General features: G+C 43.8%; 2 protein-coding genes and 1 long non-coding RNA gene across 3 annotated transcripts; all 3 read left to right on the top strand.

The window, feature by feature from the left end:
• Positions 1-12,905: 12,905 nt before the first annotated feature.
• LOC108444074 (mucin-5AC-like) lies at positions 12,906-22,841 on the top strand. Its single transcript, XM_017725050.1, has 8 exons — positions 12,906-13,095; positions 14,358-14,548; positions 16,683-16,838; positions 17,367-17,500; positions 17,689-17,876; positions 20,213-20,307; positions 20,419-22,526; positions 22,820-22,841. Exons 1-8 carry the CDS (start codon positions 12,906-12,908, stop codon positions 22,839-22,841), a joined length of 3,084 nt encoding a protein of 1,027 aa, XP_017580539.1.
• A 337-nt stretch (positions 22,842-23,178) lies between these two features.
• On the top strand, positions 23,179-24,205 carry LOC108444083. The gene is made up of 4 exons (XR_001859211.2): positions 23,179-23,265; positions 23,374-23,462; positions 23,690-23,808; positions 24,156-24,205. It is a non-coding gene; the product is annotated as an uncharacterized LOC108444083 (long non-coding RNA).
• Positions 24,206-35,418: 11,213 nt separating this feature from the next.
• On the top strand, positions 35,419-41,358 carry LOC119264716 (mesothelin-like protein). The gene is made up of 4 exons (XM_037543364.1): positions 35,419-35,575; positions 36,101-36,182; positions 40,027-40,153; positions 41,164-41,358. Exons 1-4 carry the CDS (start codon positions 35,419-35,421, stop codon positions 41,356-41,358), a joined length of 561 nt encoding a protein of 186 aa, XP_037399261.1.
• The last annotated feature ends 30,731 nt before the right edge of the window (positions 41,359-72,089 follow it).

Here is a 72,089-nt window from a genome sequence, read left to right on the forward strand (position 1 = left end):
GTCTCTGAACATTAAGACATGCAAAATAACAGGGAAAAAAGTTTGATTTCATGTTCAAACTAATGATATGCAGCATTAACTTAAGACAGGATCAGAGTAAACAAATATACTTCTCACTTTATTTGGACACCCCTCAGTAGATTACCTACAGAGGGTAAAGTTGTTAACGAAATATCTAGTAAAAGTCTGTTGATTATCAACAGGGATAGGGTTAAGGATTAGAACTAGTAACAGGGTTAAGCTTAGGATTAGGGTGAGGGCTAGATTTAGGTTTTGGGTTGAGGATAAGGTAAAGGTTAGGGTCATTTAAAAGATAACTAGTTGAATGCAATCTAAGCATTTAGAGTGGCCTATTCAAATAAATGTTACCCAAAATTAAGATCAAAACAAGGTTCTTTGATGTTAATGCAGTGTGTATATCAAGTATCCCCTCCCATCACTGTAATTTTTTAACTGGTCATGAACATTGCTGACATCCTTCAGTATAATTAAATTCCCCCTCCTCCCTGTGTGGAGCTGTATTAAACCCAGTGCTTTGTTTGTTTGATGTGCCTGTGATTTCCTCCTAGGAGTGTTCTAGAGAATCTCAGAGTGACAGAATGTGGATAAACATGCCACCCAGGTAGGTAAATGCCAAAATGCACACGGCTAAAAAAATCTCATTCTGGATGCCAAAAATCAGGCTGAGCTGCAGTGATGAGTTAGCGATGATCAGTGTAGCTCTGTATTTTACAGGGTATAAACATTTCAGCCTCTGCTGTCGTCATACGACTACAGACGAAGTTTAGCATGAAAAGAAATGCAGAAGAATGTTTGTTACATGTTTATAACAACACACCCTAATAAACAGCAACTTACTCACCTAACAATAGTACTTTAATAACTACAGAATAGCTACATATACATTAATAAATGGTACCATTTCAGTTATTGACTGTTCACTTGTATGATGTAAAAATTCTAAATTGTAGAATCTTAATCATCAATTATTTTTCATTTATTATTCTTTAGTTATTTGAATCTCATATTGAGCATTTATTTAAACATTCATAGTCATTCTGAATAACTGCCTGATGGTCAATGCCATGTTTTAAATGATGAAGTAGTAATTTACCCTCTTGTGATGCTTTGTGATGTATAAACTTTGATCAAGATAGTATCTTAGTAATCATATGGTAGCACTTATTACTATACAGCTAACAATTATTTTATTATTACAAGCTATTAAATAATGATTAAGAAGCTATTTATAGGGGCCATTAATGATATTACAGGTCACTCATGGGGATTCAAGGATTATAGTTTATTAAATCAGTATCGCGTGTAAGGATGAAGGTGTCACCTCCCAGCAGTTTTATAATCTTACATTTCACACCTTTGTAACTTTATTAATTCTTAGATGTATTTAAAATAGAAGAAACAAAGACACTACTACTTACGCAAAAAGCCCACCGTCACCAACCCACTCTCCTGCTCATTTGTGCCAACTGCAATGCCCTCAGTTACATCACTGTGCCATCCAGATGTACCAGCATTGAGATAAGATGGGACTGTTTCAGCTCACTCCAACTTTTCATAAAGACTCAGTCAGAGACCGCCTCAGAGACTGCCTCAGTCAGAGACTGCCGCTATCAGAGACCGCCCTCAGTCAGAGATTGTCTCAGTCAGAGATTGCCTCAGTCAGGGACCGCCTCAGTGAGAGACTGCTTCAGTCAGAGACCATTTCAGTCAGAGACCGCCTCAGTCAGAGACCATTTCAGTCAGAGACCGCCTCAGTCAGAGACCGCCTCAGTCAGAGACTGCCTCAGTCAGAGACCATCCTCAGTCAGAGACTGCCTCAGTCAGAGACCGTCTCAGTCAGAGACCATCCTCAGTCAGAGATCGTCTCGGTCAGAGACCACCTCAGTCAGAGACAGCCTCAGTCAGAGACCGCCACTACCAGTGCAGTTTGCTCACTTGCTCACTGGGGGATTATATGTTATAACTGTATGTTTTCAAACTTCTGTAAAGCTGCTTTGTCACATCATTGTAAAAAGCACTACACAAATAACCTTGAATTGAGCTGAATATTCCCATTACCAAGTTGGTATACACAGAATTTGTTACCTCACCGTAAAGTTTATGTAACGTGGTTGCTGGTTTTTCTGGTTTATAGAAACCAACCAGGTGTAGAGATAGACTCAAGGTGTAGAGATAGACTTTAGCATTACCGCTAAACTACTGCAGCACTGCTGAGAATTGCCTCATGGAACAGTTGATAAACAAAAGCAAGAAGGCTAAGGCCAAACTGCACAGCCTCTTTTGAAGGCTCTGATGAACTCTGATTGGAACAAATCAGAAATGTGATGTGGAAGTCCTAATTATAGTGCAGTGCAGTGATTATGGATTTTGAAAGTGAGTCTGCAAGGTGTTTAGATGTGCAGATTAGTTTTGATTACAACAATTGTGCAAATACACAGCAAGCCTTCAAAACAAACAAGAGTGCTGCCATTCTCATAAAGCAAACGAACAGCTTAAAGTAACTAAAGCAAAATATGATCATTTAAACATATGCCTATAGATAAAATGTCTTTTGGATTATGAGAAAACATTGAGCTGTTGTTTTGTAATATACTGTAACATTCTCACACTATTGCTATGTGTCATGCGCTCGGATTCAGCCTCGCAAGACAGGGACTCCAATTCCCAGAATCCTTTGGAGTCTCACGTGACTTCATACTCCCCACCCCGCTCCTGGCAGAGATCCAAGTCTCCTGATTATTAAGGACATCCACCTGAACTTTATCATGAGACCCTAAGGTCGGGTTATTTAAGCCCTGACTGAGCACCACGACAATGCGAAGTATTGTTCTGCCGAACCCTACTGAGCGTTTTGGATTGTGCCGTTTGTTTCTCGTGTTTGGACTTTTGTATTGTTATGCTGACTTTCGTTTTTGCCCAGCCCTTTTCGGATACCTCTGTTTTGGTTGTTTTGGACGATTTTGGTGTCGCTCTTTGTCTTTCGATCATCGTGTCATTTGTTTACTACACTGATCTCCGATCTGCGTTCGTCTGCTAACCTCTATCTTACACTATGAAGCACTCATGTTATTACTAAGCACTGTAAAAAATGAAAAAATGGGTTTTAACTTAAACAGTCAGCGTCCATGCTGCTTCAAAATTTAGTTTTGAATTATATGACATATGTGTGGATTGAATTCATCATGGATTCCCCCAGAAAAGAATGTCATCCAAAAGGCAGAATACAGTATCTCACAAAGGTGAATACGCCCATCACATTTCTGCAAATATGTCATATCTTTTCATGGGGCGACACTGTAGAACTGAAACTCTGATATAAGTTAAAGTGGTCAGTGTGCAGCTTGTACAGCAGTGCAGATTTACTGTCCTCTGAAAAGAACAACACACAGCCATTAATGTCTAAATAGCTGGCAGCACAAGTGAGTCCACCTCACAGTGAACAGGTCCAGACTATGCTAAAGTGTCAATATTCTGTGTGTCCACCATTATTATCTAGCACTGCCTGAACCCTCTTGGGCGTGGAATTCACCAGAGCTGTACAGATCATTACTGGAATCCTCTTCCACTCCTCCATGATGATGTCATGGAACTGGTGGATGTTAAACACCTTGAGCTCCTCCTTCTTCTGCTTGAGGAAGCCCCACAGGTGCTCTATTGGGTTTAGGTCTGGAGACGTCCATCACCTTTACCTTCAGCAAGGCAGTCGTCATCTTGGAGGTGTGTTTGGGGTCGTTATCGAGTTGGAAATCTGCCATGCGGCGCAGTTTCAGGGGATCATGCTCTGCTTCCTAATGTCACAGTACAGGGTGGAATTCATGTTTCCCTCAACGAACCACAGCTCCGCAGTGCCGACAGCACTCATGCAGCATGCTTGACTGTAGGCAAGAGACAGTTGTCTTGGTACTTCTCACCAGGGTTCCACCACACATGCTGGACACCATCTGAGCCAAACAAGTTTATCTTGGTCTCGTCAGACCACAGGACATGGTTCCAGTAATCCATGTTCTTGGACTGCTTGTCTTCAGCAAACTGTTTCTGGGCTTTCTTGTGCATCAGCTTCAGAAGAGGCTTCCTTCTGGGATGACAGCCATGCAGACCGAGTTGATGCATTGTGTGGTGTATGGTCTGAGCACTGACAGGCTGACCTCCCACTTCTTCGACCTCTGCAGCAATGCTGGCAGCACTCATGCGTCTGTTTTATGAAACCAACCTGTGGATATGATGTTGAACTCAACTTCTTTGTTCCGAGTGGAACCTGTCCTGGAAAACTACTGTATGACCTTAATAAGTCAGCTGTGTTTCTGGATATTGTTTATGTCTTTCACTGTGCATGTATTTACTTACATTTGTGGAAGCAGTGAGAGAAGTGTTTAAATAACAAAAGATTGTCAAAGTATTAGTTAAGGTTTTCAATGTACACTTAAATGCAAAAAAATCAGGCCCAATAGGGGAAAAGATTAAGCTTTAAATGGTCCTAACATCAAATCTTTAAACAAATAGTTGCAGTAAGTTGGTAGAGAAAAGCTTTTCCCTTTGATTTCTTTAAATGTTGAAGTCTTGGGAATAAACTTGTAGGCAACCTTTTACTGCATAATTGTCATGTTTCCACATGATTGCTACAGGTATGCTTCCTCTGTCTCTCTCTCTCTCTCTCTCTCTCTCTCTCTCTCTCTCTCTCTCTCTTTCTGTTTGTTACAGTAACTAATATCTCTCATTGTCTGTATATTAGACTTCCAGCTCACAATCACTTTACATTATCACTCATACCATTTATTATAAAGATCAGTCTGTATTTAGTCAGTTTTGTGTTATTCAGATGTGAGCATGTTGTTCAGAGGCTCTCTGGATGATCTTCAAAACAAACATTGTCTTAAATCCACATAATTAAAAACAGATGCAGTCAATTATAAACAATAGTGTTGTTTTTAAATTATGTATATCATTAAATGTTCTTTATATTTCATCAAGCATGTAACAAAAATCATTAGGTTAACATACAGTTGTACCCAAAAGTCTGAACATTGCTGTTCAAATTACATGTTTTCCTGATTGTCAAGACACCTTAATGTAGAGTTAGAATTTGATTAAATTAATATATTTGGGGGGAAAATGAAAACAAATACTATTTAAAATTGTCAATACTTTTGCACAGGCCATGTTTTTTTCCCAATAAATAGTTTGTATTAATATGTACCGAAGTGTGTTCTCTCTAGAAAATGTGTTAACTTATTTATACTTAGAAACTCAACAGCAAAAACATAGACTTTGACCAGGGGCATGAACATTTTTTTTATACATTTACCTAATTGTACTGAGTGTATTCCAGTATTACTGTATTAATTGGTTGGTTATAGTGTAGCGGGTAACACCTCTGCCTTATATGCTGTAGCCTGGGGTTCAATCCCCGCCTGGGCAAACACTATACCAATAAGAGTCCTTGGGTAAGACTCCTAACAAAACCTTCACCTTCCTGTGTAAAATGATCCACATTTAAGTCACTTTGGATAAGAGTGTCAGCCAAATGCCATAAATTAATTGTATTACTGCATTCCATTCTGGAAGAAGTTGCCAAACAATTAACTGGTTTGAAAGGTTCCTGTCTTTTTGAATGAAAGAATCGTCATGAGAACTTTTAAAGTCTTTTAAGAGTAAATTTGTTCTTAAGCATGTTTGGTAAACAGGATCCATTTATCTGGCAAAATAAGATCTTTAAAATAATTTATCTCAAACTTTTCTTCTGGAGTATGAAGCAAAATTGTCAAATCATTTACACAGTGAATGTGATTAAATTGCTTGACTGTGCTGATCATGTAATGTTTTTGTTATAGAGCAAATTCTTCTCATCATGAGGTCACAGCTCATTTTCCTGCTCCTCTACTCAGGAGTGTTTGTCTTCGGTATGTTTATCATTCACTCTTTCAGAAATGCTCTGTATGCTTCCATTTCAGTATTAAATAATTACAGTACATTAGCACAGCTAAAACAGCAGCAGTCATAAATTTTATTTGCACTTTAGTCCATTTTTATAGATAACCATGTTTCATAGTGTGTCACAAATCATATAATCAAGCCTTTTAAACATACTGAAAACCTTCACACAGAGACACATGAGCACCTTATGAAAAAGTGGGATATTACCTCATTTACATTAGTCATTTTTACAATATTCTTCCTTAGTAATCTACTAAGTACTAAAAACCTAATTACAAAGAGGTTCCATACAAACTGTTGAGCTTTAAAACTCTTTTCATTCAGCTCCAGTCTTTCCACACATATAGAATGTTTTTTCTTATGATTGCTACGTCTAGCTTGCTTGACTGCCAGTAACAGAATGACTGCTCTTCCTGAACTAATCATAAACAAATGAAAACAAAAGGTTTTCAAAAGGAGTCCTTTCAGAAATAAACCCTGAAAAAATACTCTGAGAAATTAACCCAAATAAACATGTTTCCTATTTTCTGAACTTACTACAACCCCCTGAAAAAATCCTGTTCAGAGTCTCTGAACCAAGCTGGGAGCCACTCTCTCTTTCTGGGGCATGCCAGAGTAGGGCACTGTCTATGCTTTGGAGTAGTTTGTACTGACTGGGGTTGTGGGAAAATACTGGAAGAGGAATCAAGTTCTGTGCTCCACTAGCTGCACTGCTGAGCTGGATGGTGCACTTGGCTGCTCTAGCACTGCTGCAGGGGCCTGAGACAGCGTTTCCCCTGTGCAGCCTCCCTGTGGTCTGGTACAGCCCTCGTAAGGAAGCAGCCTGTCATGATGTAGTACCACTTTGCACCCATGGGGGGAGCTGCTCTCTGTACACAACGTCTAACCTTTCTAGGACCCAGGCTGGCCCTACCCACAATTACTTGCTACTGAACACGCAAAAGACCATAGAGATAGTGGTGGAGTTCAAGCACAGTAAGCCCCATCCCCTCTCCCACATCAGTGGCTTTGTGGTTTCTACTGCAGACCTGAAGTGCGAGAGGAACATCACCAAGAGAGTTCGGCAGAGAACGTTCTTCCTGAGACAGCTGAAGAACTTCAATGTGCCACAGAGTCTCATGATCCAGCTCTACACAGCGAGTCCACCTTCACATCATTCATAACTATCTTTTTGGGTTCCTACAACCCAGGAACATGCCAAACTCAGCACGTACTCAGGACAGCAGAGGCATCATGGGATATATCTGCCAACGCTTCAGGGCATCTAAAACAGCAGAGTGCCGGCAACATTACAGCTGACCCCTCTCATCCTGGACATCACCTCTTCTAGACACACCCCTAGAAGATTCAGGACCATCAAGCCAACACAGACAGATGTTCTAGTTTTAGTGAGGACCCTGGCTGCAGCATTTTGGACTAGTTGAAGTTTGCTTAGATTCCTGCTCGTACATCCTGACAGTAGTGCGTTACAGTAGTCTAGCCTAGAAGTAATAAAGGCATGTACTAGTGTATCTGCATCACGCAGGGACAGGGCATTTCTTATCTGGCTGATATGTACAACTGTGTATCGTCTGCATAATAATGAAAGTTTACGCCGTGGTTACTTATAACTGTGCCTAATGGTAACAAGTATAGTGTAAATAATAATGGTCCTAATATAGACCCCTGCGGAACTCCAAATCTCACTTTTGAATAATTGGAAGATAAATTGTTTACCCTAACGAACTGATAACGTTCTGATTGGTAAAATCTGAACCATGATAGGGCCGTCCCTGTGACTCCAACCATGTTTTCTAACCTTTCTAGGAGAATATTGTGGTCTATTGTATCAAAAGCTGCGCTGAGGTCAAGTAGCACTAACAGGGATACGTAGCCTTGATCAGAGGCAAGAAGAAGATAATTAGTTTTTTTTTTTTTTTTATTGGAAAAATACAATACTTCCAATCACACAAATACAATTAACCAATTCCCATTTTTCGCTTTTTGAATCAAATCAAACAACAACAACAAAACTAACCCAATCCCCCCCCCCCAAAAAAAACCCTTGATAACAATGAAGGATAAAATAATTGAACTAATTACTAACTACCGTGTATTAAACAATAACCACCCCTCGCCCAACGCCCCCACCTCAGCTCAACATGACCAACTCACATATTGCCATTTTTTTAAACAATATAAAATGCAACACAAAAACAAGCACACACTCAATCAGGTAGTGTCTCCATATTAGTGAAATAAGAAATAAAGGGTTGCCATTTATGGAAAAATTTGACCGTACATCCTCTCAACGTATATTTAATTTTCTCAAGTTTTAAAAAAAAAAGGACGTCCTTGAGCCAACGGGAGATAGAAGGATGTTTAACAGACTTTCAATGCAACAATAAGGTGCGCCTTGCTAGTAAGGATGTGAAAGCTATAATATCCTTCTGTGTAGAGCTAAGTGCTAATGAGGGGTCGGGAATCCCAAATATAGCGATCAGAGGGCAAGGCTGGAGATTCACCCCAAGAACAGTGGACATAGTCGTAAAATAACCCTCCCAGAAGCCTTTCAGATCAGGACAAAGAAAAAACATGTGGCTAAGATGACAAGGAGAGCCATGGCATTTATCACATTTGTCTTCCATTTCCGGATACAGTTCAGATAGCCTAGCCTTAGAGAAATGCACCCTGTATAAGACCTTAAATTGAATAAGTCAGAGACGGGCACAAGAGGTGGTAGATCGAATCCTTTCTATGGCCTGTTCCCAGGATTCTGCATGAATTTGTATTCCCAATTCACTCTCCCATATGCCTTTAAATTTACCAGTTGAGTGGCTACTAAAGGCCAAGATAATGTCATATAGCTTGAAATAATTCCTCTGTGATGGGGAACAAATGAAAGCATGGTTTCCCACCGCTGTTCTAGAGGTAAAGAGGGGAAATTAGGAAAACACTTAGCCACAAAATTGCGAATTTGAAAATAGCGAAACAAATGAGTAACGGGAAGGCCGTATCGAGATGACAAATTGGCAAAACTATCAAAAACACCATCTACATATAAATATTTGAATTGTGTAATACCCTTGTCATACCACACTGAAAATGTTGTGTCCACAAGTGACGGAGGAAATAAATGATTATGTAAAGGACCCAAGGAAGAAGCAGCTACAAATTTAAAATGCCGTATAAAATGATACCAGATCTTGAGCGTATTAAGAACCACTTGATTATCAGTGTACAGAGAGGGTATCGTAGGTAAAGAGGAGTAAAGTAGAGCAGATATTGAAGATCCCTTACAGCATGATAGCTCCAATTTACACCAAGAGGATCCAGGAGATTTTAACCAGTAACAAAGTTTATGTATGTGAGCAGCCCAATAGTAAGTTAGAAAGTTAGGTAATGCAAGTCCTCCACTAAGTCTGCATCTCTGCAGTAAAGTTTTACGAACCCTAGGTGATTTCCCACCCCAAACAAAAGAACAAATGACCTTATCCAGTGAGTCAAAAAAATGTTTTGGCAGAAAAAGAGGAATTGTCTGAAATAAAAATAAAAATGTTGGTAAAATATTCATTTTAACAACATTGATCTTGCCAATTATTGAAAGGGGGAGATTACCCCATCTTTGAATATCAGAAGTAATCTTTAAGATGAGGGGAGTGAAATTAGCAGATGCAAGGCTAGATAAAGAACGAGTCAAATTGATACCTAGGTATTAAACCCTGATGGACTATACTGAAAAGGTAAATCTGACTGTTGAAGATGACAAGCTGCGATATTCACGGGAAAACACTCACTTTTCCCCAAATTTAATTTGTAACCTGAAAAGGTGCTGAAGTTCTCCAAAATACTTAAAACAGCAGGGATTGAAAGTGTGTGATCTGTTATGTATAATAACAAATCATCCACATACAACGATAATTTATATTCAAGTCCGTTACGGGTGATTCCTTTGAATAAGGAGGAAGATCTTAACGTAATAGACAGAGGCTCGATAGCAATGGCAAAAAGCAAAGGTGACAGAGGGCAACCTTGGCGACATCCACGACCAAGGGCAAAATAATCAGAATAAACATCATTAGTGTGGACACTGGCTTTAGGGGATGAATAAAGAAGTAAATTTATCACCAAATCCGAATTTCCTCAAAACCGCAAACAAGTACTCCCACTCTACCCTGTCGAATGCTTTTTCAGCATCTAAGGAAATTACCAGTTCAGGAAGTTCAGCCGAATGTTTTGAGTAAATTATATTAAAAAGTGTGCGGGTGTTAAAAAACAGTTGACGTCCCTTTATAAACCCATTAATATGAGGAAGCACATTTTCTAGACGGGATGCGATTACCTTAGCTAACACCTTTACATCAGCATTGAGCAAAGATAATGGTCTGTAGGACCCACAAGAGGTAGGATCTTTGTCCCTCTTGAGAAGGAGAGCAATAGTGGCTTGTGTCAGAGTTGGTGGCAGTGAACCACTTTCTAAGGATTCATTGAATACGGATAAAAGTAGCGGAGCCAATTTACCAATAAATGTTTTGAAAAATTCAATTGGAAACCCATCAGGGCCTGGGGCTTTGTTAGATTGCATAGCTTTAATTGCAGTTGAAACTTCTTCAAGGGACAGTGGAGAGTCTAGTTGCCTAGCAGTGTCAGTATCAATGACAGGGTTCGAAAGGTTCAGAAGAAATTCATTCATTTTAGTGTCATCTGCAGGGAATTCAGATTTATATAATGAAGAGTAAAACGATTTGAAAGTAGCATTAATTTCCAAGGGATCTGTAGTAATAATATCATAATAACGGGATAATAATAACGGGAAGTGGCCTGCCGTCGTAACTGATGTGCCAGTAAATGACTTGCCTTGTCACCATGTTCGTAATATGAGCCACGACTGTGTAATAATAAGCGCTCTGCCTCTTTAGTTGAAGTGAGATCAAATTCTGCTTGCAAATCAAAACGCTGCTTAAGCAGTTCCGGAGAAGGGTTCAATGCATATCTTTGATCAAGGTTGCTAATCGAAGATTAAAGTTCATTAAGCCGAGCATTAATCATCTCTCAGGTAACATTTAAGTGTCTCCCAAAGCAATGAATATGAAGAAGAGTCATTTTGATTGAAAGACAAGAACTCATCAATGGAGCTTGAAATGAGATCACAAAATTCCTTGTCTGCCAAAAGAAGAGAGTTAAACTTCCAGAGTGGTGGGCTACGTTGATGGGTAGAAAATAGAATGTCTAGTAATAAAGGTGAGTGGTCAGAAATTACAATACCCGAATAGTCTGAAGAATTAACACAAGAATTAAGCGTACTGTCGATAAAAAAATAATCAATCCTAGAATATGAGTGGTGCACCTGGGAAAAGAAAGAACATTTTTTGACAGAGGGGTTACGAAACCTCCACGGATCAACAAGACCATTCCGTTTCATAAAATCAGAAAATACGTTGGACATGGCACATTGAGTCAGATTACGAGGATTAGAGCGGTCCAAGAACGGGTCAAAAACACAATTAAAATCCCCTCTGAAGATCAGCAGGTGAGTATTCAAGAAGGGGATGCTACTCAACAATCTGTTAGCGAATTCAGCGTCATCGAAATTCGGGGCATATACATTTACCAACAAAACTTTTTTTTGCATTAGGGTACCAGCAACTATGAGGTATCTGCCATTCCGATCAGCAATAGCATCTGTGAATGAGAACTGAACTTTTTTGTTAATTAAAATAGCGACTCCTCTAGCTTTTGAATTAAAGTTTGAGTGGAAGACTTGACTTACCCATGGGCAATGTAACCTATGATGATCTTTAATACGAAGATGAGTCTCCTGTAAGAATACTAAATCAGAGTTTAAACGTTTCAAGTGTGTAAAAACTTTGGATCTCTTAACAGGATTTCCTATACCTCTAATATTCCAACTAATAAATCTAAGAGGTGTGCCTGGCCCAGCAATGCTGGGATCTATATTGGCATTAACCATTTAAAAAAAAAATTTTTAAATGCAAATGGCCATAGAGAGCCGAGGTGGGGCACCCTCCCCCCAAAATACCCTTAAACAAAAATAGACCCAAAGTCCCCTCGCAAACCCAGAACAAAAGGGACAGCAGTGTTTCCCACATTAACCTAAAGCTGTAGTCCACACTAATGTTGAACTACCCAGAGACTACGTGGAGCAAAATAAGCAAGAAGAAGAGACAGAAGGAAAAAAGAAGAAAAAGAAAAAACCTCCCGCCGATTTCAACATCATTTAATGGTATGCGCATAATGCAAAACGGGATATTAAAAAAACTCACATCGCAAAATATTGTTTCATCTAAAGGTGAACATTCCAACAAAACAATAAAAAGATGACTGCCCTAAGAACACATCAAATTTTCACACAGATCGGGATACCATAAAGCACATGAAAACACAGATTAACAGCAGGCCCACAAAAAAGATGCAGAAAGCATAAAATGAGGTAGTGCTGATCCGATCAGACGTGCAACAATATAAAACATGGTATATCCTTTTTATATGTCAGTGTCCAGTGAAAGACAGACCAAAACAAAATAGTGCCTGCTATCAACAAACAATAGTAACACCGACCTAATTAGTGCAACAAACCAGTAAACCACCTAAGACTGTACCGGTGGGGAATTAAGACTAGTGAGACCATAAACTCTAAGCAATAATAGAGCACAGAGCTGAAAAGCTGTTAGAGTTCACTCAGACATCAAGGTTTTGACATAGCGGCTGGCTTCCTCCGCTGAAACGAAGTCCTTCTCAACACCATTGTATGTTATGCGAAGTCGCGCTGGGTGAATCAGACCATACCGAGCACCGTCAATGCCACGAAGTTGGCGCCTGACCTTGTTGAACGCAGCTCGAGCCCGCGCTACCTTGGCAGTGTAGTCAGGGAAGATCGAGATGATCTGGTCTCTGACTTTAATCTGTCGGAGCTCTCTAGCGTGGAGTAGAATGTGAACACAGTCACTGTGATAATGAAATCTGCACACGATAACTCGCGGACGATCACTGGGCTTGGGTTTGGGTTGGAGGGTCCGGTGGGACCCGTCCAAAAGCGGCTCCTTTACCAGACCGAACGCTTGAGAGCAGCGGTGTCGGGGTTACAGTGCGTCGAGGCAGCCTCAGCAGGAGCCGACGGCGCACACGAGGATGCAGTCGCAGTTTGTGAACCAGGCCGCAGTTGTGTCTGAATAGTATTGCGAGTTTTAGAGTTTTTACCAGACATCTTATGCAGTCCAAAGCTAGACTTCCCAACTGAAAGTAGAGCGGAGTAAGGTATGACTATATATAGGACCAAAAAGCGCAGATAAATTACAATTTTAAATGAAATCGGCAGGAGCTTTCAAACTAACGTCCTACTCCATTGCAGCTCAGCCACTCCCCCCGATCATTAGTTATCTTAACTAGAGCATCTCAGGCTGTGATGTGGTCTGAATCCAGTTTGGAATTTTTCATATATATGGTTCTTATGTAGATATGAACTAAGTTGCTGGGCCACCGCTTTTTCTAAGATCTTTGATATAAACGGTAAGTTAGAAACAGGCCTGTAATTAGACAAAACGGCGACATCAAGATTTGGTTTCTTGATCAGAGGTTTGATAACTTAACCATAAGCTTTGGGTACATGGCCCAGACTAAGGGACGAGTTTACTGTAGTTAAAAGAGGGTTTATAATAACTGGCAGTACTTCTTTGAGTAATTTTGATGGAATTGCATCGAGTATGCAGGTTATGTGATTTGCATAAGAGATAATCTTCTCTAGCTCCAGCTGTGGGAGGGGGTAAAAAGTTTCCAGGCTGTTTTCTACAACTGTGTTTTGTTTTATATCAGCCAAGTCAGATGGCAGCCAAGCTGGATTTGATACTGTGGGTTGAATTTGTTGTCTAAGATTTTCAATTTTATTATTAAAGAAGTCCATAAAAACTTCACTGGTGAGAGTTGCTGGGATTTCTGGTTCATTACCTGGCTGATTTTGTGTGATTTGGGAAATCACATTAAACAGAACTCTAGGATTATACTTATTATTCTCGATCAGTGAGGCCAGATATGCTGAGCGAGCTTCAGTGAGGGCATTTCTATACTCTATAAGGCCGTCCTTCCAGGCAGAGCGAAACACTTCCAGCTTGGTTTGTCACCATTTCCGCTCTAGTTTACGAACTGTTTGTTTTAAGGTCCGGGTTTTATGGTTGTACCACGGGCTTTTTCTGCCTTATTATTTTTATTTTAGGTGGCGCCACATTTTGTTTGATGGAGTGGAGACTGGGGTTGATAGCTCTTAGGGAGTTATTCCTGGTCACTGTCTCGGACTCAGGTTTTTCTGTAAAGCTGCTTTGTGAAAATACCTGCTGTAATGTGTGCTATAAGATATTGTGCTGTCACTAGTGAACATGTATCAGCTCTGCTAGTGAACTCTTGTCTATTTCCAGGTTCAACAGCCTGTACTGTCGGCTACATCACAGCTGGGATGATTGCAAATAACACATTTTATTTAGGCTACAATGCCACAGAGTTTGATTCGTGTCTGAACAACACCGTGCTGATCAACAACCTGACGTCCATCACTTCTACAGTGATGGACCCCAGCCTCCAGAGAGTCATTCTGAACAAACTAAACCAGGTCAGCATTACTGAATAGTTTCTTCACTAACCCCATTCTTAGTGCAGTCCTCTGCACGTTTACTGTCTGTCTTCAAATGTTTTCTACAGGTCTCCTCTATAACGGTCAGTTTTTTCTGTAGTTTTACCACCCCATATCCAAAAAAGCTGCTACAGAAAATGTAAGAAACAAAAACAATGTAATAATATGCAAATCATTTCAGTGAAATGTAGGGCTGGAAACACCACATGAAATGTTGAAACTGAAAAATTTTACTTTTGTCTGAAAAATTTTTGCCCATTTGAATTTAATGCCAGCACTATAATTCAGAAAAGGTGGGACAGGCCAAGAAAAGGACTTGTAAAGTCTTATAATGCTAAAGAAAACTCCTGGCAAAATATCTTACAACTAATTAGGTTGTAAACTAGTTAGGCAACAGGTCAGTAACATGATTGATCTCTCCTCTCAAGGGACACCATCTACCACTTCATCCATCTTACTCCAAAATTCCTCTTTCCCCTCTAACTGACAACCAACCTGTGGTGCATATGAACTGACCACATTCAAAATCACACCATCAACCTCCAACTTCAGGCTCATGATCCTGTCTGACACTCTCTTTACATCCAGAACACTTTTCCCAAGCTGTTCCTTTAGGATTATCCCTACTCCATTTCGCTCCCTCTCTACACCATGATAGAACAGTTTGAATCCACCTCCAATGTTCCTGGCCTTGCTTCCTTTCCATCTGGTCCATCTGGTCTCCATCCTTCTCTCCATCATGTCTGCAAGCTCTCTGCCTTTACCAGTCGTTGTCCCTGTGTTCAGAGTCCCTACTCTAACCTCCACACTCCTGCCTTTCCTTCTCTCTCACTGCCGTCTAACCCGCCTTCCTCCTCTCCTCTTTGATGGTCTTCGACCTACAGTAGCCCAATTTCCAAAATCGGCACCCTGCTGGTCAACAGCACCGGAGGCGGTCGTTGTTAACCCGGGCCTCGACCGATCCGGTATGGCAATCATATTTGTGATCCGCATGATAGTTTTGGCACAAGTTTTACGCCGAATGCCCTTCCTGACGCAACCCTCACCATTTATCCGGGCTTGGGACCGGCGCCAGAAGTACACAGAGTACACCCCTAATGGCTGTTTTTTTTTCATGCAAACTGTAAAAACCTTTCAAATTTAACTTAAGGCCCTGTATGGCGAACCTTACAGAAGGTTCTTATTCACTTTACTGCTGCATCTTATATATGGAGATTCTTAAATATGATTAAATGTGTGTGTGTGTGTGTCTGTGTGTGAGTCTATGTGTGAGAGTGTGTGTGTGAGTCTATGTATGTGTGTGTGTGTGTGTGTGTGTGTGTGTGTCTGTGTGTGAGTCTATGTGTGAGAGTGTGTGTGTGAGTCTATGTGTGTGTGTGTGTGTGTGTGTGTGTGTGAGAGAGTGTGTGTGTGTGTGTGTGTGAGTCTGTGTGTGAGTCTATGTGTGAGAGTGTGTGTGTGAGTCTATGTGTGTGTGTGTGTGTGTGTGTGTGTGAGAGAGTGTGTGTGTGTGTGTGTGTGAGTCTGTGTGTGAGTCTATGTGTGAGAGTGTGTGTGTGAGTCTATGTGTGTGTGTGTGTGTGTGTGTGTGTGTGAGAGAGTGTGTGTGTGTGTGTGTGTGTTTCTGTGTGTGTGTCTGTGTGTGTGAGTCTGTGTGAGAGTGTGTGAGAGTGTGTGTGTGTTTCTGTGTGTGTGTGTGTGTGTGTGTGTGTGTGTGTGTGTACATATACAGGAAAATACTGGCGACACTCATTGACAGTTTTTCTACATGAATGTTTTGGTTCTATGGGCTTTTATAAGTTAACGCCTGTCTTTAAAGTGCGATTACGTTCCTCAGGTGAGTTTTCAGCTACACTACATTCACCCACCCAGGGAAGGGGCGTCTGTGCTTGGCGTCAAACTGTTAAACAGGTTCTTAAATATTTCTATGAAACCAGAAATCTGTAGTTTTGGTGGGTCAATACAACTTACAAAGAAATAGATTTCCATTTCCTGAATAAGAGGAAAAAGAGAAAGAGAAACGGGGAGGTAAGAAAAAGTGTAAGTAGGGAAGAGAAGACGGATGGAGAGGTGGAAGAAAAACTGATTGCGTGTGTGTCTGTGATGTTCACAGCTCTACCCATCAGGCCTTCCAGACAGCGTGCTGAGTCAACTGGGCCCCACGTCTCTTGTGGCCAATGTTACTGAGATCAACACGTGGATCATCTCAAAGCAAAATACGCTGTTCTTACTGATGGTCTCTTCTAAAGGAGCCTGGACCTTCGAGCAGGTAGTATGTCTAAGTGTATCTATGTGGGACGTTCTGGGTTTTTGGTGCTGCATTGTGGGTTAAAACAGTACTACAGATACCAGCTGATGATGAGAAGCGACTTCAGCTTTGCGGCTTATTGCAGATTACAGTTGCTGCTGCAGCAGTACGGAGCCCCTAAGGGGCCATGGTTAATGACCGCGAGCAGACGTAGGACCAGAGGCGCCCAATGGCATTTCCCACATCAGAGCTTAGAGCTACATTAGAACGTTGAAAACTGTTTGGCCAGTCTGAGCTGGGTTTATTCAGCCATTGCCCTCTGCCGTATCTGTGAATGTAGCTTTTACCGTACGAGGAAACTCGATCTCAGCCTCAGTTTGAGTCACATACTAACAGAATCATGTTTGACTTTGAGAAGAGACACTAAGTCTTTATATTTCAATCCAAGGTCTACAAAATCACTAACTACTCATTTTTCAGTAGCTATCCCAGCCCTGGTGTTTTATCACATCCTGAATCATGAACGGCATGTTTGTGATTGTGTTGCAGAGCAAAGCAGTGATTAGGAGGTATCTGAGTGTGACTAATCAGGATCCAGCAAATACTGATGTATACAGATTCGGCTCCTTCTTATGTTCTTTTGATATCACTATTCTCAAAGTGATCACTCCTACCTACTTGACGTAAGTACACCAGCACACACACACACACACACACACACACACACACACACACACACACACACATGTGCATGAGGAGACCGGTATGTATTTGCAGACCTGCACCTGAAGTAGCCTTTGTAAGTTGTGTATTATCTGTGGACTGTTCCGTGTCGTTTAGGTGAAGAACACGTTCTTTTTTCTCTGTGCAGCCTTATTGAGTACCTCTACACATGCTCTGGTTATCAGACAACAGCTCCGTGCAGCATTGGAGGTACTGGCTACCTGTCCTCGTGCTCTGTTGATAAGAAATCAGTTCTGTACAGCATGGCCAAGTCCGAACTCAGCACTGTGCTCACTGACCCCGCAACGTACTTCCAACTCATCAGCTCTTACCTGGGTAAAGTACACACAGTAAACACCAAGGCTGCCTGGCAGTGCTGCTGGAGAAATGCTGCCCTCTAGAGTTTAGAGTACTTCCAGCCATTCCTCCTCCAGCTACTCAAGCTCATCAGCAGCATCAGAATATTCAATCCACATATTTTAAAGCGAGTTTACTCTGAAGGTGTCCGGGGGGATTTCTGGGCTGCTGGTGTCGCTGTAGCCGAATGTATTTTGCTAGATTTGTTCATAAAGGAAATGGGTGCAGCTGTGACAGGTTAAACTTAATCTTTAGTCTGCCATGGCTGTATATAGTCTCATAAGCCGCACACAGGATCATCTGCTATGTGCTATGTTAGTGGCGCTTTCAAGGGAAAAGTCAGGGTAAAAAGAATTTGAATGATGGTAATTAATTAAATTATTTTTTTACTAAAGCATTTCATTCAGTCTCTGTTACACTGCCAGCCCTTGATTAAGAGGTTAATGTTTTATTGGTAAACTCTGGCTGCAGAAATGCCTCTCTGGTGGTCCGGCTGGATTTGAGAGCAGCTTTCGACTACGAGGTCTCGCCCATGGCGTTTAAAGCTGGGGTCCCAGAGTTTCAGCCTGTCTTAGTGATCTGCTGAGGTGCTATAGCCAGTCCAGCCACTCCACTCAGCTGAGGCAGGCTTGTTTCACACGTGTGATCTCACGGTGCGTCCTGCACTGCTCGAGAGCACAAAGCTGTACGTGTGAATGACCAACATGTTTGAGCTGTAGAAGTCACAAGAGCGTCCGTGTCACACTGAGGGGGTTAAGTCTAAAATCGGCTTTAGATCCTAAGATCACTTACAGCTCAGTTAGGAGATCATTTTCTAACACACATCGGAACTCTGGGAACTCTGGGAATATGTTTTGGCCTGTTTGCTTTCTTGTGAAATTGAGTTGTCTGTTTAGCTTGAAAACACACCTGCTTGGTATTTCTCAAGGGGCTTCAGGGGAATACACTGCCCACCTCTCTTTGAAAAGGTCTTTGCTGTTGCTGGTGTTGTTGTCCATGTTGTTTGTTGTTAGTTTAATATGTGCTTTTTGTTGATTGGGTTTTATTGGACTGGGCTGTGATCAGTGGTGGACAAAGTACACAAAACCTGTACTGGAGTTAAAGTCGAGACACCCCAGGGTAAAATATTCCTCCAGTAAAAGTAGAAGTTCCTCCCTTTAGACCTCCACTTGAGTAAAAGTACTAAAGTATTTCCCTTCAAATGTACTTAAGTATAAAGTAAAAGTACTAAAAGAGTAATTCTGGCTCTGATGTCCTGTTATCATTTTTATAACCAGACTGGCTTCATGAACTCATTTCAGGTGAAAGTCCTCCAGCGTCTCTCTTGGTAAACCAGTCTTTTAATAGAAGGTCATTAATTAGTGACGCTGACGTCTATTAAAATGATCAGAAGCACAAAACACTGAAGGTAAACAGTTTCCATCAGGGAGAACCGAGTGGCTCTGAAATCACTTTTTACACACAAGCAAAGTTTCAGTTTCAGATTTATTTACAACTTAGTTCCAAGTTTAAGTTGAATAAAAACTGGCTTTAAACTCAGGATCACAGATGAGCTCCTTTACTATGTTGATCTGTAGGCGTCTGTTCATAAACATAAACCAGCCCAAACTCATTTACTATAAAATGAAATGGTGTTTGTAGAAATTCAGAAAAAAGCCGCGTCAGTCTCGACTGCATATGTGGACATATTTCTATATTGAGCTCTATTTACACAAAGTTAGGTTAGTTCATCATTTATGTTGAACAGACTCTCCCAAAGTTTTACGCTGCTGCGCTGACGTTGAACCGCGTGCTGCACTGGGTCGGTATGACCAACAGGTCAAAACCAGCTCTAAACAAAGTGACCGCTGGGCCCTGATTGGTGCTCTGGCTTTGCGCTTCTTTCGCTTTGACATGTTACGTTTTTATACACACAGAAACCAAAAGGAACGACAGATTTCTCAAAATGTAGGAGGAAAAAGTCGGATATTAGACTCTGAAATGTAGTGGAGTGAAAGGAAAAAGTCGCCCAGAACGGAGAAACTTCAGTACAGATACACCAAAAATACTAAAGTACAGAAACTCATTACATTTACTCAGATACTCAGGTACTCAGTTACTGTCCACCACTGGCTGTGGGATTATTGTTTGTTTCTTTTTGTGTGTCTTCCTTGGAGATGTTATGGCTGAAGGTGGCTTTCCCTGCTGTTCCAGCTGTTTTTCTTGTTCAATAAAAGAGCAATTCCTTGAACAGAAATAATGACATCCTCTGATTTGTCTTCATTGCGATGCCACAATATATCCAATTTACTGACTTGTGTTTATGTGTTGTACAGGTGGAGCTCCTCTTGAAGATATACAAGTTATTTCTACTGGGAATATCAACATGAGCATCAACATCTTCATGAGCCTGAATCCTGCTGTTGTCATGGTGTGAAACAACAAAATAATGCAGTAGATTTCTGATGTTAGTCAGAATGAAATACAGAATGAAACTAAGATTTACTGAGAACTGAAACAAGACTGTGTTTGTGTGTTTCAGAACCTGAGTGTGAGTACAGTGCGTGATCTCTTAGGGGTGAATGTTCGTGGTCTAAAGCAATATGAGAACTCTTCTGTGATTCATGCCTGGGTGGCTAAACAGAAACAGTCTGACTTAAACACCCTTAACATTGGCCTGCTGGGGGGTATAGCTAACTTCACTGATTCTACACTCATTCCTACAACCACACCTGTCAACATCACTACTCCTAAAGGTTTGAGTGCCACTGCAAGTACCAGCACCTTTACTTCCAGCAACAACTCTAATGTAAATGCCCAAACCACCACTAGTGCTACAGTCACCGCAAGTGACAAAACCACCGTCACCAAGCTTGACACTGTCACTGCCAACAATGGCAGTTTTGACACAACTGCCAGCAGCATTACCACCTTAGGAAACAGGACTGTCAATACCATCACAAGTGTTGCAACCACTGCCATCATCAACACCACTGTTAGTAACAAGATCAGTGACAACACCGCCATCTCCGCAGTCAACAACACCAGTGTTGGTGCCACCAATACAAGCCTCAACACCAGTGTCACTTCCACTGCCAGCTCCAGTACCACCATCACCATTGCTACTGTCAACACCATCACTGTCAATGTCACAAATGGAAATGTAAACAACCCCAGCAACAATGCTACCACTGCAATCCTCAACATCACTGTCACTCCTACTACCAGTGTCAACAGCACCATCACTTTTGCTAGTGTCAGCATTGCCCCTGTCAATACCACAACTGTCAATGCTGACAACACCAGTGTCAGTGCCACCACTGCAAGCCACAACATCAATATCACTCCAACTACCAGTGTCAACAGCACAATCAACTTTGCTAGTGTCAGTACTGCCCCTGTCAATAGCACAACTGGCCATGTTGACAACAGCAGTGTCAGTGTCACCACTGCAAGCCACAACACCAGTGTCACTTCCAATGCCAGTTCCAATACCACTATCACCACTGCTAGTGTCAACATCACACCTATCGGCATCATAAATGGCAATGTAAACAACTCCAGCAACAATGTTACCACTGCAATCCTCAACACCACCGTTACACCCAATCCCGGTGTCAACACCACCATTACCTTTGCTAGTGTCAGCACAGCCACTGTCAATACCACAACTAGCCATGTTGACAACACCACCACCAGTGCCACCACTGCAATCCTCAACATCACTGTCACTCCAACTACCAGTGTCAACAGCACAATCAACTTTGCTAGTGTCAGCACTGCCCCTGTCAATACCACAACTGTCAATGCTGACAACCCCAGTGTCAGTGCCACCACTGCAAGCCACAACATCAATGTCATACCCACTGCCGGTGTCAACACCACCATCAGCTTTGCTAGTGTCAGCACTGCCACTGCCAATACCACACCTGGCCAAACTGACAACACCACCACCAGTGCCACCACTGCAATCCTCAACATCACTGTCACTCCAACTACCAGTGTCAACAGCACAATCAACTTTGCTAGTGTCAGCACTGCCCCTGTCAATAGCACAACTGGCCATGTTGACAGCAGCAGTGTCAGTGTCACCACTGCAAGCCACAACACCAGTGTCACTTCCAATGCCAGTTCCAATACCACTATCACCACTGCTAGTGTCAACATCACACCTATCAGCATCATAAATGGCAATGTAAACAACCCCAGTGACAATGCTACCACTGCAAGCCACAACACCAGTGTCACTTCCACTGCCAGTTCCAGTACCACCATCACCATGGCTAATGTCAACACCACCATCAGCACCACCACTGCAATCCTCAACATCACTGTCATACCTACTGCCAGTGTCAACATCAGCACTAGTGATAAGACCAGTATCAGCACCACAAATGGGGCTCTCAACACTACACTACCAGGGAAAATTACGTCTGCTCCCACTGATGCACCTACCACTGGAATTTCCACCATCAGCACTAACGGTGCCACAGCAGCCAGCAGTGCCATTACGAGCCCTAGTTTCAGCACGGGTGCAAGTACCATCATCACCACCACTGCTGGAATCACCTCCTCTGCCAGTAGCACCAGTATCATGGCCACAACTACCACTATCATAACACCACAGATCATTTGTCAAGGTGTAAATAGGTAAGTTATGGTTGTTGAAATTAAAAGTAAGACAATATTCCAGGAATAAAAGTTTAATATTATATATTTTTTATATCACAGTTATACACTTGAGAATCAGCTTTCGTCTGGAAGTGTATCTGCTGTTCTCTGCAACTTCAACATCTCTGAATATGCCTGTTCATCTGTGAGTTTTTCAACAAAGCAAATAAAAAATATAAATTTATGGCAATGAACTTCTTAGACAGCAGGTTTTTAGTCATACAATTTCTTAAAGTCTTGTCTCTGTTTCTGTCTTTACTTGTATGTTCCAGTCCTCTAAGGTTGCTGCTCTGACCTCTGATGATCTCTTCACACTACTGACTTGCAAACTGCCAAGCAACGTGGTCTACTCTAAAGATGTTTGGGTGCTTTTCCTCCAAAAGTTTGCAGCACCTCTCCCGGCAGCTCTGGATAAGTACTCCAGCGTGGTATGGGATGTTCACTTGTGTTGCAGTAAAACTAAACATTTGGTCTGAATTGTACATTGAAATATCCACTGACTCTTACAGAACCCCAGCATCACTCTGCCTGACACATCTTTTCTTAATGCCATCGGAGACGTGATAGTCAGCAGCTTCAGTGCTGCACAGCTTAGGGATGCCTTTTTCATCACCCAGTGGTTCCAGATTCGGCTCAGACCATTTTTATCATCAGTGCCTGCAAACTTCCTTTCCATTCTCAGTTCCAGGACCTTCAGCTGTGAGACCTACCAAGTTGTGTAAGTATGGGCAGTGGAAATGTTGAACATTACAGATGGTATTTAAAGCATTTTAAAGAAAAAGCAAACAATCCTTCACAACATCTGATCTCTTCTTATCCAACCTAGGGTACAAGCATTTAGCTCACAAGAACCGGCCATGCAAGATAAGCAAAAATTGTCCGTCATCAGTAATTTCATCAAGCCCTTCCTCAAAGGTAATTAAAATGAATGGCATATTAACATTTCTTTCTTTCTGTCTTAGATTGTGAAACAATAGTTAGTTGTTCAGTGGAATAATAGAAAACAGGTTCTATTCTGATTAGGTCCCCTTCTGCACTGTGACCATGGCTGTGTTTCCAAGACTCCTGGCAGCAGTAAATGACTGAATCTAATGTTTATATGTGATGATATTCAGTCTGTGTAACACAATGTGGTGTTTCAGGTCAGTCCTGTGTGCTGCCCGGGAGCAACGACTCAGACTGGCTGGTGAAGAATTTTGGCCAATTCAGGAGTTCTGCTTCATTTTCTGACTTCATCAGCCTGAAGAGTGACTTCAATGGAGTGAGTTACAAAGCATTCTGAAGTGTGCATTTACTATAAAGTCGTGCAGTCATAAGGCCACCTTCTTGGGACTCAGCGGGAACCACCATAGTAATCTTAACCCTGCTGAAAAGCCCAGCACAGAACAACTGGTTTATGCTGGTCTAGTGCTGGTCTGGTTCTTCTTTAGCTGGTTAACCCAGCGTGGTCATGCAGTTTCACCAGCCTACCAGCGTCCACAGCAAAACACAAGCTGATTTAGCTGGTGACCAGTTGTTCACTCCTTCCCACTCTTCCCTTACTTTTATCTCTTCCTCATAAACTCTGTAACTGGTTCTCCCTCCTCTCACACTTTCTCTTTCTCTCAGGTAAATGCAGCAGAGGTTCTAACTTCATCCCAGTTGGCAGAACTTTGCTCTGACCCCACTCGACTTACTGGTCCCCAGGATGTAAACACTGTGATGGCGGCTGTCAACCTGAACCAATTCACCTCCTTCTTTGACAGCCTCAATTCCAGCATCCAGGTACTTAAAACTTCTCTGTGTTAGATCACGCATTCATAGTTCTCTCGATAGGCAGACACTCACTTATTGATGCATCAAGAGCTTGTGGTTAATTCATGCACTGAAACTTAGTGTAGAGGTTCTAGCATCTCAGCTTCATCCTGGGCTTTCCCTGCACTTTTCTGTGCCTTTCCATGTATTTTTCCAAAGATTCATAGCAATGATTATATGTAAAGAAATGAGCCACAACCAAGCAAATACCATCACAATTCATGTCGTGGTACATGGGCCTACTCAGGACCTAATGAAGAACATTTTTGCTTTATTGACTACAGTTTATCCAGTTTAACAACACGTCATGACAGTTCCAGCATGATAATATGCCACATTTCAAGGCCTGTATCCTCACCTAATGGGTTCAGGGACATAACAGCCAGTTTTTTTGTTGCTTTAGTGGCCTGCACAGTCCCTAGATTTGCACCTTTTTGGGCATTTTTTGGACAAGGTGGAAAGAGTTATTTACAGGAAAACAGTGTCTTATTTGCAGCAACTGCACAATATATGAATTCCCACAAGGTACAACATTCATGCAAGACATAAAATACATGCAAACCTAAGGGAATGTATTTCAAGCACAGAAAACGGGTCTATGCTTGGCCAAAACACTTACTGCTGAGTCCAAAACTGCTTCTGGAAGTAACTTCAGCACAAGCACTGATTGTTGGGAGCTTCATAGACTGGGTTTTATGGTGAACCAGTGTTACAAGATTGGGGTTAATGTGCCTTTAAGAGCTGTATGTGAAAGCGCACTATATTTTGTTTAGGTCAGTTTTGGCGGATGCAGCGGCAGTGTGTGTGATTAGATATAGTGGGGGTGAGGAGGCTGCTGCTTGGTCTCTCTCTCTCTCTCCGCCTCGTGTTTTAGGCCAGTTAACATCTACGGCTCTCCCCTGTTTTGTTGAGGCTAGCTACGTTTGTTTTTGAGTGTTTAGACTGTACAATAAATGAAAGACGTGCTGGGGAACTCGGCCTGGACTCCTGTGACTCGCTCTGAAGGAAGAAAGATAGGTAAATAAACGTGGGTATCACCCTAGAGCGGTTAGCTCTAGCCCAAGGAACTACAAGTTCCACTGGTTCCTGTCTACGGCCGGGAGAAACAACTGCCAGAGAAAAAAAAGGTGACACTGGGGGCTCGTCCGGGATAATCCGGCTTTCAGTGGTGAGTCACATGCAACTTTTCCTAATGAAATGGTGAATGAAACTACGCGAAGGCAGCACAGTTTAAGCAGCTCAGCTAATGCGACCGTAGTGAAGTTCGGCGAGGCAGTAGTAAACACGAAATGGCGGCGGAGCGGAGGGAAAGTTTCACCGCAGAAGCAAGTCTCAGCGCAAATATCACAAACTATAGCAACCCATTCATGTCTCTAATAACTGTAAATGAGAGTCAGCGCCCACAAATGAGCTATCACGAGGGACAGAGTCGTTCGGACTGTGGAAACGCTGCGGTTAAATGCAGCTACAATCCATTTATTGAGAGCGCGGAGCTGTTTTCACCCGCGCGCGTGCACGCGCACAGAGCGCAGCCTGAACTTTTTCTGAATGACGGAGTTTTACCCGCGCACTCGCCGTGTACCAATCCGTTCCTTGTTGGCATGGAAACCGCCGCAGACGGCGCGAAAGAAAACGAAAGTATAACCAGACGGCAGAGTGTTCAAACCCCGGCCGCTGCAGAGTAGTGCACTCAATATGCGAGCGCTCCCGGCTGTTAAAAATGCCGCACGCTCACGCCGTTAACCCCTTCACTCCCGCGATGCACAAATGCAATGCAGAAAGCACACGCATTGTTTGTCCTGATGTGCCTGGCCAAAATTCTCTAAGTCTGCCCTGTGCATGTGAGTTATGTAGTATGGAAAACCAGCCTGTGATGCAACCTGATACACATTATTGTCCAAAATGCCAAGCTCACCCACCTCAAGCCTGTAATAGTATGCAAGCCAGAGATAAATGCACTCCCCATACTTCTGTTTGTCCCACCTCGTGTAACAAACCACCTAGCTACACACAAGATGATAATTCCCCCAATTGTAGTGGAGATGAATATAGCAACCAAAGAGAAAGGGTGCCTGTATTACGCCCAGGGCAGTTTGATGGCTCTTCATCATGGAAAGAATTCCTGTATCGTTTTGAGAGCTGTGCAAAAGCTAACAACTGGACAGAGAATACTAAAGCCATCCAGCTCAAGTTTTGTCTAGTGGGGGCTGCTGGAGCTGTAATTCATAAAAACCCAAGGTCTGCACAGTGGGGGTACAGAGAGATAGTTCAGCAGGTGGAGGCTGCTTATGGGCCTGCATCAGAACATGCAGCTGCAGTAGCAATTGAACTGAGACAGCGCATTCACAAGCCGGGTGAGGCCTTACATGCTCTCAGAGATGACATTTATGAGAAAGTGTCCATTGTATATTCAGACCGATCAGAAACTGAACAAGATAGCATTGCTGTGGAGGTGTTCACTAATGCGCTTGCTGATGCTGACATCATACAGAAGCTGTTAGAAAACAGACCGCGCACACTGGCTAAGGCTTATGAGATTGCTCACGGGTATGAGACCACAAGGAGAGCAGCCACAAGTGTCACACGACTTATGGCCACAAACTCATTTAAAAACTTTGAACGAAAAAGCAAAACAGCTGTAGTGCATGAGAGTGACACCTTGAGGGAGGACGGTGACCAAGGCAGTATAATGGGAGTGCCTGCTGAATGGAAGCACCAAGACTGCAGACCCTCATCACCCAAAGGTAGATTTAAAGGTGGAAAGTGGAAAAATAACTGGGCCGAAATCAGATGTCACAACTGTTCGGGGATAGGGCATATGAAACAGGACTGCCCATCGCCCAGAAAGCCAGCTAAACCCCATCCAGCTCAGAGAGTGAGTAACCCACATGAACATCATAATGCTCCAGCTGTGCTCACTGTGAAAAGTGGCCCAGAAATGTGCATCCATGTGTTGATACATGACAGGGAGGTCTGTGCACTGCTAGATAGTGGCGCTCGGAGGAATGTTCTGCCTCTTCGCTATTTTAATGAAATCCACTCAGAAGTTAAGCCCTCACTGCAGCCATCTACTGTGCAGTTTCTACAGGGTATCGGGCCCGTGAACATTACTGTGCAAGGAGAAGTTCATCTGCCCATCCAAATTGGTAGCCACGTGGCGAGTGTCAACTTCTTGGTGGCTGATGTAGCGAGAGACACTGAAACAATCTTGGGCCATCCATTCCTAGAGCAGTCTAAAGCACGTCTTGATTTTGGAAATCAGAAAATCATGCTGTTTGGCGAGCACATTCCATATTTTGACCCAAACAGAAGACCCAGAACTCACATTGTCAGAGTAGCTCGTACAGCCACGCTGGAGTCTGGGTGTGAGTACATCGTGCCTGGAAACGCCCACTTTCGCGGGCCTGAGAAGGGGGAGGTGGTCTTGAGCCCAACCAAGGGGTTCATGGAGAAACACGGAGTGCTGGTGGCGAGAGTTGTTGTGAATGCTCAGTCAGCTAATCATATTCCCATTCGAATATACAACCCTGGAGCTTCACCTGTTATCATTAAGAAGGGTGCGGTGGCAGGGGTCCTCCAAACTGCAGAGGTAGTTCAAGTCCAGCCTACTGCGACCACAGCGTCCCGACCCGGTGGTTCTCACATGGCTGTGGTTCCCGACCATCTCCAAGATCTGTATGCTGAAGGTGCATCCGTACTAAGTCCAGAGGATAAAGCGAAGCTAGCCCAGCTACTTCAGAAGTATGGCGATGTCTTTTCTACTGGACCTGGAGACCTAGGCCGCACCAAACTGGTACAGCATGACATCCAGACCCTACCAGGTCCCCCAATAAAACAACATCCACGTCGCATGGCCTGGGAAAAACAAATTAACGCTGACCAGCAGATAGAGCAGAGTCTCGAGTCTGGACTTGCAGGTCAGAGTCATAGCAGCTGGGCATCACCAATTGTCATGGTACGCAAGAAAGACCAATCCTATAGACTTTGTGTTGACTACCGAGCCTTGAACGAACGCACTGTCAAAGATGCATACCCCTTACCCCGCATTCAAGACACACTAGACACCTTATCCACTGCCCGCTGGTTTAGTACATTAGACTTGGCTGCCGGGTACTGGCAGGTAGAACTCACCCCCAGGGCCCGCCAAGCCGCAGCTTTTTGCAGTAGGAAGGGCCTTTTCACGTGGAATGTCATGCCCTTCGGATTATGCAACGCGCCAGCGACGTTCCAGCGCTTAATGGATCGTGTTCTGGCCGGCATGCAGTGGGAGACCTGTCTCGTGTACTTAGACGACATCATAATCCTGGGCAGGGACGCTTCAGAGATGCTGGAACGCCTTGGACAAGTGTTCGAGAGACTCCGCCAAGCAAACCTCAAGCTGAAGCCAGCCAAATGCTGTCTTTTTCGTCGGCAGGTAGCCTACCTGGGACACATTGTGTCTGAACGTGGCATTTCCACTGACCCGCAAAAGATCTTAAAAGTGCAGGATTGGCCGCCCCCTCGCAATGTCTCAGAAGTCCGTCAGTTTGTTGGTCTCGCTTCATACTACCGACGATTTGTGAAAGATTTTGCTGCTGTGGCGCATCCCCTCCATGCTCTCACCAGGAAGTATGCACGTTTTCAGTGGATAGTTGAGTGCCAGGAGGCATTTGAGGAGTTAAAGAATAGGCTGACCTCTGCTCCTGTCCTAGGCTATCCCCTTGACACTGGTAACATCATTCTGGATACAGATGCTAGCGATTTCGGAATTGGGGCTGTTCTGTCTCAAGTGCAGAATGACGAAGAACGTGTCCTGGCTTATGGGAGTCGCAGGCTGTCTCAAACTGAACAAAACTACTGCACTACCCGGCGGGAGCTCTTGGCCGTCGTAGAATTCACCTCTCACTTTCGCCAGTACCTCCTGGGCAGAACTTTCACTGTACGAACCGACCACAGTAGTTTGCGCTGGCTCATGCGTATGAAGGAACCTGAGGGCCAGCTAGCCAGATGGCTGGAGAAACTTGGGGAGTACGACTTCAAAGTTATCCATCGTCCAGGCACCCAACACTGTAACGCTGATGCGATGTCAAGGAGGCCATGTCGTAAATCCTGTCCCTGTATGGTTCCAGATCCGTCATCGAGCAGTGAACGTTTCAGTGACCAAGCAGTACAGTGTGATTTAAGCAGCAGTGAAAAGCGGGATTGTCATGCTTCGCCAGCAGAGTTCATGCCAGTGGGGGTAGACGAGTCATCCAAGACAACGCTACCCCAGGAAGTGAAAAATTACAGCAGAGGTGGAGAAAGGGCTACTAGTCTGATGAAGAGAGTTCACTACACAGGAACGAGGGAAATAAGTCCTTTTCAAGGTTGGACTCCAGAGCAGCTCTGTGAGGCACAGAAAACTGACCCTGACATCGCACCAGTGTGGAGGTGGTTAGAGGAAGGGAACCAGCGTCCCACCTGGAAGGAAGTATCATCCTACAGCCCAGCCACAAAAGCATATTGGAGCCAGTGGGACAGATTGGACATCAGAGAAAACATCATATTCAGACGCTTCTACAGCTCTGAAAATCCTGCATACCACCTACAAGTCTTACTACCCCGAGTCTACCGTAATGCCGTAGTTACACAGATGCACGATGGACCTGTCGGGGGCCATTTTGGGGTAGAAAGGACCCTAACCCGTCTACAGACTCGATACTACTGGCATCAGATGAAGGAGGATGTCGTGCTATGGTGCCGCACTTGCACTAATTGCGCTGCTAAGGCCAGACCCCCAAAAACACCCCAAGCACCTATGGGTACTGTTCGTGTTGGAGCACCCATGGAGAGAATTGCTATCGATCTGATGGGCCCAATGAACGAGACAGAGAGATATAATCGCTACATCTTGGTCGTGCAAGATTACTTTACAAAAACTGTGGAGGCGTATGCTTTACCTAATGACCAGGCTGTGACGGTGGCTGATGTACTTACTGCAGAATGGGTGTGTCGCTATGGCACTCCCCATGTTTTGCACAGCGACCAGGGCTCCAACTTTGAGTCTGAAGTCTTTCAGAGAATGTGTGACTTGCTGGGAATTGAAAAGACTCGCACTACACCTTTCCGACCGCAGTCGGACGGGCAAGTGGAACGTTTCAACTCCACCCTGCAAAAGATCCTAGCCACTACAGCTGAGCACTGCCATTGGGACTGGGACATTATGATTCCATATGCCGTGATGGCATACCGGGCAACAAAACACAGCTCCACAGGGTTCACACCCAACATGATGCTTTTCGGACGAGAAATAACAGAGCCCATTGACATTGCAGCAGGTTTGCCGCCGGGGCATGTGGAAACGGTAACTCTCCCTCAGTATGTCACACAGCTCCGTGAGAGACTTGAGCTAGCTCACCAAATTGCCAGAGATGTGCTGGGACGTTCTGTTGAACGAGCTAAGAAACAATACGACAAAAATGTTTGCAAGACCCGCTACCAAATAGGTGATACTGTATGGCATCTCATCAAGGGCACCAAGCGAGTGAGAAACAAGGTGAGAAAGTTCCTACCCTCCTACGAAGGTCCCTACTTCATTCTTGGTCAACTTGATGACTTAGTGTACAGAATCCAAAAGAGTCCTAAAACAAAGTGTAAAGTGGTGCATCACGACAAACTGAAAGCTTATCACTCCCGTGAGCCACTTGACAACAGCTGGGTCTTCAAACAAATTGAAACATGGCATCCCACAGAAATCCCACCACCAGCACTTGACACCGAGCCTGACCCTGATCTCTCCCACTTGTTCATCAACGAGCAAACAGAGCTAGAACCCACAGAGCTTGAACCATCAAACGCAACCGAGGACACTGAACAAGTCCCAACAGAAACCTTGACCAACTCACTGAACAGCCCCAGATCTCCTATGGACACAAATGCAGTTCATGATAGTGGGGGTAGTACAGTGCCACAAGACCGAAAAGGAACTCTTGCTAAACACTCTACCACCCACACACCTAAAGGGCGTCCAAAAAGGAGTAGGAAAGCTCCAAAAAGATATGGAGAATGGACTGTTTAGGGAACTGGACTTTGTGAGTTAAACACAAACTTTAAAAAAAAAAAAAAAAAAAGAAGTTTTGTTATTGTGACAGACATTTGTTATATTTGAGAAAAAAAAAAAAAAAAAAAAAAAGAGAAAATGTTCTATGTATTTTAACCCAGCCAAAAATGCTTTTTGTCAAATGTATTTGAGTGACATAAGTTAGCTTGGGAGAGCCGTTTAGCTATATAATTGGATAGACTATTTAATGTTGGTAATTATCTGTGTATGGTAGGTTTGTTTATGCCTCTTTCAGGGTTGGACCTATGAGTGCTTCAAATAACTGGAACACCATTCCAAGCAGCAAACTCGCTGCATTGTGGACACCAACTTAAGGACAGTGTTTTGCCTAAAGAAAAGGAAAACAAGCAGACTCAATGCCACCTAACACTGTGCCCCCCCCAGGACAATGGAACTCTAGAAAGAGACACCAAGTTCTTTTTCTTTTTCATGAAGTGGTACTCTTTGGAAATGCTAAGGGACATTCACTTTAAAACAAGAGAAAATGAAATTGAATATGTATGCCTATGCTGGATTGGTGATATATGTTATACACCATCCAGAGTGGGGGTAGTGTTACAAGATTGGGGTTAATGTGCCTTTAAGAGCTGTATGTGAAAGCGCACTATATTTTGTTTAGGTCAGTTTTGGCGGATGCAGCGGCAGTGTGTGTGATTAGATATAGTGGGGGTGAGGAGGCTGCTGCTTGGTCTCTCTCTCTCTCTCCGCCTCGTGTTTTAGGCCAGTTAACATCTACGGCTCTCCCCTGTTTTGTTGAGGCTAGCTACCCACTAAATACTACAGTTATACACCCAGAATCCTAACTACAGTGCCCTCAGGTACCACACTACACACTAAATACTACAGTTATACATCCAGAATCCTAACTTCAGTCCCCTCAGGTACCACACTACACACAAAATACTACAGTTATACATGCAGAATCAAACTTTTTTTCTAACCACTTATAAACACAGAAACTGTCCTTCGATTCTCATGTTTATTGCCACACATTATCTTTTTATCTACTTGTTCAATTGTTTACCGGTTTATGTTTGTGTGTAGTTTGCCAGGTGTCCTCCTGTGTGGAGCTCCTGGCTCTGCATTTGTGTCTCTGACAACTGCAGATAGCCAGAGCATCCTGGACAGCCTCAAGAAATCCTGTCAACAAATTAGTCCAGAGGTAAATCATCAGTTATGCTAATTTTCTTATCAGTCATTCTGTAATAGTATTAGTTACCCATAATCCTGCTCTTCACTCAGGCTACTGCGGCTCTTGTGGCAAACTTCCCCACTTTGTCCTTGGATACCATCAAGTCATTTGGCAACCAGAGCATTGGTTTGACTGAAGGCCAGATCAGTGATGCTAAACCCAATATCATTAACAATACTCTGCCAGTACTGAGCGTCATCACAGGCTGGAACCAGGGTCAGGTCAACAACATCATCCAGCGCATCACTAATGCTGGCTTCAGTGTGAGTGTACATTACACAGTCCTTGCTCATTTAATCAGAGTAATGCCAAACCACATTTCACACATATTGCAGCATCATCACTCTGTAGTAAACGAGTCTGGTTTCTAAATATGCCCCTTCTCAGTTACGTACCTGAGAAAAGACACTGTTTGGTGGAAACAATACTTTAACATGCAGTTTTCCAGGAGATTCTGTAGCATTGACATGATGTATGTACTACAAGGGGGAGAACTCATTAGCTAATGACTGGAAAGCAGAAGGGTAGCCAAACAGCAGATATTGGGTGACATTCTACTAATTGAACTGCAACATCTGTGTTCAATTTTATAAAGTGTGAGGGCTGAGTAAGGATTGAACTCATAATTGCCAGAGGGCATGATAAAAGCTGTTTTCCGTTTGTCTCAATGGCAAACTCAAAATACGTTAAAGGCACTGTGCAGGTCCAACTTAGTGGAGATGGATGCCTGCAGCAGTGCCTCAATGGCTGAGGTATTTATAGGGTTGTGATCCTTGTTGCCTTTACTAAATACCTCTGACAAGTCATGTTACTCAGTGTGGCTTTGGTCATGTCAGCATCAGTAGAGAAAGCCTTAGACAGGGTTGGATCCGCTGCAGGAATCTTGATTCAATAGCCCTTACATTGATGGCACCAGCCTGCCACAGTTCAAGTCAGCCAATAGAGGCATGGATTATGTAGTTGATTAAAGGGGAACTCTAAGACTTGCTGGAATGCAGGTGCCTGAATAAGCAGAAAGGAACCCAATTCACAGTGCTGTCATACCTGAAGACTGACCCCAAGGGGTGACCATCCATAGCAATGACTTAAAAGGATGACAAAAACTGAGGGCTCACCAAAATTGAATTTAAAAAACTTCCTCCTATATAATCTCACCTTCACCTCAACCTATTTTTCTTTTGTTATGTTGATGCCAAGAACAATTTGAGAAAAGCTTGAAACTTGAAATGGTTCCCAAGTTTACCAGCTGAGTCAAAGCAAAAGGTGCATTGCAGCATGAACTCAAGACTGAGTGCCGAGCAGCGTGTAAGCACCCCTTAAGTAGCATGCCCACAGCTGCTACCGCTCATCCCTAATTACTCAGTCCTGGCTCTCTGGCCCCTCTTAGCAGCCAGAGGTGGCCTATCAGGTTGCCCAGACATTACAAATTTCAAGTTCAGTGTGTTGAGCCAAAGAAACTGTGTTGTATATTCTGCTGAAGCTTACATACCATAATGCGTCATGGCTTTGGTTTTGATTTTGGGTTTTGAGGATTTCTTCTTGTTTAACTGTTGACAGATCAACAGTGGCTCCTCCCTGGTGACTCTGGGTACGGTCATTGGAGGTGTTCCCTCAGCAACCATCTTTGAAATTCCAGCCACTGAGCTTCTCACCGTTTCCCAGAATCCAACATTCATCACCAACATTCTGACAGCCCCAGTGATTCTTCAAGAAACATACGTACAGAAGGTACTCATATATACACATACACAAGCCCCAGTGATTGAGAGAAACATTGGTAGGGAAAGTCCCTGAAAAATTACTTACTGAATCCTTTTAAAAACAATCATTATGCAATCATACCAGCACAAAAACACTAATAGCAGAATATTTAATGAGAAACATGACAATAAAGATTAAATTACAATTAAACTACAAAACCCATGGCTCACTGTCAGTGACCCTTTGGATGGGTTATAGTGATGTAATCAGCATCATCAAATTGTCTTATAATAACTTTATTTCAGTCTTTCTCTGACAGTTAATCATTTGTAACACTGATATAAAGTTAGAATGTAATTTTTGTTTTTTGGTCGTTCTTAGTTTGGTAGTTTGCAATATGATTTAGTACCTCTGTGTACAGTTAATTTGTTCTTGATATGGTTTATTAGTTCTGAGTATGGTTTGGTAGCTCTTACCCATGAAACTTAAATGCACAAATGACTTGTTTTCAGACACTTACATTGTGCAACGTGATTGATAATTGTGATAGATGAGAAGTGGCGATCATCAAGGCTCAAGCCTAGAGGGCACTCTGACCACTTTCCTTATAGATTACAAATGTTATTATTAAAAATTCAACCCCAAGCAAAATTTATTCAGTTCTTTTCCCGCCTTGTCTTCCAGATTGTCTCTATAGATCAGACTAAAGTGGTGGAGAATGTCCCAGATGCTTTGGCAGGTTATATCCCACCAGTGCTGCTGTCGTCTCCCACCTCTGTTAATGTTACACTCATTAACAAGAAGAGCTGGAGACCAGAACAGGTAACAGAACATATTGCTGATGCATCTTAGTAGTGATGATGTAAGTAGGTTCACATACAATTAAAAAAGTCTTTTAATCTTTTAAACATTTAAATGTTTTTCTCTGTTTTCTTTTTACTAGGCGGTGGTGTTGTTCAGCTCAGTGGCCAGCGCCAGTGACAACACAGAAGAGTGAGTTAACGCAAGCCAAGCAGAAAATACATTTAATCCTTCCATTATCCAACCACACTGGATGTTTACATACCATTTTCAGTACTAAGACATACAGGTTGGTAGGTGTTAAAATGTGCATGTGTCTCCCCCTGCAGGCTGTCTCAATCAATACTGCAGGGATTCACCTGCAGTGCAGTTCAGAATCTACCACGGTCAAAAGTCACACAGCTGGTGAGAGCCTGCAGACCACGTCCTGGCCGGAACAAGGTCTTCCTGAAAGAGCCTCAGGTACATATAGCATTACTCATTCAGCTCATATTAGCGGGTCATTCAGGAATTACCACAGCAAGTAAAACACAGTGCTTATCCTGAAGATCTAATTCTATATCATCAAGGTTTTCAGCCACTCACATACCGAAGCCTGCACCATACTCGGCTGTAGGAAGGCAGTGTGATGACATTTATTGTTACTGTGATAAATGACATTAAAATATATTTATCTGAGAATATATCAAGTATAGGTTCTGTGCTGAACCCCTTAAAATCCCAGGCTTATTACTAAAGGCTTATTATTCAGTAACTGCAGGGGCTATGCTGTTGTTAGATTATAGAAGTGTATAATTAAAGTTTGGAACAAGTTTCATTATAAAGAAATTACATTAAAAATTACATTAAGTCTGTTTGGATTTAGAGCAGTGTAAATGCAAGATGGAGATATGTTATTATTTTCAAGATAAATGTTATGCACCAGTGGTACACAGTGTTCAGTGGTCAGTGGTGACGTCATTTAACGCAGAGCATTCTGTTTTGCAGCTGACCTGCATGTACAACTACGTGAAGATGGTTCAAATCTGACCCTCACTGACTTTCCTGCTGACATGCTTCTGTACTACAAGTGGGTAACAGATTCACAAGTAACATTTCACCTGCTTCCTAATAAGAAATTGTAAATTTAAATACAAACCAAAAGTAGTCAAAAGTTGAAGCTGTGGTGAAGATTGTAGTCAACACATTATTAACACAACACATTATTATTATTATCCCTTCCTGGATCGGGGCCTTGTCAAGGCGGAAAGGCTTGTGTGGTCTAGGGATCTTCAGCAATGCTCCTGGTAGGGCGAACAGGTCTGGAGTGAAGACCCAGAATAAAACGATCCAAAGTTTCTCCATGCATATTGTGCACAAAAAGTCAAGTACCCTGCCCAGGAAAGGGTCACTGGGACCTACCCCTGGAGCCAGGACTCGGGGTAGTGTTCCACGGCGAGTGCCGGGTGGCTGGGCAGCCCACGTAATCCGGCCGGTCTCAGCATGAAGAGGCAATGTGGGGAGGCCATGTGGGCCCACCATCCGCAAGGTCCAGCATGGGGGAGCGGTGCAGTGCCATATTGGCAGTGGGAGATTGCGGGGAGGCCCTAGGTGGCCTAGGCCCCTGCAGCAGAAACTAACTCTTGGTACATGCAATGTAACCACCTCACTGGGGGGAAGGAGCCGGAACTTGTGCAGGAGGTTGAGAGGTACCAACTAGATATAGTTGGGCTCACCTCCACCCACAGTGTCGGCTCTGGAACCAAACTCCTGGAAAGGGGTCTCTCTCCTACTCAGGGGTTGCACAGGGTGAGAGGCGCCGGGCGGGTGTGGGGATACTCACATGTCCCCGGCTGGTGACCAGGCAGTTGTCCAGGAGTTTGTCCTGGTGGACAAGAAGGTTGCCTCAATGCGAATTAAAATTGCAGAGAGGAAAAATTTGACTGTTGTCTGTGCTTATGCACCAAACAACAGGTCAGAGTATTCGTCCTTCTTGGAGCGAGTGGGCGGGGTTCTGGAAAGGGTCCTGCCTACAGACTCCATAGTCCTACTGGGAGACTTCAATGCTCACGTTGGCAATGACTGGGAGACCTGGAGAGGCATGATTGGGAAGAATGGCCTGCCCAATCTAAACCCGAATGGTGTTTTGTTATTGGACTTCTGTGCCAGGCATGGATTGTGCATAATGAACACCAAGTTCGAACACAAGGATGTTCATAAGTGTACATGGTACCAGAGCTCCTTGGGTCAGAGGTCAATGATCGATTCAACTCCCACCTCTGGGAGAGCTTTTCTCACATCCCGGAGGAGGTAGGGGACATGGAGTCTGAATGGACCCTGTTCAAAACCTCCATTGTGGAAGCTGCCAGGCATAACTGTGGCCAAAAGCTTGTGGGTGCCTGTCGGGGCAGTAACCCAAGAACCTCCTGGTGGACACCGGTGGTGAGGGAGGCCGTCAAGCTGAAGAACGAGGCCTTTAAGGACTGATTGGCCTGAAGGACTCCCGATTCAGCAGATAGGTAGACAGGCAAAAAAGGTGACACCTGCAATGGTGGCAGAAGCAAAATCCAGGGCATGGGAGGAGTTTGGTGAGGTCTGGACAACTGACTCAGGAGTGGTCGGGGTGGCTGCGGGCAAGCTGTATTCGGCAAGGTTGGAGAAAATCTGACTTCGAATGAGGATATTGTCGGTCGGTGGAAGGAGCACTTTGAGGAACTTCTTAATCCAGGAGATGTGCCTCCCTCACGTGAATCAGGGCCAGAGGCTTCTGGGGTGTCAAGTTCCATTTCCCTGGTTGAGGTCACTGAGGTAGTTGGTAAGGTGGCAGACTGGGGTGGTGGTCCCTATTTTTAAAAAGGGGGACCGGAGGGTGTGTGCCAATTATCGGGGTATCACACTGCTCAGCCTCCCTGGGAAAGTCTATGCAAAGGTGCTGGAAAGGAGACTCTGACCGATAGTTGAACCTCAGATTGAGGAGGAACAATGAGGATTCCGTCCCGGCCGTGGAACAATGGATCAGCTTTTCACCCTCTCACAGGTTGTTGAGGGGGCATGGGAGTTTGCCAACCCAGTCTACAAGCGTTTTGTGGACTTGGAGAAGGCTTATGACCGTGTTCCTCAAGATATCTTGTGGGAGGACCTCCGGGACTATGGGGTGCCAGGGCTACTACTCCGGGCCATCCAATGTCTGTACTCCCGGAGTGAAAGCTGTGTCCGTATACTCAGCATTAAGTCAGACTCTTTCAGTGTTAGCGTTGGACTCCGCCAGGGTTCTGCCCTGTCTCCACTCCTGTTTGTGATATTCATGGGCAGAGTGTCAGGGCATAGCCGGGGTCAGGAGGGCATTATGTGTGGAAGCCGAAGGGTGGCGTCTCTGCTGTTTGCAGATGATGTTGTTCTTTTGGTGGAATCACATGGATGCCTCCAGTGCTCGCTGGAGTTGTTTGCAGCTGAGTGTGAAGCGGTTGGTATGCGGATCAGCACCTCCAAGTCTGAGTCAATGGGCTTGGCCCAGGAAAGGATGGCATGCCCACTCCAGATAAGGGGAAAGGACCTGCCCCAGGTGGAAGAGTTTAAGTATCTTGGGGTCTTGTTCACGAGTGATGGGAAGAGGGATCGTGAGAACGGCCGTAGGCTGGGACAGGTGGCAGCAGAAATGCGCTCACTGTACCGGACTGTAGTGGTGAAGAGGGAGTTGAGGCAAAAGGTGAAGCTCTCTGTTTACCGGTCAATCTACATCCCAACCCTCACCTATGGTCATGAGCTGTGGGTAATGACCGAAAGAACGAGATCGCGAATACAAGTGGTGGAAATGAGCTTTCTTTGTCGGGTTGCGGGCTACACGCTCTGCGATAGAGTGAGGAGCTCGGTCATCCGTAAGGAGCTCAGATTAGAGCCGCTACTCCTCCGCATTGAGAGGAGCCAGCTGAGGTGTTTCGGGCATCTGATTGGGATGCCCCCTGGACGCTTCCCGTTGGGGGTGTTCCAGGCACGGCCTACTGGGACAAGACCCCGGGGTCGTCCTACGACCCGCTGGAGGGTTATGTCTCCAAGTTGGCCTGGGAGCGGCTTGGGGTCCCCGGGAATGAGCTGAAGGAAGTTTCGGGGGACAGGGTCATCTGGGATTCTCTGCTCTCCCAACTGCTACCACGACCCTGTCTGGACTAGCGGTCAACGATGATGATGAGGATGGATGATGATGACATTATTAACTATTAGTGCACTCTTAATTTGGAGGGGCTGTTATTATGTTTCTCAATTATTCTTCAAAGTAAAATAGTACATCTCTTTGGGGGCAGTCGTGGGCTGGAGGTCAGGGAAACGGAAGGTTGCCAGTTCGATCCCTTTGGCAAGGCACCTAACCCCCAACTGCTGGGGCTGCCCACCGCTCCGGGCAAGTTTGCTCACTGCCCCTGGTGTGTGTTCACTATTGTTCAAGTGTGCTCACTGCCCCTAGTGTGTGTGTTCACTAGTGTGCATGAATTTTGTTGGCTGACGGCTCTAAATGAATTCAATATTTCTTTTTAACTTATGATCACCTGTCTGTAAGGCACTTTGAGCTGCCAATGGTATAAAAAGTATTAAATAGTATAAAAATATTATTATAACTATTGTTGTTATTATTATTATTATTATTATTATTATTAGCTATTTGAGGCCTGAGACTAATATATGGCATGACTAAATTGTCCAGAGAGGGGGCGGAGCTAAGCCTTTGTTAAAGTTTCCACGTTTTTAGAAACTTTTAGACAGTGCAGTTATCCACGAGTGGAAGAGAACTGACTAAACACGCCGAAATAAACAAACATCTGTCCCGTTTCTATATTCTGGAGATTTCAGTTAACGAGATGTTACAGATGAAATTTATCTAAAAATCTGAAAAAATGATTTCATTGTAATTTGCTTAATTAGCTGAGTCTTTGTGTGTGTTGTAGCCTTCAGACACTGACGAAGGTGAACTGCGGGTCGTATTTCAGAGCTCTGGGTGGAGCGGATTTCTCGGTTCTCTCCAGCGTCCTCAACAGACAGTCTGCCTTGTTCACGAATGCAAAGGACTGCCTGGTAAACCGCTCACCTGTGGCCACACAGTACCTATGCAGAAATGGACACAAAAGCAAGAAAGTGTCTGTTGCATGGTTACTGGTAGTGAAAGACTAAAGAGGGGCCAGTTATGCTTATTGTCAGATCATGACTGTAGAGCAAAGTGTATGGGAACAGCACCCCCTTTTACTTCAGGGATGCTGTTTCATGGGGTGACAGTTAAAAGGTTAACAGCTCATTGTACTTCGTCCATTTCTGTTACACACACAGGCCGGCTGAGCTTTGTGGTTTATGACATCACAGCTGAACCAGTACAACTGAATAGAGTCTGACAGCAATAAGTGTCCTCTGGCATAAAAACACAGATGTGTCTGCTTTCCACAAAGCTTATTTTGCTTTGGTCCTAAATCAGCTTTAACCAGATCATAAGCGTCTTAACTGCGGGGAGAAGTGACTGTCTGACTGGGCTGGGCTCAGCTTAAATGCCCACAGCAGCAAAAGTTCTCTGTCATGCCTTCCTAAAGGGCCGAACGTTACAGTAGAAAAAGGTTTGTATGTGAGAAAAAGGCAAGAAAAGAAAAAGAAGAAGAAACAAGAAATACAGTCAGGAGCCAAACAGATCTGAGAAGAAAGCTGAGACGGACCATCAGGAGCTCAGCTTAGATCTGTGGTTAATTCACAGGGCTCTGTTTTTATCAGAAACAACAAGAAAGCTTTTCCCGTCATAAGCCAGCGAAGACGTGGTAAACTGTTGGTCTGCCAATACGTAGGCTGACTCTTCGAATCTGGTATGGGCTGATGCCCCAGAGTCACAAAATGACTGTAAAGATAAAAATTCTGGCTGCATTTGGTTCCACCACGCCTCCCCCCATGCTGCAACACAGTGCCAATTCAAAGTTCAGCACAATGCACATAATTCCACTCTAGCGCACCCATAACGTGACTGTCCTTTTCAAAAGTACATATGACTGGCAGGTGATCCACTTCTACATGGACATTGTCACGCTCACACATCATCTGTGCTCTTGTAGGGTATATCTGGTGTGAGTCTGAACAGGACTCAGGTGGAGGTTCTGGGTAATATGGCCTGCACACTGGACCCCACCTACATCCAGAACTCTGACCCACTCATCCTGGAGAAACTGAAGAACTGTGGAGATCTTTCTGTCTCTCAGATCACCGCAATACAGACACTGCTCTTCTCTGGCAACAGTTCTTATGGGTAAGAAAGAGATTAGCTTATGTGCTTATGGTGAACAGCTGTAGGAGAAGCTTCAAAATGTTTTGCGTTCACTTTTTTTGAAGGTGACCAAAATTTTGTGCTAATTTTCTAATCACCATTAAAACTAATAAATAAATAAGTAGCAAAGATATAATCGGTTCCTAAGTATTACTTATTTGAACATGGAGAGACAATGTGATTGATGTGCAGACTGGCTGACCACAGACCATTATGACCACAGACCACGATATGTAAGGGTAGTTGACCTCTACAGACCCACGTAAAAGAAGGCACAGACAATGGCACAGATAAACTGTTAACATTAACCCATCATTAGGACAAAAAGACTCCCAAAGAATTTACGGAATCTAGATAGTTGCTCTAGAAGTCCATTTTATAGTTTAGACACAGTTATAGACAGAATTCCATTTTCTATTTTTATGAAAAATAGAAGCACCCTAAAACGCAAACATGGGTGCATGTATGTTCTTTTTCAACATCGATAATATCAAAAGCATTTACCTAAACAAAGTGCTGGGCTATTATGTGTTTTATTGGGGTGACGTTTTTGGATTTGGAGGAGATCAGAATTCAAAGAGACTGGCCTTTATTACAGTTGGACTTGATTGGTCAGTGTAGAGGTTTGTTAAATGTCCAGAGAATGTCCAGTACTAATAGTCACTGGATAATCATTTAGGTTTTCATCATTGTGTACTTGTACTCATGTGTATGTGAATATAATGTTTCATACACATTGTTTGTCTTCAGTAATCCCTCAACATGGACACAGCAGACTCTGGACCAGCTGGGCATCTTGCCCCTCTACCTCGACCAAAGCTTCTGGGGCAAATTTAGCTCTGTATGTAAAGCAGTTTCATTGGTGATGTTTGTCTTTTTCACTTCATTCACTTATTCTCCTGTGTAATCTGCTTTTTTATCTGTGTTGATCTGATGGTTGGGTGTGCCATGTAAATGTTTTTCCTGTGTGTCTCTTGAAGACGACAACAACAACCTTCCTGAGGTCATTCATTCCAACCCTGAGGAAACAGAAAGTCCAGAATTGGAAACTCAGGACATTGTTTACAGCAGCCAACAGTTTTACAGCAAAAAGCATTAACACCAAAGCCAGAGCGCTCACAAGTGCAGGTACAACCACATTACATATTTATCACAGAGGGACTATAGGATTTGATTGTGTCCTCTGTTGCTTATGTATCTTCACAAGTGTAGTAATTATAAATAAAAGATCTACTGGGTCCCCTTTTCTGATGCTCACTATAAGCAAAATCCAAAACCTTTACCTCGAGGAGCACCTGGGAGATTTTAAGTTTTTCAGAAGTAATTTAAAAGACGTATATATGTGCTGTGACTGTGTCAGCTGTGTCAGTAGTAATAATAATTATAAAGAAATAATAATTAATAATAATATTTAATTTGCAGAAGACTTTTTAATTCCATCACAAAAATGTGGTGACGTTTTAACTGATCAGCCATTCAGATTGCATAAAATTTCATAAGCAAGACCTTGTAGTCAACATGGAGCTTAACAGGAAGCCAGTGTGAGATGAGTGAAAGCAGAGTAATATGCTGTTTTCCTGGTTAGCACTCTGGCTGCTGCATTCCAAACTAGTTAGAGCCAATATAAGATGTTTGTAAGCTGGTCCTGAATACCTGCGCCTGCACAAAGCACCAATTCTTGGCTTATTTTGGGAGGGACTCATTGTCGCAAGTTTGCTTTCACACAAAAGGAGTCCATCCAAACTGTGAATTGATCTCACAATTCCTCGTGTCTCTTTTCCATGTGCAGGTTTACCAAATGTCTTTGTTGGTTTTTGTTAATTTCCTTGTGTAGCAGACTTGAAACAGTGGTTGAGACCAGGCACGCACACCCAGGAAGTGGAGATCTGAAGGTTTATTTCTGTACAAAAGTAGCATGGGGCAGTAGTAAGCTCAGGCAGCCAGAATAGCTCTCTCGCACTCGACCTACAAGCATCCATATGCTTCTCTCATGTTCACAAAACATACGTAAAAATTATAATGTAAACATATACAACAACTGAAGATTAACTAAAATTTAAACAGTCTATAATTGATTTCAAGTTACAATGCTTCAAGTATTGTAGAGTATCACTTAAGCTACTGAACTCTGCTGCTTACTTTAGGCATAAATGCTGTACACAACAGTGCCACCAGATGGCGCTTGGGAAACATGGACAAAAGGAACGGCATTAATACAAATAAAAAAAAAATGCGTTGTGACCGTATAGCATCTTAACTAACATTTTAGAGCCCGACAGATCTCATATTTCATTTAAATCCACTTTACAAACACATAAAGCATGAACATACCTGTACAAAAGTAGCATGGGGCAGTAGTAAGCTCAGGCAGCCAGAATAGCTCTCTCGCACTCCCTATAGATAGTCAAACGTGAGCTAAACATCAAAGTCCCGTTCAAATTCATCATAAATTTATCACACCATTAAACACATTCTGGGTCTCTAGCTTTATGTTCTATGTGCAGTTTTAAGCGAAATTCATGGCTTTTATATGTTTAGTTAGACATTTAGGAGGAGAGCTATTCAGCACGTCTTACCCATACAAGCATCCACTATGCTTCTAACAACCCGGGTAAAACTGCCGCATGTGCTTACTCTGGGTGTCACAGTAATTGAGGCCCCAGCTACAACGTGCAGGAGGAACTAAAACTGTAAGAGGAAATGTCTCATTACTTAACTACTAACTTTTCATTACACAAGGACATTAATTAGAAAACTCAAATAAAGTTTTAGTGAAGTTCACATTACAAATCCCAAAATTATTACAGCAGAAAAAATAAATTAAAAAAAGCGAATAAAAAAATAATAAAAATAATAACCTCAGCTACACTTGGACGTAAACTCCATGGATCACCACCTTATCGTGGTGGAGGGGTTTGCGTGCTTGAATGATCCTAGGAGCTATGTTGTCTGGAGCAAAAGCTCCTGGTAGGGTCTCCCATGGCAAACTGGTCCAAAGTGACAGGTCAGACAAAGTGTGATCCATAATAACCCCTATGAAAACACAAAAACAGGACTTGTGTACCTGGGGGAGGGGCTCACCAGCGAGTGTCTGGTGGCCGGGCATTTACTCATGGTGCCCAGCCGGGCCCAGCCCGAAGGAGTTACATGAGTCCCCCCTGCCATCGACCCACCACCAATGGGAGGGGCAGTAGTAGGGGCTCGGTGCGTTGTGGATCGGGCGGTGTCCGAAGGCGTGGGCCTTGGCGTTCTGATCCTCGGTTGCTGTAACTGGCTTTTGGAACTTGGAACGTTACCTCACTGGTGTGGAAGGAGCCTGACTTGGTGCGCGAGGTTGAGAGATACTGGCTAGATATAGTCAGGCTCACCTCAACACACATCTTGGGCTCTGGGTCCAATCTCCTTGAGAGGGGCTGGACTTTATTCTTTTCTGGAGTTGCCCATGATGAGAGGTGGCGGGCAGGTGTTGGCTTTCTCATAGCCCCTCGACTTGGTGCCTGTATGTTGGGGTTTTCTCTGGTGGACGAGAGGGTAGCTTCCCTACGCCTTCAGGTTGGGGAACGGGTCCTGACTGTTGTCTGTGCTTATGCACCGAACAGCAGTTCAGAGTACCCAGCCTTCTTAGAGTCCTTGGGAAGGGTGCTTGAAAGTGCTCCTCCTGGAGACTCTATTGTCCTACTGGTGAACTTCAACACTCATGTGGGCAATGACAGTGAGACCTGGAGGAGTGTGATTGGGAGGAATGGCCTCTCTGATCTGAACCCGAGTGGTGTTCAGTTTTTGGACTTCTGTGCAAACCACAGTTTGTCCATCACGAACACCATGATTGAACACAAGGATGTCCATAAGTGCACATGGCACCAGGACACCCTAGGCCGCAGTTCAATGATTGACTTTGTAGTCGTGTCATCGGACTTGCGGCCATGTGTTTTGGACACTCGGGTAAAGAGAGGAGCTGAGCTGTCAACTGATCACCACCTGGTGGTGAGTTGGATCAGGTGGTGGGGGAAGATGCCGGTCAGACCTCGAACCCGGTGGTGGACACCCCAGGTGAGAGATGCCGTCAAGCTGAAGAAGGAGTTCTACCAGGCATGGTTGGCCTGTGGGACACCAGAGGCAGCTGGCAGGTATCAACAGGCCAAGCGATCTGCAGCTTCAGTCATCGCCAAGGCAAAAACCCGTTTATGGGAGGAGTTTGGTGAGGCCTTGGAAAGTGATTAAGTTGGCTCCGAAAAGATTCTGGCAAACCGTCAGGCGACTCAGAAGGGGAAAGCAGTGTGCCACTAGCACTGTATATAGTGGAGATGGTGTGCTGCTGACTTTGACTGAAGACGTCATTGGGCGGTGGAAGGAATACTTCCTTCTTGACCTTCTCAATCCCACCGACACATTCTCCAGTCAGGAGGATGAGTCTGGGGACATGGGAATAGGCTTGTCCATTACTGAGGCCGAAGTCGCTAAGGTAGTTAAGAAGCTCCTTGGTGGCAAGGCTCCAGGGGTGGAAAAGATCCGCCCTAAGTTCCTCAAGGCTCTGGATGTTGTGGGGCTGTCTTGGCTGACACGCTTTTTCAACATCGGGGGCACTGCCACTGGATTGGCAGACTGGGGTGGTGGTGCCTCTTTTTAAAAAAGGGGACCGGAGGGTGTGTTTCAATTACAGGGGAATCACACTACTCAGCCTCCCTGGTAAGGTCTATGCAGGGGTACTGGAGAAGAGAGTCCGGGCCTATAGTCGAACCTCGGATCCAGGAGGAGCAGTGCGAGTTCCACCCTGGTCGTGGAACACTGGACCAACTCTTCACCCTCAGGATTCTGGAGGGTTCATGGGAGTTTGCCCAACCAGTCCACATGTGCTTTGTGGATCTGGAGAAGGCATTCGACTGTGTTCCCCGGGGTATTCTGTGGGAGGTCCTTCAGGAGTACGGGGTACATGGCTCTTTGCTACGAACCATTCAGGCCCTGTACAAACAAAGCTGGAGTTTGGTTCGCATAGCCGGCAGTACGTCAGCCTCGTTCCCAGTGAGAGTTGGACACTGTCAGGGCTGCCCTTTGTCACTGATTCTATTCATAATTTTTATGGATAGAATTTATAGGCGCAGTCAGTGGATGGAGGGTGTCTGGTTTGGTGACCTCGGGGTCACATCACTGCTGTTTGCAGATAATGTGGTCCTATTGGGGACATCAGGCTGTGAACTTCAGCTTTCGCTGGATTGGTTTGCAGCCGAGTGTGAAGCAGCCGGGATGAGGATCAGTACCTCTAAATCCGAGACCATGGTTCTCAGGCAGAAAAGGGTGGAAAGCCCTCTCTGGGTCGGGGATAGACTCTTGCCTCAAGTGGAGGAGTTCAAGTATCTCAGGGTCTTGTTCACGAGTCATGGTACAAGGGAGCGGGAGATTGACAGGCGAATTGGTGCTGGGTCAGCAGTGATGCGGGCTCTTTACCGGTCTGTTGTGGTAAAAAAAAGAGCTGAACCATAAGGCAAGGCTCTCGATTTACCGGTCGATCTACGTTCCCACCCTCACCTATGGTCATGAGCTTTGGGTAATGCCCAAAAGAATAATATCGCGAATACAAGCAGCCGAAATGAGTTTCCTCGGCAGGGTGTCTGGACAGGGTGTCACGACCCGAACCCCAGAGAAGCGGAAGATAATGGATGGATGGATGGATGGATGGATGGGTAAACTCTCAATTTTCGAAGCACAGCACATTTTGTCCACACTAATCCTCTCCCTGCCATCATGAAAGTTGAAAAGCAAAGTGACCCAATAAGTCGAAGCAGTGACATTACAAAATGAACCAATTACATGTCTCGGATAGCAGATATCTCGATTTCAGGAGGACTAGAGATCGGTTCTCCAGAATGCTCCTGGGCTTCACAAAAGCATTCAAATGTACCAAAATCCAAGAGTCAATGGTTCTGAGTCTGGCAACGAATTCTAGTGTGAAACCATCTTTAGAGAGACAGTAGAGCAAGTAGAGTGAATAACACCTTACATTAGGCTAATCTAGCCACTATGAGAGCATAAACTAATTCCATTCAACACAACTTTACCATAACCATCGACTCACTCTCACTCTCCCCGACAAAGGTTGCTAGGAACCTGGGGGTTATGGTAGATGACCAACTCTCCTTTACGCACCATGTTGCCTCAGTGGCTCGGTCCTGCCGCTTTGCGCTGTACAACATCAGACAGATACGGCCGTTTCTAACACAACGAGCCACCCAACTCTTGGTACAAGCAGTGGTCATCTCACGCCTCGACTACTGCAATGCCATACTAACGGGCCTCCCGGCCTGTGTTGTAAAACCACTGAAGATGGTTCAGAACGCTGCAGCGCGTCTGGTCTTTAACCAACCAAAACGGGCGCATGTCACCCCACTGCTCATTGAGCTCCACTGGTTACCGGTTGCTGCTCGTATCAAATTTAAAACTCTTACGATTGCCTACAAGGTGTTAACAGGGCAGGCTCCTTCCTACCTGCACTCGCTCCTAAAGGCTTACAGCACCGCCCAGCCGCTGCGATCCTCCAATGAACGTCGTTAGCTTTGCCAAACATTCACACAAAGCAATCAAGACTGTTCTCATACTTGATTCCCCAATGGTGGAACAAGCTACCTTCCACTGTCAGAGCAGGGGCGTCCCTCGCTATTTTTAAGAAACTCCTAAAGACAGAGCTCTTCAGGGAGCACTTACTCTAATCACCTCTTGCAAGCTAATCACTAACAACCTCATCTCCTTCTTGCCCTTCTTCCCTTCCCTACCCCGCTATTACCCTTTGGACTCCTTTAAGGCCTGAATATGTTTATTCTATGTACCTCATTATTTGTAAGTCGCTTTGGATAAATGCGTCTGCTAAATGTAATGTAATGTAATGTAATCCCACAGCTTCTTAAACCTTTAGCACATGAAAAAATAGTTCAGTAGTTTTAAAGATGGGACACATCTATTGGACTATAGGTACTTTCACATTATTGTGTCAAAAAGGATTGGAATGGGTCCCATACATTCAGTTTGAATGGAGTCAGTTTTGCCTCCCTGCATGGAGTGGCATGGCGAGGCACTACGGACTTCAAATTTGCTGTATTTGTGTTTCATTACTATTTATCAGAAAGAAGTTCCTGGTCATCCAGGCTTTTATGTCTTTAACATGATCTTCTTTCATGTGTATCTGCGTCACCAACTCTTAGAAACAGTGATTATGGTGTTTGAAAGGAGGAACTGGAAGGACCATATAACTGAGCTTTGTGGGACACCACATTGCCCACTTTAAGTGGCTATTATGTGACAAACTCCTGGTTCCTTGATCAAATTTCTTTTTTCTCTTTGTGTCTGACAGCATGCGCAACAGGCAACATCACAGAGGCAACAACTGCAGATCCCTTGTTCCCTCTTGGCTACGAATCCACCCAGTTTGATGCATGCTTGGACAACACATTCCTGAAGGACAACATAGCAGCCATCACTGAGAAAGTCATAGACTCCAGCTTCTTGACAAACATTCTGAGCAAATTAAACCAGGTCAGCATTTCTTCAGACCGTCTGCAGTGGATGATGACCTACTATGATGCAGCAAGCATGTGTTCCTCTTACAGCATTTTGGATCATCTGGTTATGAGAATTTTTTTGATGGTCTGTGTGTGTTGCTGCAGTTGTTCCCATTAGGCCTTTCTGATGGTGTGGTGCAGATTCTGAATGCTGTGTCTCGTGTGGCCACTGTTAGTGACATCAGCAAGTGGAACATCACCACAATTGACACACTGTCCTCTTTGATGAACTCAGATAATGGAGACTGGACCTCAGACCAGGTAGCATGTCTATGTGTACCTCTTTGGGGGACATAATGGATTTTAATGGTGGCTAGAACTTTACTACAGGAACCAGCTGATGGTCACTGCTGGTTATGAATTCACAGGCATCCACTAGGTGGAGCTTGTAACATGGACAAACCAGCTCAGCAAGTCTGTAGCCCTGTCCCAAATGGCATCCCAAGTCAGGCCATCCAGGGACATGCTACCAAAATTATGCAATATGCCCAAATAGATGGCAAGAGATTGTGAGGGTAAAATTCTGGCAAAATTATCATAGCGGTCACATTCGTTTTTTAAAAGGGGTTAATTTATCTACAACAGATCAATGTAGATTAAAATCGTAATGCATCTGAATATCTGAAATCTGTAAACAAATCCACTCTGCTCTGATTGGTCACATGCACTATGTTGCCAAAAGTATTCAGTCACCCATCCATAACATAGAATTCAGGTGTTCCAATCACTTCCATGGCCACAGATGTATAAAGCCAAGCCCCTAGGCCTGCAGACAGGCTTCTACAGTCATTAGTGAAAGAATGGGTCGTTCTCAGGAGCTCAGAGAATTCCAGCGTGGTACCGTGATCGGACACCACCTGTGCAGTCCAGTCGATCTACAGGCCTGAGTTTGGCGGTTGCCAGGAGAACAGTACCTGTCTGACAGCACTGTGCCGAGTGTAAAGTTTGGTGGAGGGGGATTATTTTGTGGGGGTCTTTTTCAGGAGTTGGGCTCGGCCCCTTAGTTGCAGTGAAAGGAACTCTTAAAGCTTTAGCACCAGGAGATTTTGGACAATTTCACGCTCCCAACTTTGTGGGAACAGTTTGGGGATGGCCCCTTCCTGTTCCAACACGACTGCACACCAGTGCACAAAGTAGGTCCATAAAGACATGGATGAGCAAGTTTGGTGTGTAAGAACTTGTCTGACCTGCACAGAGTCCTGACCTCAACCTGATAGAACACCTTTGGGATGAATTAGAGTGGAGACTGTGAGCCCGCATTCTCCACCACCCTTCCTGGATCGGGGCCTTGTCGTGGCGGAAGGGCTTGTGTGGTCTAGGGATCTTCAGAGCTAAGTCGACGGGAGCAATATGCTCCTGGTAGGGTCTCCCAGGGCAAACAGGTCTGGAGTGAAGACCCAGACTAACAAGATCCAAAGTTCTCCATGCATATCGGGCACAAGAAATCATGTACCCTGCCCGGGAAAGGGTCACTGGGACCTACCCCTGGAGCCAGGCCTGGGGGTAGTGTTCCACTGCGAGCGCCTGGTGGCCGGGCAGCCCATGTAATCCGGCCGGGCTCAGCCCGAAGAGGCAATGTGGGGAGGCCATGTGGGCCCACCACCCGCAAGGTCCAGCATGGGGGAGCGGTTCAGTGCCATATTGGCAGTAAGAGATTGCGGGGAGGCCTTAGTTGGCCTAGGCCCCTGCAGCAGAAACTATCTCTTGGTACATGGAATGTAACCTCACTGGGGGGGAAGGAGCCGGAACTTGGGCAGGAGGTTGAGAGTTACCAACTAGATATAGTTGGGCTCACCTCCACCCACAGTGTCGGCTCTGGAACCAAACTCTTGGACAGGGGTTGGTCTCTCTCCTACTCAGGGGTTGCACAGGGTGAGAGGCGCCGGGCGGGTGTGGGGATACTCACAAGTCCCCGGCTGGTGACCAGGCAGTTGGAGTTTGTCCCGGTGGACGAGAGGGTTGCCTCAATGCAAATTAAAATTGCAGAGAGGAAAACTTTGACTGTTGTCTGTGCGTATGCACCAAACAACAGGTCAGAGTATTCGGCCTTCTTGGAGCGAGTGGGCGGGGTTCTGGAAAGGGTCCTGCCTACAGACTCCATAGTCCTACTGGGAGACTTCAATGCTCATGTTGGCAATGACTGGGAGACCTGGACAGGCATGATTGGGAAGAATGGCCTGCCCAATCTAAACCCGAATGGTGAGTTGTTATTGGACTTCTGTGCCAGGCATGGATTGTCCATAATGAACACCAAGTTCGAACACAAGGATGTTCATAAGTGTACATGGTACCAGAGCTCCTTGGGTCAAAGGTCAATGATCGACTTTGTTGTCGTTTCATCTGACTTGGGACCATATATTCTGGACACTAGGGTGAAGAGAGGTGCTGAGCTGTCAACTGATCACCATCTGGTGGTGAGTTGGATCAGATGGCAGGGAAGACTGATGGTCAGATCCGGTAGGCCCAAGTGAATAGTGAGGGTGTGCTGGGAACGACTTTCAGAGGCCCCTGTTCAGAATGATTTCAACTCCCACCTCCGGGAGAGCTTTTCTCACGTCCCGGAGGAGGTAGGGGACATGGAGTCTGAATGGACCCTGTTCAAAATTCCCGATTCAGCAGATAGGTACCGACAGGCAAAAAAGGTGGCAGCTGCAACGGTGGCAGAAGCAAAATCCAGGGCATGGGAGGAGTTTGGTGAGGCCTCAAAGAGGTTCTGGACACTGCTCCTCAGTGGTAAGGCACCGGGGGTGGATGAGATTCGTCCAGAAATGCTTAAGGCTCTGGATATTGTGGGGCTGTCATGGCTAACATGGCTAACGCCTTTGCAATATTGCATGGACCTCGGGAACAGTACCATTGGACTGGCAGACTGGGGTGGTGGTCCCTATTTTTAAAAAGGGGGACCGGAGGGTGTGTGCCAATTATTGGGGTATCACACTGCTCAGCCTTCCTGGGAAAGTCAATGCAAAGGTGGTGGAAAGAAGACTCTGACCAATAGTTGAACCTCAGATTGAGGAGGAACAATGTGGATTCTGTCCCAGCCGTGGAACAATGGACCAGCTTTTCACCCTCTCACAGATTGTTGAGGGGGCATGGGAGTTTGCCAACCCAGTCTAGAAGCGTTTTGTGGACTTGGAGAAGGCGTATGACCGTGTTCCTCAAGATATCTTGTTGGAGGACCTCTGGGACAATGTTGTGCCAGGGCTACTACTCCGGGCCATCCAATCACTGTACTCCCGGAGTGAAAGCTGTGTCCATATACTCGGCATTAAGTCAGACTCTTTCAGTGTTAGTGTTGGACTCCGCCAGGGTTCTGCCCTGTCTCCATTCTTGTTCATGATATTCATGGACAGAATGTCAGGGCGTAGCCAGGGTCAGGAGGGCATTATGAGTGGAGGCCAGAGGGTGGCATCTCTGCTATTTGCAGATGATGTTTTGGCAGAATCACATGGATGCCTCCAGTGCTCGCTGGAGCGGTTTGCAGCTGAGTGTGAAGTGGTTGGTATGCAGATCAGCACCTCCAAGTCTGATTCCATGGTCTTGGCCCAGAAAAGGATGGCATGCCCACTCCTGGTAAGGGGAAAGGACCTGCCCCAGGTGGAAGAGTTTAAATCTTGGGGTCTTGTTCACGAGTGACGGGAAGAGGGATCGTGAGATTGGCCATAGGCTGGGACAGGCGGCAGCAGTAATGCGCTCACTGTACTGGACTGTAGTGGTGAAGAGGGAGTTGAGGCAAAAGGCGAAGCTCTCTGTTTACCGGTCAATCTACATCCCAACCCTCACCTATGGTCATGAGCTGTGGGTAATGATCGAAAGAACGAGATCGCGAATACAAGCGGCGGAAATGAGCTTTCTTCGTCGGGTTGCGGGCTACACGCTCTGTGATAGAGTGAGGAGCTCAGTCATCCGTAAGGAGCTCAGAGTAGAGCCGCTACTCCTCCGCATTGAGAGGAGCCAGCTGAGGTGGTTCAGGCATCTGATCCGGATGCCCACTGGACGCCTCTCGGTGGGGGTGTTCCAGGAATGGCCTACCAGGACAAAGACCCCGGTGTCGCCCTAGGACCCGCTGGAGGGATTATGTCTCCAAGTTGGCCTGGGAGCGGCTTGGGGTCCCCGGGAATGAGCTGGAGGAAGTTGCGGGGGACATGGTCATCTGGGATTCTCTGCTCTCCCAACTGCTACCGCGACCCTGTTTGGACTAGTGGGCAACGATGATGGATGGACTGTGAGCCAGGCCTTCTTGTCCAACATCAGTGTCTGACCTCATAAATGCGCTTCTGGAGGAACAGTCAAAAATTCCCATAAACACACCCCTAACACTTGTGGAAAGCCTTCCCAGAATAGCTGAAGCTGTTATAGCTGCAAATGTTAAGCCCTATGGATTAAGAATGGGATGTTACTCAAGTTCATATGCGTGTGAAGACATACTTTTGGAAATACAATGTATATCTGAAGGAGTTTTGAGACTTCTTGTGAGTCTGCAGTGATCTAGTCCTCATCAAAGGCTGCAGTAAGGGCTTCTAGGGGGTGCTTTTGAGAAGTCTGTTTCTCAGTCACCCGGTTTTGTCATATGAGTTTGTGTGAAGCTTGAATATTGTGTTTGTGTGTTGTAGAGTAAAGCGATCATCATGAAGTATCTGAGCGTGGCTGTTAACACTCTGGGAACTGCTGAGATAAACGCAATCGGCTCCAACCTCTGTTCTTTGGATTCCAGTGTCCTCAAATCCATCACTGCTCAAAGCCTGAAGTAAGTACACTTTTCAGTAGGCAGTATGCATTACATTTACTTTTGTTATTTTTAATTTTATGTACTTGAGTATGTTTAAAATGTAGATACTATCTGACTTTTACTCAAGGTTATTTTTGGCTCCACACTTTTAACTGAGTAAGATATTCAAGCAGTACCCACCCTTTAACTACAGTACAGTGTCTCGCTATCTTCACATGCCTGGTGTAGAGCTTCTGCAGGAACTGACAGTACACTTAAATCTACTGGAAGTAGTAAATTTGAAGGAATAACATTCGTACCCATTGAACCACCTGTTCTGGGAGGAGTGAATGGAAGAATTTCATGGATTTGTTGTTTTGGTTTCATTGAACTACATATTTTAGTGCTTTCTCATCTGTATGTTATCTGTGTCTTACAGATAACAACAAAAGGTGTAGATTAACTAGTGTTTTATGTTTAAAACTCTTGTAAAAAGTCCTGAGTTGTTTTCTTTCTTTCTTTCTGCAGGTCAGCGAATGCTATGAATGTATCCTCATGTTCCATTGATCAGAAATCAGCTCTGTACAGCATCGCCAACTCCTCATTCAGTACTCAATGCAGCGACCCAACACCGTTCTACCAGCTCATCAGCTCTTACCTGGGTAATGTCCACAAAAAAGCTATGAACAAGTTCTCATTTCATCTTAGTCTTTAATCTCTGCAAAATGTTGTAAAGTCAAAAACAGATTTTCCATTATGCATTTTCATGAATAAAGCCCACCTCACTAAACCTCTTCCATAAATGCAGAATATCTCATTTCTGTTTAGCAATAGTAAGTAGGCCTGTGCAGCTTTCAGAGATAAAGAAAATATCATACCATAGTGCTATTACATCAGGAGTTTTGACATTTACATATTTTACTGTCTAAAGGTCCTGCACATCATCTGAAGACTACTGCAGCCTTCTAAAGGCTACTACACACTGTCTTTAGCCTAATCTAGCTGCCTGTAGGCCACTACACACTATCTACATAATAATGTAGCTGTCTAAAGGCTACTACACACTGTCTACACACTACACGCCCAGCCTGTGCCACCTGCTGCTGGCATAAGGCGGTGGCGGCAAGGTGCCTTCAATCAATTAGACTAACTTGAAGCACCTGGAAGCCTCCGTATATAAGGTGCTGGCAAACGCTAATGCTTGTCACACCTTTGTAGAGGGGTGACTGGTATGGTACTTTTGTCTTTGAAAAGAAATGAAAAGAACAGAACAGGAAAAAAAGAAACCCCCAAATTACTTATGACAAAAAAACACCCAAAAATCCAAGCCACACCAAAGATGTTTCCTAAAGGAGTAAACACATGAAGGAAAGTCTGCCAACTGTCATAATTACGGTGGCAGTGTCTTTGTGTTTTCGCTTTTGTTTGTTTCACCTTTCTACTCAGCCTTTGTTTGAGCACGCTGTCCATGGCATCCCCTTTGTTTGTCCTTCACTCCTGTGCCTTTTCCCACCTTCCTTGAGGTGCTTTGACCGTCGCCACTCACACACTCTAGTGGCACAGCAGTGGCGGAGCAGACCGTCGACCATAACGCCGACGGTTTGAACCTCAATCCGGGCGCCGCATTAATGGAGACAGCAACTGCGTATCCTGTTACCTTTTCATTTTGCTGAGTTTCAGTTCTGCACTTGGGTCCGTCTCCCTGCCATCCCGTAACATCTATGGACTAACTGTCTAAAGGCCACTACACTTTGTCTATAGATTAATGTAGCTGTCTAAAGGCCAATACACACTGAATCCCGTTTTGATTGACAGCTATTTTGACCTGTTTACGTCAAAAGACAAACTGCAGCCCATCTCTTAGTGTTTGCTTGGTGAAATTTGTTTATTGTGTAAATAAATCACACTCACTGTATTTCCCTGTTTCATCATTTCAACATTTCCTTGTTGGAGTTCCTTAATTTCGTTCCATTAGTTTGTTTAGTCAGTCGTTCACACTGCTGGCTAGGTCGGAGTGAACTAGCCAGCTAGCAAGATTCATACGACAACACACAATACTAATATTGTCGACCTGATTTTGGCGAATTTAGTAGTACTGTATAACTGTATCCAAAAACTGTATTTATAATGGTTTATATACACTGCTCAAAAAAATAGAGGGAACACTTAAACACAATTTAACTCCAAGTCTCCAAACTGTCCACTTAGGAAGCAACACTGATTGACAATCACACTTGATACTGCTCACTGGAGTCCAGAGCACATCTGTAGGACTAGGCCTATCACAATTGTTAATTTCAGTTATGGAGCTGAGAATTTAGCTGGGTGTCTTTTTATTAATTGGGTTGAAGCAAAAACATGTAAAGAAATGACTTTTTATTTATGAAAATTGAAATGAAAATTTATATATTGAGACACGTCATAGGAAATACCAATTCAGAAGTTTTTTTGAGCTTGCGCTGTCTGCCTTCAGCTTGGAAGTAATACGTATCAACAACTAGGAAGCAAGATGGCTTCAGGCTGTTTATGCTTGTAACTGCATAAAAATTCAATAGTTTAAAAAAATGTCAATTGCAAAGATGGCAAGTAACTGCCAGCTAATATTTCATTGTTAATGTTTTATGTAGCACATAAAGATTCAATATTATTCTGCACTCTGCTCATACAGATTTACATGAATCACACTTTCAGCATCATTTCGTTGATTTAGTTAATCAGTTTTAGTGTCAGACGTCTTACTGTCACAGACCCACTGTTTTATGAAGTTAAAATACTAGGAAAACTGTAATGTTTCTGAAGTTGCTTGGTTGTTAAACTTAATGTAAAAGTTAATGATTCAACAGCAGCCACCCCTTAAATTTAATCCCAGAGCTGGCTTGAGTTTCTGTGGTAAAATCACTGCCATGTTTTCCCAGGAATGATGTTGATGTTGAGAATGTTTACTGTCCATATTTCATGTAAATCAGTCTGGCTAAATTTAATTAATTTCGTCTGTATGTTAGGTGGAGCTCCAGTGGAGGACATAATTGCTCTTTCTACTCTGAATGTCAGCATGGACATCACCACCTTCTTGAATCTGAACCCAGATGTGATCAAGGTATGAAACATTCATCTAGTTGACTAGAACAGAGAGGCTCTACCAGGCCTGGCTTCTTTAGTCCAGTGATGCTGTTCCGCAATGCAGGGTAGAGCTGTTCTTGCCAACAAGAGAATCTGCTAAACTCCATCATCATCATTGACTGCTAGTCCAGATAGGGTCATCGTAGCACTTGGGAGAGCAGAGAATCCCAGATGACCCTGTCCCCCGCAACTTCCTCCAGCTTATTCCCGGGGACCCCAAGCCACTCCTAGGCCAACTTAGAGATATAATCCCTCCAGTGGGTCCTAGGATGACCTCGAGGTCTTGTCCCAGGAGGCCTTGCCTGGAACACACCCACCGGGAGGCGTCCAGGGGGCAGATGCACAAACCACCTCAGCTGGCTACTCTCAATGAGGAGGAGTAGTAGCTCTATTCTGAGCTCCTCCCAGATGACGGGGCTCCTCACTCCATCACATAGAGTGTAGCCCCCCAACCCGATGAAGAAAACTAATTTCTGCCGCTTGTATTCGCAATCTCGTTCTTTCGGTCATTACCCACAACTCATGATAGTATCTACCATAGGTGAGTGTTGGCATGTAGATCGATCGGTAAACAGAGCTTCACATTTTGGATCAACTCCCTCTTCACCACTACAGTCTGGTACAGTGACTGCATTACTGCTGCCGCCTGTCCCAGCCTGCGGCCGATCTCATGATCCCTCTTCTGGTCACTCGTGAACAAGACCCCAAGATACTTAAACTCCTCCACCTGGGGCAGGTCCTTCCCCTTTTCCACCTGAGTGGGCATGCCATCCTTTTCCGGGCCAAGACCATGGACTCAGACTAGGAGGTGCTGATCTGCATACCAACCACTTCACACTCAGCTGCAAACCGCTCCAGCGAGCACTGGAGGCATCCATGTGATTCTGCCAAAACATCATCTGCAAATAGCAGAGACGCCACCCTCTGGCCTCCACTCATAATGCCCTCCTGACCCTGGCTACGCCCTGACACTCTGTCCATGAATATCATGAACAAGAAAGGAGACAGGGCACAACCCTGGCGGAGTCCAACGCTAACACTGAAAGAGTCTGACTTAATGCCGAGTATATGGACACAGCTTTCACTCCGGGAGTACAGTGATTGGATGGCCTGGAGTAGTAGCACTGGCACAACATTGTCCCAGAGGTCCTCCAACAAGATATCTTGAGGAACACGGTCATAAGCCTTCTCCAAGTCCACAAAACGCTTGTAGACTGGGTTGGCAAACTCCCATGCCCCCTCAACAATCTGTGAGAGGGTGAAAAGCTGGTCCATTGTTCCATGGCTGGGACGGAATCCACATTGTTCCTCCTCAATCTGAGGTTCAACTATTGGTCAGAGTCTCCTTTCCACCACCTTTGCATTGACTTTCCCATGAAGGCTGAGCAGTGTGATACCCCAGTAGTTGGCACACACCCTCCAGTCCCCCTTTTTTAAAAAAAGGGGCATGTTAGCCACTGAGGAGCTTACCAGCTACCTCAGTGACCTCCACCAGGGAAATGGAACTTGACACCCCAAAAGCCTCTGGCCCTGACTCCCTTAACGTCTCCTGGATTAAGAAGTTCCTCAAAGTGCTCCTTCCACCGACCGACAATATCCTCATTCGAACAGTTTCTCCACCCTTGCCGAATACAGCTTAGGCGCAGCCACCCCGACCACTCCTGAGTCGCCAGACAGTTGTCCCGAACCTCTTTGAGGCTGAATGAAAGTCTTTTCCCATGACCTCACCAAACTCCTCCCATGCCCTGGATTTTGCTTCTGCCACGGTTGCAGCTGCCACCTTTTTAGCCTGTTGGTAACTATCTGCTGAATCAGGAGCCCACCCACAAGCTTTTGGCCACAGCTATGCCTGGCAGCTTCCACAATGGAGGTTTTGAACAGGGTCCATTCAGACTCCATGTCCCCTACCTCCTCGGGGACATAAGAAAAGCTCACCCGGAGGTGGGAGTTGAAATCATTCCCAACAGGGGCCTCCAACAGTCATTCCCAGCACACCCTCACTATTCACTTGGGCCTACCGGATCTGACCATCAGTCTTCCCTGCCATCTGATCCAACTCACCACCAGATGGTGATCAGTTCACAGCTCAGCACCTCTCTTCACCTAGTGTCCAGAACATATGGTCCCAAGTCAGATGAAACGATGACAAAGTCGATCATTGACCTTTGACCCAAGGAGCTCTGGTACCATGTACATTTATGAACATCCTTGTGTTTGAACTTGGTGTTCGTTATGGACAAACCAGCCATTAGGGGTGTACTTTGTGTACTTCTGGTGCCGGTCCCAAGCCCGGATAAATGGTGAGGGTTGCGTCAGGAAGGGCATCCAGTGTAAAACTTGTGCCAAAACTATCATGTGGATCACAAATATGATTTGCCAAGTGGATCGGTCGAGGCCCGGGTTAACAACGACCACCTCCGGTGCTGTTCACCGGCACCCTGCTGGTCGAAATTGGACTACTGTAGGTCGAAGACCATCAAAGAGGAGAGGAGGAAGGTGGTTTAGAAGGCAGTGAGAGAGAAGCAAAGGCAGGAGTGTGGAGGTTAGAGTAGGGACTCTGAACATAGGGAAAATGACTGGTAAAGGCAGAGAGCTTGAAGACATGATGGAGAGAAGAAAGGTAGATATTCTGTGTGTCCAGGAGACCAGATGGAAAGGAAGCAAGGCCAGGAACATGGAGGTGGATTCAAACTGTTCTATCATGGTGTATAGAGGAAGAGAAATGGAGTAGGGATAATCCTAAAGGAACAGCTTATGAAAAGTGTTCTGGATGTAAAGAGAGTGTCAGACAGGATCATGAGCCTGAAGTTGAAGGTTGATGGTGTGATTTTGAATGTGGTCAGTTCATATGCACCACAGGTTGGTTGTCAGTTAGAGGAGAAAAAGGAATTTTGTAGTAAGATGGATGAAGTGGTAGATGGTTTCCCTAGAGAGGAGAGATTGGTGATTGGTGCAGACTTCAATGGACATGTTGGTGAAGGCAAGACAGGGGAGAGGTGCTGGATATATATGGTGTGAAAGACACAAATGTGGAAGGTCAGATGGTTGTAGATTTCGCAAAGAGAATGGAAATAGCTGTAGTGAACATGTATTTTCAGAAGAGGGAAGAACACAGGGTGACATACAAGAGTGGAGGGAGGTGCACACAGGTGGATTATATCCTTAGCAGGAGATGCCACCTAAAGGAGATTGGAGATTGTAAAGTGGTACCAGAGGAAAGTGTAGGAAGACAGCATAGGGTGGTTGTCTGTAGAATGAGATTAGAAACAGAAGAGGAAGAGAGTGAAGACAGAACCAAAGATTAGATGATGGAAGCTGAAGGAGGAGGATGGTTGCAGGCAGTTCAGGGAAAAATTGAAACAGGCCCTTGGGGGCAGTGAGGGGCTACCTGAGGACTGGGAAACTAAAGCTAAGGTGGTGAGGGAAACTGGCAAGAATGTGTTGGGTTTTCCGTCTGGTCAGAGGAAAGAAGACAAGGAAAGTTGGTGGTGGAATGAGGAAGTCCAGGAGAGTATTCAGAAGAAGAAGGCAGCTAAGTAAAAGTGTGATAACCAGAGAGATGAAGGAAGTAGGCAGGAGTACTGTTATGCTAGTTGCATAGCAAAAAGAATGGTGGCAAAGGCTCAGGCCTATGATGAGCTGTATGAGAGGCTGGACAGTAAAGAAGGAGTAAAGGACTTGTATCATTTGGCTAAACAGAGAGATAGAGCTGGAAAGGATGTACAGCAGGTTGACTGATAAAGGATAGAGAGGGAAATGTACTAGTGAGTGAACAGAGAGTGTTGAGTAGATGGAATGAGTACTTTGAAGAACTAATGAATGAGGAAAACGAGAGAAAGAGGAGGACGACGGTGGGAGAGATAGTGGATCAGGAAGCGGAGAAGGCAGTGGACTTTTTAACCAGGTTGTTTAACAAAATCCTGGAGAGTGAGAGGATGCCTGATGAGTGGAGAAGCAATGTATTGATCCCCATTTTTAAGAACAAGGGTGATGTGCAGAGCTGCAGTAACTACAGAGGTATGAAGTTGATGAGCCACACCATAAAGGTATGGGAAAGAGTTGTTGAAGTAAGGCTAAGGAGAGAGGTTCAGATCAGTGAGCAACAGTTTGGTTTCATGCCCAGAAAGAGTAGAAGAATTTTTGCCAGAGTAGAAAAATTTTTGCATTGGTTGGTAGAGAATTACAGAGAAGTTCAGAAGGAGCTACATTGTGTCTTTGTGGATCTAGAGAAGGCATATGATAGGGTGCCAAGACAGGAACTGTGGTACTGTATGAGGAAGTCAGGTGTAGCTGAAAAGTATGTTAGGGTGGTGCAAGACATGTATGAGAATAGTGAGACAGTGGTGAGGTGTGCAGTTGGAGTGACAAATGGTTTCAAGGTGAAGGTAGGGTTACATCAGGGATCAGCTTTGAGCCCCTTCTTGTTTGCAATGGTGATGGACAGGTTGACAGATGAGGTCAGGCAGGAGGCTCCATGGACCATGATGTTTGCAGATGACATTGTAATCTGTGGCGAGAGTAGAGAGCAGGTGGAAGAGAATCTGGAGAGGTGGAGGTTTGCACTGGAGAGGAGAGGAATGAAGGTCAGTAGAGACAAGACGGAATACATGTGTGTGAATGAGAGGGAGGCAGGTGGAAAGGTGAAGATGCAAGGAGTAGAGGTCGTAAAGGTGGATGACTTCAAATATCTTGGGTCAACCATTCAGAGCAATGGAATGGGTGGAGACGGATGTCAGGGCTGATGTGTGACAGAAGGATAGCAGCAAGAGTGAAAGGGAAGGTTTACAAGATAGTAGTACATCCTGCTATGATGTATGGTTTGGAGACTGTGGCTCTGTCTACATGACAAGAGGCTGAACTGGAGGTGGCGGAGATGAAGATGCTGATTTTTGTTGGGAGTGACAAGGATGGACAAGATTAGAAATGAGCAGATCAGAGGGACAGTGAAGGTGGAGCAGTTTGGAGATAAAGCCAGAGAGGCCAGGTTGAGATGGTTTGGACATGTGTTGAGGAGGAATAGTGGATATATTGGGCAAAGAATGTTGGAGATGGAGCTGCCAGGTAGAAGGAGAAGAGGTAGACCTCAGAGAAGGTTTATGGATGTAGTGAAGATGGACATGGAGATGGTTGGTGTGAAAGTAGAGGAGGCAATGGATGATCCGCTGTGGCGACCCCTAAAGGGAGCAGCCGAAAGAAGAAGTTTGTTATGGACAATCCATGCCTGGCACAGAAGTCCAATAGCAATTCACCATTTGGGTTTAGATCAAACAGGCAGTTCTTCCCAATCACGCCTCTCCAGGTCTCCCAGTTGTCGCCTCTCACCCTGTGCAACCCCTGAGTAGGAGAGGGACCAACCCCTATCCAGGAGTTTTGTTCCAGAGCCGACACTGGATGGAGGTGAGCCCAACTATATCTAGTTGGTACCTCTCAACCTCCTGCACAAGATCCGGCTCCTTCCCCCCCAGTGAGGTTACATTCCATGTACCAAAAGCTAGTTTCTGCTGCAGGGGCCTAGGCCACCAAGGGCCTCCCCGCAATCTCCCACTGCCAGTACGGCACTGCACCGTTCCCAACATGATTGGACCTTGCGGTCCTTTCTTTAGTCCAGTGATGCTGTTCTGCAATGCAGGGTAGAGCTCTTCTTGCCAACAAGAGAATCTGCTAAACTCACTTAGACATATAATGTTGTACTTTTTCTGAAGAAGACTTCATCTGCTCAGTTTGCTGGAGCCGCAATAAATGGCCAAAAGTATATTCATAACATTACGTTACTTTTCAAATTATTCTGAATGTGCAGCAAAATTTTATGGTAAAATCACTAAAATGTTCTCTGAGAAAATACATTAATTTGTGCACCTAAATGACTTTGTTGGACATCCCATTCCAAATCTGTGGGCATTAATATGGAGCTGCATACCTTTGCAGTTTTAACAGCTTCCACTCTTCTGGGAAGCTTTCTATAACATTTTGTTGTGTTTGTGGGAATTTTTCCATTTCCGCAGCTTCATCCACTGTAAAATGTGAATCTCCAGGCTAGCAGCTTTCCTCACCATGCGGCTTTTCTCCATTTAGGAAATGGAGACTGAAACTAGGGAGCAGTGATGCTTCCATAAAAAGCAGGGGGCACTCTCACAATATTCAGAATTTGTTACTTTTAGTTTGGTTTTGGTCTTTTTCATTTCAACATTTATAATGGTTGGCTTTAATCAAGAAGGTTAAGATTTCCTAACTGGAGACAAGATGCTGTAAGATCAGATAAAATTCATAAATTAAAATCTGATTTGATTATGTAATACAAATGTGCGAGAATCTTTTTATCTGTCAGATCTTAAGTTAAGACCAAAGAGAAGAAGATTCTCTAATATAGTCAGTGGATACCTTCTAAAAAAATTTATTTTTAAAAATACATAGTTTTTATGCATTAAATGATAAAATCTGAGGTAAAGCTCTAACTCTGTGATTGTGATTGTTTGTTTTTTATCTTTGTGTTTCAGGCCCTGAATATAAACACAGTGATCAGCCTGATGGGACAGAACAAGGCTGACCTGAAGCTGTTTGAGAACACCACGATTGTCAGGATGTGGGCGGCTCAGCAGTACAATTCTGAGTTGGCTGTACTCGGACTTTCAGGAGGCAAAGCGGACCCCGTCAGCTCTACGGCTGCACCCGCCACTACGTTCACAACAGTACTAACTAGCATCACCATCACACAGACCAACCAGACCGTCAACACAACGGGTAAGACACTGTTTATCAAAGCCAGTCATTTATAGAAGAACCCAGCACTGAGCTACAGTGAGGAGGAAACAGGAATTTAGACAGTTTTGATGCCTCCTGTGTATATGTCCACTTTACATTTACACACACAATGTCTTTGGCTTTGTACTTGTAAAGATTATGAAGTATTCATAAGTGTAAACAGAAATATATTACACAAAAAATTTGAATAGAAAAAAATCAGACACCACAATTTAGTAACATGACTGCGTTGCAGCATTTTTTGGCATCTACAGTAAGAAGTAATTAACCTTTTGCAACATTGCATTGCAGTTTTGCTGTTACTTGGAAGTTTTTCTTTAACTTTTATTCTGAAATTGACAGAACAATTTGCATGCATAACTGGTTCTCTGCATGGTGAAATGGTTCTTCAGACTGATGGAGAATGTGTTGTTTATGGTCCAATGTAGCACCACAAAGCCTTCTGCAAGGGGGGGTGGGGGGTGTTGCATTGGCTGGTTTTTCCAGTGTTCTCAGTGCTGATTAGTTTAACAATTCTTCTATTTTTCCCCATAAAAACATTTTCCCCAATACAAGCGGGCTGTTAACTCTTTCCATAGTGACGTTGATGCTTAAGTGTCAGTAAATGTCTTTTATCAAACTCTTGGGAAACTGGGCGAGCTTTCAGGTTTACAGATCTGTTATAGTTCATTGTCAAGTTTTTCAGAGGAACCCAGGCAGAGTTACGGTTTCTAGACTATGAAGGACCAACTGGGTGAACCAGTCTGCTACAGCGCCACCCTGAGGCAGAGCAGATCTGCAGCTCTAGTTAGTTAAAGCCAACAGAGACAGAAGCTGACTGTGGGTGAAGCAGATAAACAATGAGACCGTCTCCAACGGCCTGATCAAATTTTGACTTTGAAATATTCAGGAGGGCCAAGAGGTTAAATAGAACCCCCTGTATTTTGCACTGCGCATATAACTTTCTATGAGTTTAGGGACCAACGGTAATCTATTGGAAAAAAATATGAATGAAGTTTATGTTTCAACTTTACAATTAATACAATAAATACAACTCAATGTAATCATTTGAGTGTATGCCTTTAGCTGAAATGTCTTTTAGACTATGAGAAAACAGTGACAGCTCTTGTGCTTTGTGATAAAGCCTGATATTTGACTAAAAAGTCTGTATATAAACTGATGTATGTAAACTGATTTTTTTATTGTATATTTTGTGTGTGTGTGTGTGTGTGTGTGTGTGTGTTTCAGGTTCAGCTGTTGTACATTGTGGTTCAGGACTGTGGTTTATCTCTCTGTGTGTAGGACTTCTGACCATCACACTGCACACACTATGACAACCATCTACCCATCTAAACCCCACACATAGCTCATTTCTAATGCACTGAAATTCTCTCCAAGTCTATTTAACTTAATATAGAGTTTCATGATAAAAAAACTTCCCAATGTCTTGTTTATAATTATGCAGATAAAATAACTCCAGTAATATTGGTTTATTTCTGTGATGTTTCTTAATATTCAAGCATGTTAGATTACTTATTTTGATTTGAACTGGTATCTGACTAAAATCAATTTTGAAATTCTTCATTAAACTTGATCATGTTTAAATAGGAGTAGTTTTCTTCTTGATTTACAAAAACCTCAGTATTATCTTCTTCATTCATGCTCTATAAAATTAACACGCAAATACTGTTTTGTGTTTTTTTCATCAAGAGTAGTATTTTATGATTTAAGTGAACAATATCACTGCTTCAGTATGAAAGACCAAATAATTATGCATTAAAGCATTAGTATCTTGGCATAATCACACACACACTAGAACCTATCCCAGCTGACATTGGGCGGAAGGCAGACTACATCCTGGACAGGTCCCCAGTCCATCTCGGAGCATGTTGGCATAATGAAATTGTAATTTTTACGTTTGAACTGATTGTTTTACTAGTGCCATTTAATTTTTTTCATGTATTTGTTTTAGATTTAAAGCCTTACATGGGATGATTTATTAATAATAAATTTGGCCAATATGTAATAATTATAATTGACATTGTAATTATCTGTACCAAAACAGAAAATGTATTTAAATAAATAATTAATTTATTAATGATAACCTTAATTTCATGCAAATGTTAAATGCAGGGAAACAATGAGGGTTAACAATACACAGGTGGACAACACAGGTGAGAACAATCGGGGCAGAGTCAAGAAACAAGGGGGCAGGACAGGGAAAAATCAAAACAAAGAAAGCACATGGACGAGACCAAAAAAAAAAGTACATGGATGACTGGGAGGGGCCAACATGTCAATACCCCCCCCCCTCCCCCCCACTGCCCCAAGGCACACAGCAACAAACACAGACACAAGGGACCAAAACCAGGGACAAAACTAAAGAGGGACAAGAGCCAGGGCGAAAAGAGCTGGGACAGAGGACGGAACAGGCACAGGAAACAGGGCGGGCAAAAAAACAGGAGCAGGCACAGGAGGTGAATGTGGAACAACAGGAACCATGGGCCAAGGTACAGAAACATCTGGAGCAGACACAGAAGCAGAATGCAGAAGCAGAATGCACTTCCATCCCTATATAAAAACACAGCAACAAGAAACCAACACTAACATACACATACAATTTGTTCAAATAAGTAACAGTCTCACGGGTTTTGTAAAGTGATGGCACAGATCCTCAAGGAATATGGAAATTACAGGTGGTATGGAGGGTTCTGGTGAGGGGATAATCCAGTGGAAGGTGAAGATGACGAGAGAGTACTTTTTAAAGTTTTAGTGGAAAATCCAGTGAAGTACTGTAGGGACTTAGAGTGATACAGCCTCCGCCCCAAGTCCAGACGTGTTACGTCACAACTAATTAATTCTAAGTTTTATTTCTAAATTTATTCTGCTCTCTTATGCAAGAAGGGTAATAGAATTTAAAAAAAGATTAAAAACATTCTGTCAATATAAAGGAAAAAGAAAAACCAAACGTCAGTCAATGAGTTCTTTTTGAAGGAAGGAAAAGGCTTTCTTCTTTTATTGAGCTTCAGTTGGTCTGGGGTGGTTAACTTATCACCCCTCCCTTTTTTATATGACCCTGAATCACCTTTTAGTTCCCATTATGTCTTGGTTTACTGAATCTTTTGAAAACCCTTATTTCCCATTAATCTTAAGATATATTTTTAAAATAACTTTCTCATTCTTCCATATCAAGTCACTCTGACCTCTTCAAGGCCTCTATTTGGGCACTTTTCTCATTAATTTGACTTATGGGCTAGGCTAGCCAATTTTTCTTAGTTTTTAAATTAGGAACTAAGTCATCCTCATAATTTGCTGTGTAGGCAGTGTTTCTCAGGCTTCTCCAGGTGTCTTATCAAAAACCCTTTTATGTGATGCACTGGCTGGGTCAAAAGTTTACTCTGGCCCATGCATGCAAACATTAGGCCTATTTCCTGCTAAAGAGATCTGTCTGCCTCAGCTATATGATTATAACTTTATTTCAATAATTACTAAGTGAATATTAAACTTTTATTAAACTGTGATTCAAAGACATATTTTATCAGAATTTCTGACATTTCCCTCCTTTTCACATGTCATGATTGGCCCCTCCCAGTTATCCATGTGCTTGTGTTTTGGTTTCAGTCTTCCATGTGTTTTCGTTTGTTTTCAGACTCCACCCCTGCTTGTAACCACCTGTTATCCACCTGACCCTTGTTATTCCTGTTATATTTAAGCCCTATCTTTTCCCCTGTGAGTTTACTGGTTTTTGTATTGTTTGTGATGTTTGTAGTGTTTAGATTGTTTGGTGTTTGTTTATCCCTGTGTTCATTTTTCATCATGTCTTTTCCACATTCGATAGGTGTTGGCTCTATGACCCTGGACTGTGTTGACCGCGACTTTGGATTTGCCCATAATACATAATACTATCTTATCTTCACATATGCATCTGCTTCATCATCACTCCACCCCAAGTTTACATCATAGTTGAATAAACCATGAACTTCCACACTTACCAGTTCAAGTTCCATATAATACATAGATTATACATGTCATGGTTACATGTGACAAAATGTAAAACTATAAAACTATTTGTGAAGGTAAATTAGTATCATCAAACTTTGGTCAGTAGGCAAGATTAAGTATATCAAACCGATTAGTAAATAAAGTTAATGTAATTATTAATTATGTAAATCATTAAAAATCAGACAAAAAACTTCAGTTCAGTAGGACTTTTGAATTATTACTTAATCCAAAATGTTCAAAAAGTGAAACTGGATTGGAAAATAAAAGTTTAAATCAATTTCATGAAAACTTTATCAAAAATCGATCAATTACATTAGTTAAATCAAAAAAATGTAACCTGTATCCCATGACCCACCTAAAGGCAAATAACACATTGCCACAGTATAATAATACTTTTCTCTCTGGCTCTCAACGAAGGCGGTCACACTTTCTCCCTCTCCTCTCCCTTATCTTTCCTGCTTCGCTTCTCCAGTCTTTTTTAGTCTACTGTCTTTACTTGAGAGACTCAAGTATGTACAAATCAAGAGATGTACAAATCATTTACAGTTGGTAATCTGTACTCTAATATATTTTTGGAAACACATTATAGAGCAACATTTTTCATGAAGTCATTGTCTTACATTATCTACTTATTAATGATGAATTAAGCATTAATGCAAAGTTTATCTTCAAGTTTATGCATCACAAAGCGTCACAAGAGGGTAAATTACTACTTCATCATTTAAAACATGGCATTGACCATCAGGCAGTTATTCAGAATGACTATGAATGTTTAATTAAATACTCAATATGAGAATCAAATAACTAAAGAATAATAAATAAAATATCATTCATGATTAAGAGTCTACAATTTAGATCTTACATCATACAAGTGAATGTTTAATAACTGAAATGGTACCATTTATTAATGTATATGTAGCTATTCTATAGTTATTAAAATACTATTGTTAGGTGATTAAGTTGCTGTTTATTAGGGTGTGTTGTTATAAACATGTAACAAACATTCTTCTGCATTTCTTTTCATGCTAAACTGTAGTTTAGTGTAGTCGTATGACGACAGCAGAGGCTGAAATGTTTATACCCTGTACAATACCGAGCTATACTGATCATCTCTAGCTCATCACTGCAGCTCAGCCTGATTTTTGGCATCCAGAATGAGATTTTTTAGCCGTGTGCATTTTGGAATGTACCTACCTGGGTGGCATGTTTGTCCAAATACTGTCACTCTGAGATTCTCTAGAACACACCTAGGAGGACATTCCCAGACATATCAAACCTACAGAGTACTACTGGGTTTAATACAGTTCCACACAGGAGGGGATGTAATTGTACTACAGGACGTCAGCAATATATTAATGACCAGTATTGTTGTTTGTTGTTAATTTTATGTGTTTTTTTTGTTGATTGTGTTTTATTGGACTGGGCTGTGGTCAGTAGTGGACAAAGTACACAAACCCTGTACTGGAGTTAAAGTTGAGACACACAAGGTAAAATATTCCTCCAGTAAAAGTAGAAGTTCCTCCCTTTAGACCTCCACTTGAGTAAAAGTACTAAAGTATTTCCCTTCAAATGTACTTAAGTATAAAGTAAAAGTACTAAAAGAGTAATTCTGGCTCTGATGTCCTGTTATCATTTTTATAACCAGACTGGCTTCATGAACTCATTTCAGGTGAAAGTCCTCCAGCGTCTCTCTTGGTAAACCAGTCTTTTAATAGAAGGTCATTAATTAGTGACGCTGACGTCTATTAAAATGATCAGAAGCACAAAACACTGAAGGTAAACAGTTTCCATCAGGGAGAACCGAGTGGCTCTGAAATCACTTTTTACACACAAGCAAAGTTTCAGTTTCAGATTTATTTACAACTTAGTTCCAAGTTTAAGTTGAATGAAAACTGGCTTTAAACTCAGGATCACAGATGAGCTCCTTTACTATGTTGATCTGTAGGCCTCTGTTCATAAACATAAACCAGCCCAAACTCATTTTGTACTGAAGACTATAGTTAGAAGTTGTGAAAATGGGCACTGGTTAGATTTATACTCTGTTCAACCCGGTGTGTCGGCCAGAGCACCACTTGAGGCACTTGAGTTCAAAGGTTTAATAGCAGGCATGGACATTGATGTTACATAGTTGTGGAAGAGAGAGTAGACTCAAGATCATGGAGCTGTGGGATCGAGTCGGTTCCACCAATCTGTGGTCTTAAACACAAATTCAAATATAACTTTAAAGATCAGTGGTGATCGTGGATGACAGCATATATAATAAACAGAGAAGTCTCATATGTCAACTACAATATCCATGCAATAGTAAGACCAATATACTAGTCCTATGGCGCCATCTAGTGGCAATCTCTGGACATGACTCAACGGCTGAACTCTATTAACAAAGAAATGCTGTGACCATGACTAACATTGTATAAACTGCTACTTTAACTCATCAAACGTGTTCAGAATAGATGCAAACTCAAGAATGAACACACAAAGGAAGTATCTCTCCTGACTGACATGAAATACAGTAAAAACAAGAGAATTATGTTAAATGCCAGCACATGAAAGTGAAAACGAAACATATATGAAAGGAAAACAGAGTAACGGGTCTACTCGTTAATTATAGTAACAACTGAAATGAGCATATATAACTTACATGTTATCATTAACGCACAGTCTGTGGTTTTACCATGAACATAGTTATACTGTGTAGGTACCACGCAGGACCATCTGCTTCCTACCAGAAATGACGTCTGACATACGTAGCCGTGTGACCTATAGCTTCAGCCAATCATGCTGAAGCAACTGGATAATCGTATTAGAAACGAACAAAACAATTTTCAAATCATTCCCTAAGCAGCCTAAATCTTCTTGCACTACTAGGTCTTTTGAACTAATTTACTATAAAATGAAATGGTGTTTGTAGAAATTCAGAAAAAAGCCGCGTCAGTCTCGACTGCATATGTGGACATATTTCTATATTGTGCTCTATTTACACAAAGTTAGGTTAGTTCATCATTTATGTTGAACAGAGTCTCCCATGGTACATGTTCATTTGGATGGTGTGTGGGGGGTGTGGTTTTCCTCACCGTCATGCCGTTCTGTGCCTCAAACCAAGCATAGAAGTTGTTAAGCACATCTGGAAGGGAGGCATCACTGTCACAAGCAGGTGGAGGTGACTTGTAGTTGGTGATGGTCTGGATGCCCTGCCACATGCACCGTGTGTCAGCAGTGTTTTGAAAATGATTGGATTTTCTTTGAGTAGGCGCGCTTCACCTCTTTGATGGCCCGGGAGAGCTTGGCTCTTGCCACCCTGAGGCTTGCTTTGTCCCTTGACTTCAAAGCCTTGTCGGGGTTCTCAGCAGTGTGCGCAGCTCTGCAGTCATCCTGGCTGGCTGGGGTGAGTTGTGATGGGTTTGGAGATGGTAACGTCATCAATGCACTTGCTGATGTAGCCAGTCACTGATTCTGTGTACTCCTCCAGGTTGATGGAGTCACCAGTAGTTGCTGTTACTCTGAACATCTCCCAGTCAGCGTGCTCAAAACAGTCCTGAAGGGCAGAGGTAGCTCCTGGCGGCCAGGTTCTCACTTGCTTCTGGTCTGGTTTGGCGCGTCTGATGAGTGGTCTGTATGCTGGAATGAGCATCACAGAGATGTGGTCTGCATAGCCGTAGTGGGGGCGGGGCTTGGCCCTGTACGCGCTGGGGATGTTTGTGTAAACGAGATGCAGCACGTGAGCCCCCCGGGTCCATATACTGGTGCAATTTGGGGAGAACTGACTTCAGATTTCTTAAATTTCCTTCGGGATCAATAAAGTATCTATCTATCTATCTGATTGGCAAGGTTGAAATCACCAGCAACAATAAACGGTCCGTCTGTGTTTGTGTTCTGGAGGTCGCTGATTGTGCTGTACAGCTCGTTCAGTGCGGCGTTAGTGAACTCAGCTCTCTAGGCGAACTGGCCCGGCTCCGACAATCGCAAACACCACTAGCAGTGAGCAGTGACTGGAGACCAGCGCCACGTTTTTACGCCATTCAGTGTTGATGTAAACACACAGGCACACCTCGAGTCTCACCGCCCAGCTCAGTGTCTCTGTCCGCACGGAAGCACAACAGGCCGTCAAGCTGAACGGCTGAGTCCAGAGTGGAGCTCGTGAAGTATCTGAGCCCTCATATGAAAGCTCTGATACTGATGCTATGAGTATGAAATGTTTAAGCTCAGGGGGCGCCAAATATGGTATTTCACTTCATGTGTATGGAATATTTAAAGCTAAGAGGGCCTCTCTCAGTCTTACTGTCAGACAGATGAGAACATTTAAATAAATTCCATGTATGAGCCACACATTTACGTAAGCAACAGGGATACAAAAGTGAGCAGTCAGAGCTTTTTGAGAGAGGTTTTTTCAGCTTTAATCCTCTCTCAACCAGAACCATGGGGCTTGATTTTGACTCAGTTTTTTTATATGCAAATAAACGAGGATTCCTTGATCACCTTCACATCATCGTTATTTGAATAAACAACATTCGTCATCCAAGTCTCCATAAAAACGAAAACACAGCAGTCCCTGAACTCATGCTGGGTAGCCCACTGAATCCGGAGGTAGTCCAGTTTATTCTC

Source organism: Pygocentrus nattereri, chromosome 12, assembly GCF_015220715.1.
Source record: "Pygocentrus nattereri isolate fPygNat1 chromosome 12, fPygNat1.pri, whole genome shotgun sequence".
Taxonomy (NCBI): domain Eukaryota; kingdom Metazoa; phylum Chordata; class Actinopteri; order Characiformes; family Serrasalmidae; genus Pygocentrus; species Pygocentrus nattereri.

Coding starts and splice junctions, on each gene's coding strand:
- LOC108444074 (XM_017725050.1), top strand. CDS start 12,906: ATGAAATCTGCACACGATAACTCGCGGACGATCACTGGGCTTGGGTTT. Junction 14,549..16,682: donor TTCTGAACAAACTAAACCAG/GTCAGCATTACT, acceptor TGATGTTCACAG/CTCTACCCATCAGGCCTTCC. Junction 16,839..17,366: donor GAGCCTGGACCTTCGAGCAG/GTAGTATGTCTA, acceptor ATTGTGTTGCAG/AGCAAAGCAGTGATTAGGAG.
- LOC119264716 (XM_037543364.1), top strand. CDS start 35,419: ATGTGCATGTGTCTCCCCCTGCAGGCTGTCTCAATCAATACTGCAGGG. Junction 35,576..36,100: donor TCTTCCTGAAAGAGCCTCAG/GTACATATAGCA, acceptor TCTGTTTTGCAG/CTGACCTGCATGTACAACTA. Junction 36,183..40,026: donor GACATGCTTCTGTACTACAA/GTGGGTAACAGA, acceptor TGTGTGTTGTAG/CCTTCAGACACTGACGAAGG.